Raw genomic sequence first — 72,089 nt, 5'->3', positions numbered from 1 at the left:
ATCCTAGAGAGCGGCATATGCTGCTATGGTGTGGTAGTGGAGCATGTAGTCCCGACACTCGAAAGCAAAGCACGAGTGGATCACACAAGCATCTAGCTCTTGGAGCCATGCTTCTCCCAATGGCGAGTGCGCTTGTGAATGCACAATCTTGTACTCGCCTGCAATTGGTGCCGGGGTGTGCTTTCATATTTTCATGCGGGCGTGCCTGCTATAGCTGGCTCTTCTTGGGCAGCTTGTCTGTTGGAGGTGTCTTTGTCCTATAAGTCCTCTGTAGGTATTTTGGTCAGCATACAAATCGGGACCGAAGGAGTGCTCTGAGAATCTGATGGGCCAGTGGCCTCTGGAATAGGGTGAGGGTGGAGGCCCAGGTCAGCCTCGAATTTGAAAAAGTCATGTTTAGATTCCATGGCAAACAAAAGTGGAAGTCGCGTGATGAGGGAATGTATAGATGAGGAAGAACAGGAGGACATCAATTTGCTCGTGGGGATGTAGAAGAAGTGGGCAGGGGAGCTATCAAATTTTTGGATAAATTTTGGTAGAGTTTTGCTGTAACAGCTATGGCGATGACCCGATGGGGTAGGCCTGCTTTTATAGATTTCTATCCCTCTGACCGGTGGGATACTAGTATGGTGACGGTCAGTGCTAAATTTGATGGTGACAGTTAGTGGTGAAACTCGATGGCGATGGTCGACGTGGAATATCTTAGGCCGCAGCCAACGTGGTACTAAAATGTCAACGGGGCAGTCTTGTTTTGGATGGTGACAACCCAATGAGGTATCGTGATCATGATGGTCGGCGGCGAACCTTTCGATGATGGTTAGTGTTCTAATGGCTTGGTGACGGTTGGTAGCGAACATTTCAAAGATGGGGAGTGGGAGTGGACTGAGCGGAGGGTACTTGCATTGTGCATCATGATAGTGAGGTCACCATGCAAGAACCTACATTATAAAAAGTGTATGAACAGACTCTAATCATCTAGTGTTGATCGTGTCTGCACATGTGGTGTGTTTGGCAGAGACTAGTGTGCTTCGGGTCTATCGGGTGAGATGCCTATCATACTGACTCACCTAGACCTAGACGTGCTGATTATGATGAATGCAGTGGAGGCGGGCATTGTACTTTAGCATAGCGAGTGAGGAGCCATGTAGAGTATGCATCCAACTTGTCCTTACCTTGGATGCCAGAGGCACCTTTGTGTTATACTTGGTTGTTGTTGCGGGATTCGACTTCCTTGGAGAAATGAGGTTTCATGAATCCATCTAGGGGGTTGACCCCTACTTGTGGGAGTAGGGCAATGCCCTTAGCTTCAAGAGTCCGTCCCTAGGGGGAGGTTCTTGTGTAACTCTTTGTGGGGTGGAATTTGGTTCTTAATGGAGCTGTCCAGGACTGAGCATCATTAGCAATAAAGAATGCATCAGCTTTGGAGGGATCAAATGAGCAATGGACAGCCCATGCCCATGTGAAGCATCTTCTAGCTCATGGGATTCAATAGCATGTGAGGCATTAACTGTCAATCCTGCTTTCTTTTTCTCCGAAGCAATGTGCTTCCTGCATTCTGAAATGTCATGTCTAGGCTTGCGACAATAGTTGCATCTTTTCTTCTTTGACTTATCTGCTGTATTTTTAGATGCATGGGAGGAATTGCAGCTGGTATGTGCAGATTTTGGCTTGCACATAGGCTTGAAGCCTTTCCTCTTCCTATCTTTTGTGAAGCAAATCATTAGCTCTACTTTGCTCTTCCTGCAAAAGCAAAGTAGCTAGCTGATCAAAAGAATAGTGGTCTGGATTACCCATAGCCACTAATTGAAGGGTCTGGCAGTCCATTCAATGTGGTACTGACAAGCTGTGAATTTGGCACCACCTCATCAATGTTGGCACGCCTTATAGCTAGATGTGGCAACTGTTGGTTGCTTCTTGCTAAGCCAAGAGATACATGAATTGCCAAGCAAAAAGCAATTGCCAGTATGTGACACTCTGGTGTCAGAACATCCTGCCCAGTCACTATCCGTGTAAGCATGCATGGTAGGTGAACCTTGATCACCATAGAAGAGGGCTAAATCCTGAGTGCCTCTGAGATATCTGAAGACTCTCTTCACTGCCTGCCAATGCTGTGAACTAGGCATGTGCATGAATCTGCTGAGCTGAGATATTGCATACTCTGCAAGTCAGGTCTGATGTGACATAAATAAATAAGGCATCCAACAGCCTATTGATAAAGAGTGATATCACATGGTGGACTCCCATAATGAGCTAATAATTTGAAGCCAGGGTCCACTGGAGTAGAGAGATTGGCTTGTAATCCTCAAACTGAAAACGATCAAGGAGATGTCCAATATACTTGGACTGAGACATCATGATACCCCCCTCAACATGAGCAAACTGAATGCCCAAATTATTGATGCTTATGCCCATGGATGGTGTTTATACTTGAGGCATTTGGCTCTTATTTGGCATTATATTTGCCATTGATTTGTCATTGTGGGTTGATATTTTCTTTTGGGCCAGATTTGCTCATATGGATGCATAGTATATGCACATGAGTCACATGCATTTTGATGCTTTGATCCTGGAGTTTTGGTGACACTATCCTTCATTAAGGCAGACATATTGGGTGCACCTAGTATTTGGTGTGACTTCTCTCTTGCAGGTACTAGCATTTGGGATTTTGTTTCATTTGCATCATGGCATCCTCTTCCATGTCTAAAAAGGAGTTTTTTAGCATTTAAAAGTTTGATGGGACAAACTTTTCTTTGTGGAAAGAACAGATAAATGATGTGCTTATTCAAAAGAAGTAGATTAAACCCTTGGCAGGGATTGAAGCTAAGCCTACAGATATGTTTGAGGATGATTGGAATGAGCTGGATGCATTAGCAAAGTCTACTATAAGACTTCATCTTGTAGAGTCACTTTATTTCATAGTAGTAAATGAATAGACTATGGAAGATTTGTGGAATAAATTATGTGCCACTTATGAAAAGGAAACTACCTCTAATAAAGTTTACCTCATGAAGAGGTTGTTTGAGCTGCAAATGAAGGAAGGGTCTCTATTGCTTCTCATTTGAATGAATTCAATATTATTTTCAGCTAGCTTCAAGCTCAGAAGATGAAATTTAATGTGGAGACTAAGGCTATATTTCTCTTATGTTCATTGCCATCCTCATGGGGTACCAGTAGCTATCATTGTGGAGACTAAGGCAATATTTCTCTTATGTTCATTGCCATTCCGTATAGCTATCAGTAGCTCTGCACCTGGTGGAGTACTAAAGTTTGATGATATTGTGGATAGCTTGTTGGCCGAGGAGATTAGACGGAAGTCTATGGATGGCAACAAGTAGGATGTAGCCTTAAATGTGCAAAGGGGAAGATCATAGTTCAAGAGGAAGTCCCAAGAAAGAGGGAATCCAGGGCACAAATCCAGGGCATGGAACATTGAGTGTTACCACTATGGCAAGAAGGGCCACATGAAAAAGGATTGCTACAAGTTGAAAAGAGAGCAAAAGGATAAGAAAAAGAATGCAAATTGGGCTACAAATAAGAAGGAAGAGACTCCAAGGAGGACAAAGGAAAAATGAAGATCGAGGAGATTAATGCAATCACTGATGATAGTGACAATGACATTCTCTTCATGTCTAGTCTACGTGCAGACTTGCTTACCACTTCAGATGATGCATATTACCAGGATTGGATTTTGGATTCTTGTGCTTCATTCCATGTTACTCCCCACATAGGGAATGGTTCTCCACTTATGATAGTGGAAAGACAGGTTGTGTGCATCTTGGAAATAACTATGCATGTGACATAGTGGGAGCAGGTGACATAAAGTTTTCTTTTGCAAATGGGTCTGCATTTGTTTTGAAAAATGTGAGACATGTGCCTAAGCTGACCAAGAGTCTTATTTCAGTAGGTCAATTAGATGATGCTCGTTTTAAGACCACATTTAGCTTTTAGAGTGGAAAAATTCAAAAGGGTTCTATGGTTTTGGCCAGGGGTGCCCAGTGTGGGACCTTGTATACCTTACATGAATCAGGGGTGTCTAATCATGTTGTTGCAATAACCAAGCAACCAAGTATATCTTTGTGTCATTGCAGGTTGGGGCACATGAGCTAGAATGGAATGAAACTCTTATGCCATATGGATTATGTACCGCATTTGAGTTTTTTCTGATTTTGAATTTTGTGAGCACTGTCTCTATGGGAAGCAGACTAAATCAACCCATCAAATAAGGGGAAAGAAAGAGCTTGAAAAGCTTGATTTGGTGCATTCAGACATATGTGGTCCCATGCCTACACGGCCATTAGGTGGGGCTGAATACTACGTGACATTCATTGATGATGCAACTAGGAAAGTGTGGGCTTATGCTATAGCTTGGAAAAGCGATGTGTTCCAGGTATTTCAAAAATGGTTAGCTTTGGCTAAAAATCAGTCAAGTAGAACATTTAAATTCCTACGGACTGATAATGGTGGAAAGTATATCTCTCATGACTTTCAACATTTTCGTGATACACATGGGATCAAGAGGAAGCTCACATCCCCTTATACTCCAAAGCAGAATCTAGTTGCAAAACACATGAACCGCATCATTCAAGAAAGGTTGCAATGTATGCTTTCCAATGCAAGTCTTTACAGTGGTTTTTGGGCTAAGGCAATGAAGACTGCAGTGGCATGTGGTCAATAGATCGCCTAGCAAGAGTTTGGATGGTGATATTCCTAAAGAGGCATGGAGTGGCAAGAAGGCCTCTTACTCTCATTTGCATATATTTGAGTGTGAGACATATGCACATGCGCCAGAAGAGCTTCAGAAGAAGCTAGATCCTAAGTCTAGAAAATGCATCTTTCTAGGTTATAGTGAAAGTGGAGAGATGGGCTACCGTCTCTGGGATTCAGAAGCAAATAAAATCATATAAAGCCATGATGTGGTCTTCAATGAGAAGAAGATGCATAAGACACCCATGAGGGATGTGGAAATGAGGAGAATCACTTTCCAAGATGTGAATCCACCCGCATATGTTAATAGACAACAAGTTATCCATGCATTGAATGGGCAGGAAATGGTGCCACCAAGTACTCCCACAGGTACACAATCAAGGGAAGATGAAGGATCATCTATTGGTGGCAATGATGAGCCAAATGTGGCTGATATGCAGGTGGGATAGCAAGTTGAAATGCCCCTGAGAAGAACATCTAGAATGTCTAGACTGCTTGAGAGATTTGTTCCAGGGGTAGACTACGTCATGCTTACTGATTGTGGGGAGTCTTCTTGCTATAGAGAGGCTATGATGCATGAGGATCATTGCAAGTGGGAGTATGCTATGCAATCAGAGATGAGTTCACTGATAAAGAATAAGACTTGGGACTTGGTTTCTTTACCACTTGGACATTTCCATGTAGGGTCTACAAGATGAAGGTCATAGATGATGATGTGCCTAAGTACAAGGCCCGTTTGGTTGCTAAAGGGTTCAACCAAGAGAAGGGTGTGGACTTTGATGAGATTTTCTCTTCAGTTGTGAAGATGACCACACTTAGATGTGTACTTGGACTTGTGGCAACATAGGATACGGAGCTTATGCAGATGGATGTCAAGATAGCTTTCTTGCATGGGGATTTGCATGAGGAAATTTACATGGTACATTCGGAAGGCTTTGAAGAAAAGGGAAAAGAGAATTTGGTTTGCAAGCCAAAAAAGAGTCTCTATGGCCTTAAGCAAGCACCTAGAGAATGGTATCAGAAGTTTGATGCTTTCATTCAATCCCAGGGTTTCAGAAGAAGTGAGATTGATCACTGCCTCTAGACTAAAAGAGCTAAGGATAATAGCCTGATACTACTGGCACTTTATGTGGATGATATGGTGTTGGCTGCCAAGAACACTTATGAGCTTGATGCATTGAAGGCCAAGTTGCATGAGGCCTTTGACATGAAGGATTTGGACTTGCAAATCATATTCTTGGTATGCGCATCATGCGTGATAGGAGTAGGAAACTCCTTTGGCTTTCACAGAAGGAGTATGTTACAAAAGTGTTGCAGCATTTCAATATGTAGGGGGGGAAAGCAGTAAGTACTCCAGTGCAAGCGATTTCAAACGCAGTCCACAAATAGGACAAGCATGGTACCCACTTGTAACAAGTCCTGCACGCATGCATGAATGTGTTAGTATAAGACATGCGTGCGAAAGAGAGTCATAAAAGCATAATCCTATATTATACTTGTAGAGACACAACCACGTACCTGTGCACTCTCCATATCCTGGGTAGTCATGCATGGTCCACATCAAGATACCCTTGACCAAAATATCATTGGTATGTCTAGGAGCTCTGGAAATATCAAAGACCTGCACTCCTCTCCATAATATATGTAACTCCTCTATCAAAGGTGCCATGTACACGTCCATATTTTTTGCCTTGTACTTCCCTGGCACAAGTAGTGCAAGCATGAGGTGTCCCTTTTTTATTGTTATCCATGGTGGGATATTGTAATTCACCACAACTATGGGCCATGTCGACCAAGATGTCGAGCGTAATCCAAAAGGATTCATGCCGTCCATGGCAAGCCCAAGATGTAAGTTGCGTGGCTCCCTCGCAAAGTCCGGCCACTCTCTCTTTTGGCTCTTCCTCTCTCTCTCATCTTCTTTCATTTTGCTTCCGTTGTTGAGATCTCTCACTTTCATAGCATCTCTTGTCACATGAAGCAATTTTGAAGTCATAGTAGAGTTCATGTGTGAATCTCTCCATGGTTGCAAGTGGGTGTCATTTGTTTCTCATCCCCTTTTACGAGACATAATCATACCTTATATGCTAGAATTCTTCAATTATTTCCTTATAATGGATAGGATTTCAAAAATATATAAAATGAAATGAGTGAATTCGATGAATTTCCAAAAGTTCCATAAATATATGACAATAGCTAAAGGGTGAGAGGTAATTGGTGACTAGTTCACATTTGTGACACAAATAGACTTGCAAAAAACTCAAGGTGTCATTGTCGTTGATGCTAAGATCAATCTATTAGTGCCTCGAACTACACCCAATACTCAAAGTTCATGAACCATTGATTGACAGCTTTGATGATCTCTTTTTTTTTTTTGGCAAAATTAATATGTTGTTAAATAAAGTCAAATGATATACAATCATACTCCTGTCATCCCAAAACAAAATATATACAATCATACTCCTGTCATCCCAAAATAAAATTCACTCCAAGAACATATATAGAGACATAGCAAAACATAACATGATGTAGTAGACTAGTCGTATCTTGTATGTGGCCTGATTACTCCATAGGCTCATCAGTTTGGATCTTTGATGCTTTGGCATCAGTTGTGGAGTTCCTCGACTGGTGGTAATGATGCTTGTGTTGAGTTGGACCGCCGCCCATGGCACCAGGGCATATTCAATACCTTGAGGCTGGCTTGTTGTATCTGGTTCATTGGCAAGTTCTTTGGTCCTATATCCTGGAGAGATACAGGTTCTTGTGGTGCTGCCTTTGATGCCTTCGGGGTTGCACTATATTCTTCTAGATCCAGGCATCTTTGTTGCCTCGGCCACCCGAGTGGGTGGTGTTGCTTGAACTATTAGTGATGCGTGGCGGTGGATGAGGCATGAGCGTTGGGTGTATCTTTCTTCGGGTAGTGAATGTGCATGGGAAAGCAATCTTGAGGTGATTGGAGCTGCTATTGCAGTGTTACCATTCTTGGGGTGTCAATTTCGATCAAAGTGACATTGGGTGCAAAGGATAGCATCTTGTACTTGCAACTCCCAGATTTCTTGAGCGGAGGATGGTAGCATGGGTTGAGGGTTGAGCATGCAATGGCCTTGGTTTACCACTGCAGTGAGCTTTGTTCCCCTTTCGAGCTGGGGCTTTGAGCGATGTGATGGTGGAGACTGGGGCTTTCATTTGGCTTTGCTACATCACTTCATTGTTGTGAATTGATGAGGTCAAGGCCAAAGAGGGGGGGCTTGGTCTGCACAGTGGGACTACTGTCGTTTGACCACCATTGGTAAGCGAAGCAGTTCGGGTACACCATTCGACTTGGCAGTTGATAGTGTAGCACCAGGTTCTTCCTAGAATAATCTGCTCTTCTGTGGCTTCTGTAGGGAGAACATAAAAGCGTATATCCACCACAGCTTGGCAAATAACCATTAGACTTAGATTTACATAACCCAAGGTTTGTAGAAGTTGGCCATTTATAGCTCTTATTGAGGCAATAGTGAGGGTTAGGGGTACCTGTAGCTTTTCCCATACCTATTAGGAGATAAAATTGTGGCTCACTCCTGGGTCCACGAGAGCTTTGATGTGCAGGCGTGATACCTGTAGCTGAACAAGCAACCTGGCTGGCTCTATTACTAGCTCATTCGTTAGTTGCATCTGTTCAATCGTTGCCTTAAGAAGGGTCATTTGTCTCCTGGCCACTTCTACCTTGAGTTCTTTTTCTCTATGCATGGCTTGAAGGGTGGGCATAGTGAGTGGTCCATAGTATCTTTTCAATTTACTTTAGTTTAGGTAGCCATCCATTTCTATTCCATCAAGGGTGGCTATTTGGCATGCCCCTTGGGAGCTGATCTCAAAACTACGCAGTAAGGGCCCATACCTCGGTACTTAAGCTTACCTTTGGTGTTGCGAACACTATACCGAGTGCTAAGTCTCCTTTCGCCAGGTCCTTGTGCTTGAGGTTGCGGTCGAACCACTTTTTAAGTCGGGCCTTTTCTACTTGAACAGTGTAGGCTGCTCACAACCTTGTCTCTTCTAGCTTTTCGAGGTCGACTAGCCTTTCGGCTAGCACATTTTTTGTGAGTCTTTCCTTTATGGCAAGGCGGAGACTAGGCACTTCACACTCCATTAGCATTACTGCCTCTACCCCAAAGGCTAACTTGAAGGGGGTACAATGTGTTGCCACGTTGTATGAGGTCCTATAGGCCCATAATGCTGCTATGAGCTTATGCACCCAGTCGGTATGACTGGCTTCTACCGTACATGTAATAATCTTACAGCAAGTTTTGTTGGAGATTTCAGCCAAGCCATTTGCTCTGGGGTAATATGGCATTGACTTTCTATGAATGATCATAAACTCGTTCGTCAGGATTGCGATGGTTTCATTGAGGAAGTTAGTTGACTAACTCCAACGGGCATCCAAACTGCATGATGACTTGTTCATATAAGAACTTGGTAGTGGATCTTGCATCAGCCTTTACCGTGGCTCTTCCTTCTACCCACTTGGTGAAGTAGTCAGTGTGGCTAGGATGATGTATTGAGCCTTGGTCCCCTTAGCAGCTGGGCTTATGGGACCAATGAAATTGATGGCCCACTTCTCAAAGGGTTGGTCAGCCAAGATCTTGGTCAGGGGCATCATGTCTGCCCTATGTGGGATTTGGATGCGGTGGCAGGGGTCACATCGTTTGACGAATTTGGCAGCATCTTCGAAGAGTGTTGGCCACCAAAGACCAGCTTGCAGCACTTTACGTGCTGTAACCTCAGCCTTTTCCTGAGTGGGCTTCTTCAAGCCCCTAGATGTATTCCTGTTCGCACACGCATCTTTGCAGTATGCCATCCTTACCCATGCAATAGAGTTGGCCTACTATCAGCTATTGATATGGTGCTATGTCCTTAATGAGTTTATGGGATCTATCCTTCTTTAGATCCTAGCCTAGGGGTAGTCCGTTGGCCAATTAGTGGCCAACTTTGGCGGCCCATTCTGGAATGATGTCGAGGAAGAAGAGGGAAGCGTCAGGGAGATCATCTTCTACTCTCATTGGAGCTTTGTCGTTTGGGATCCTCGATAGGTGGTCGGCTAGAACGTGGGTTTTGCCCTTGTGCACCATGACTGTAAAGTCAAATTCTAGCAGGATCAGCATCCACCTTGGCCAGTAAATCGTTGGACTCCCTTAGCATTGGTGGGGGGCGGTAACTCCAAAATGAGTTTGATTTTGTTGTGGTCCATAGAGATTTTATTTAGGGACACTATGTGACCCAGGATGACACCATGTTTGACCCAAAACTGGCACTTAAGGGGGTTGATGGATATGTGGTATAAGCGGCACTTCTCGAGGATGAGCATGAGATACTTTAGGTGGTCATCCCATGTCGAGCTCATGCAGATATCGTCCAAGAAGACTTCCACAAAGTCCCTCAGGTATTCCTTGAATACCATGATCATCATATGTTGGAAGATAGCTGGGGCATTGGTTAATCCGAATATCATAACCCTAGCTGCATATACACCCCATTCGATTGTGAAGGCGGTCTTGTGTTGATCTTAGGGGGTGATTAAAACTTGGTTGTAACATGAAAATCCATCTAGGAAGCTATACCCTTCCTTTTTGGCTACCCTTTCTAGACACATGTTCCATGAATGGCAAGGGATAGTGGTCACGTCTCGTGGCCGCATTAACCTTCTTCAAATCCATGCATACTCTGATTTTTCCATTCTTCTTTAGGTTTTATCACAATGGGTGATACCTAGTCTATTTGCTCGTTCTCATAGATGAATCCTACATCTATAAGTTTCTGGATTTCTTCCCTTACTATGAGTGCGTATTTAGGATTCATAGGATAGGGGTATTGCTATATTGGCCTGGCGTCATCCATCATGGGGATTGTATGCTGCACTACTGCAGCAAGTACTCCTTTCATGTTCATGTATTTCCAGGCCATGTAGTCCTTACATTCCCGTAGGAGAACTATTAAGGCATTCTCCTCACTAGGAGTGAGGTCATCGGCGAGACAAATACAGGTTGTGGGTCCTGCCCTTCCGGGGCTAAGTTTACTTCCTTGACTAGGGCTGGTCCATCATATCCTTGAGAACAACCATCCTCTCGGGATCTTTTGGCCTATTGGTATAAGATTTTACGATCCTGAATAGTGTAGGCCTTGTAGTGGGTTGGCACCTACCGGTAGGTCTTCTTTATCCTCAATCTCCTTCTCTTTTTCTACTGGAGTAGTGGACTTTGTGGCCTTAGCCTTGCCTTTGGATATAGGGGATTTGGGACCTAATCTTCCTTTGTGCTTATAGAGCTGACAAGGGTGGTTACCTTACTTATCCTGTGTCCCCAATTAGAGGAGAACTTGTGGTGGGCGGTCGTGGTGCCTACATAGGTCAATCAGTGAAGATCTAATTTTACCCTTACTATTCCCTTGCTTGCCTCTTAGGGTTTGAGTATTTTGAACATCCTTAGGGGAACCACTGAGGTCACACCCTTTAGCTCTAGGGTGGTGATCTGAAACCCTACTCTTTCTGGGACCTCTATGTTGGCTAAGATGTGCATCTAGTTCTGCGAGAATTCTGGCTTGAGAAGAGGTGCATACTAGAAGTCGTATGCCTCCTTCTCATCCTCCTCCTTCTCACAAGGTTGCAATAGCTTTACGGAGGTGGTTCGGGCAGTGGTGTCAGACTCTGTGTTTCCATGCTGCAGGCAGTAGGGTGGGAACCGCAACGGCCCAAAGTTGACGAAGGCTGGTGGGGCTGGGACTGTTAGAGGGTCATAAGGCATTCCACCTTGGAAGTTCCTATTATCCCCTCGACTCAGGTCTTATCTACAAAGTTCCCTCATCCATGGATCTTCATCATCCATGTTCTCCCATTGGGGGGGTTTGGCGTAGGCGGAGGAACCTGGATCGATGAAAGTAGTTTTTGTTCTGGTCTATGGCTCGAGAATTGTCTATTGCTGGCCTTCCCTTCCTGCAAACATGTCGGCAAAGGGATTCTCCATGTCTGCCGACTCTCTTCTTCCTAAGCAGCCGAACATATTAGAGAACGTGCCTCTAAGCCTAGATGCGACCGAAAGTGTAGGAGAGTTGGGAGAGGCTACACTCGTGAAGGGGGCTTCCGATGCCCTTCGACCTGAGGGTTCTTGCATCATTTCTTCAAGGCTCTCTATTTCGTCTGAACTAGATCGAGTTTCTGGATGGGGAACTACGAATGAGTGGAGGCTCCAGATCAAGCTTCTAGACTCCCAACTAAGATGAAGGGTGGGTTGAGCGTAGCTCGACGTGCTTTCTTCTGGCACTGGACCCTTTGGCAAAATCCTTCCAGACCTCATGTGCATGTGGGATGCCTCTAGCTGGGGACACCCAAGCTGAATTGAGGTTCTGGAATTTTTTGTTAATTCCTTAGCTACCCCAAAGGTATCGCACCAGTCAGCAGGATAACTCTACAGCACTAGTCGGTAGGCTATGAGTATAGCAGTGTAGTTTTTGGCAGTAGGCAATGGCATAACATTTCAGTGAGATGATCGATGGAATAAGAAAATAGCACCGGTCAGTGTGATAGATGTATCACGATGATTGGTGGGAAAATAATTGCCACGTGGTCAGTGCGATCGGTCGGAAGGGATATCCCCACGGGCATAGGGATACAAGATGACACCGGATGGCAGGATTGGGACTCAACAAGATAGTATAGCGAGGATAGCGGGGTAAGTGGAAAACACCGGATGGTGGGATTGCACAGTGACAGGTGGTGCGATGGAGTTACATGACAGCGGAGGGGAGCGATTACGACTACGAGCATGGGGGTGGGTCCACCGCACTGGCAGCGAGATAGTAAAATAGCAAACGATTAGCGGGAAGCCACTACAGCACCAGTCAATGACTTGTCAGATCGGTGCAAAAGTAACTCTAACATGCATTAACTTCAAGTGGTGGGGTCAATCGTAGTCAGAGGTTAGGTCGGCAGGGAAGCGTTACGGCACTGGGTCAATGCATCTTGATTGGCAAGATCCGGCTAACATGTCGATCGGCAAGGAAACTACGCGGTGCAATACGGCTACAGTGCCGACTCGGCGGGATAGTAATACACAGTTTCACCGACTGAGATTTGGTGATTTCTGAGGATTTTGCACTTTTTGTTCATGATTTTTTGTGATGGGGGGGTGCTACACTACCTATTCTACCTACTCAATGAAAAAAAACTTGAAAACAAACACTTTTTGCAAGCCAAAATGCAAAAACTCAGAAAAGGGGAGTTCTAGAACATGAAACTTAGTTTTGCTGTTTTTTGAGGTGATTAGAGCACACACACACCTTAGCAATCAAGCCTACTAGGCTCCTATCAACTTGAAACACCAAAAAGCATCCAAAACAAGCTTCCCAAGCTCAAAAATGGCATTCCTACATGAAAAAACAGATTTTCGTCCTCTCTCTCTCTCTCTCTCTCTCTCTCTCTCTCTCTCTCTCTCTCTCTCTCTCTCTCTCTCTTTCCACCTCTGTTCTCTCCTACAACTCCACTAACAAGCTCCAAGGTAAGCTTGAAAACTTGTGCAATGGGAATATATCGAAGGGATACAAGTGCAAATGCAAAAGCATACCTTTTCTCCCCGGTAGCAGTGCCAAAAATGTAGTGGGTCTCAGCGCGGTGACTCACGTGCCCTGGGGTAGTTGAAGATATACTGACGGAGCTTCCACTCCCGGCTACTCCTTGTGGGAGCAATGCATAGCACGAGCCGCCTGCAAGTGTCACTCAAGTGGCCTCCGGATTGTTGCAATGTGGTTTCACGCGAAGAAGAGGGAAGAGGAAGAGGGAAGGGGAGAGGGAGGAGGGAAGAAGGAGGGGGGAGGAAGGGAAGAAGGAGAAGGGAGCGAAGGGGGATAGAGTGATAACCACAAAGGCACTACAATGGAAACAAGAGAACACCCAAAACACTCTCTTGGAAGAGAAGAGGGAACTTGTATTCAAACTTGTGCAAACAACAATGAAGACCAAAGTCAAACATTTGGCCTTTTACACATGTCACCTTTTGAAGGGAGGGCCAACAAGGTAACTCTGAATGTTGCTGTGCGAAGCCTTTTCTTCGAAATATTTGGGGAACAAACTCCCTGAGTTTGAGCTGTATTCCTTCCGTGGCTTTTTTTTTTGGCGTCGCTATTTTTTGTGGATTTGGAGTTGAACAGTGCAAGGCGCATGCACTCTTCATGGGCCAAAAGTGTGCATCTCCTTGTTCCTGCACCTCCTTGTTTTGGGCGGGGGCAGTTGGAACATACAGCCTGTGCACGCTGCCTGGAATCTTTGGATCCTTGGACTTTGGAGCGGGCTTAGGGTATTTGGGGATCAAACTCCCTGACTTTGAGCTATACTCCTTCCGTGTGCATATTGCTTGTAATGATTGACCTTGGTGTATTTGGGTATCAAACTCCCTTGAGCTTGTCCTGTTGAAGTAGATCATTCGGGTTGGTCACCTTTACTCATTGATTACCCTGCATTTGGCGGTTGTACTCTATGGATGTTAACAATCACCAGTGTTGTTTCCTTTAAATCTCGGGCCAGTTTGGATGCCTATTGTTTTTGTGATCTCCCATTCTAGATCTACATCTGACGATGCGTCCTCTTCTGGAGTTATGACTAGACCTTTTGATCGAGTAATTGCATTGGTGCTAACCGAGGCATTAACATTAGTAACTATGGATCAACAACCAGGGTCCACTCCCCATCTCTCAAGAGTGTCTTTGAGCATTTTGAGATGCTCGTACCACATCTACAAGATGCAACCATGTCAAATACAAAGGGACACAAGATTCACAATTCCACACCATTTTATGCAAAGCTAAGCACTGCATTCGAACCTATAGGAGCCTCCATTAGGATCATCAAACTTAGGTGATATTGAGTGCAAAATTTGAAGCCCCAAATCTCTCATCCACTTAAAATTCATCCCTATAAAGCTCCACTAATTAAAACCTGAGAGCTTACCTGACATTCCCACATGAGACTACAAAAACTTGAGGAGGGTTTCAAGCAACCTTGTTCTCACATTCCCTCCCTTTTTTCTAGCTTAAAAGTGCTTCACAATATACTTGCAGGCTATGCTGGAATGCACTCTTAATGCCCCCCCCCTCCAAAAAGAAAACACGGTGGTAATCCCACTATCTATAGACCTTGATGTGGCTTAATTGTTGGTAATCCATATCTTGATAGGTTTGAAGATGTGGCACCTACACCTGAGGTGGCATCTTGTGATGCGGTAGGTGGGCTGTTAAGGACTATTTAGATCGAGTCATAATTGTTTGCGTTGTAGAAGCTAATAAAGATGAGCAGCTCACAGATTGGAGCATGTTTTGCCTAGTCCCATTCTTCTTTGACATCTCTCTTGTGTCTAACTCCTTTACCTTTGTAGCAATCATGACAGTTCAGTCATAGTGATCTAAGTATTCAATAAAGAGTATTTCTCAAATCAGAGCTAAATTAATGTATTTGTTGATGCACATGGATAGCAATATGCTGGAAGATTTAAAGCTTTTTTTCTTATGGCCCCAATTACCTTTAAAATTTTCTTAGAGAAATCTAGATCAAGGACCAAAGGCATTCAACGAAGCTTTGATGGTGGTGCAGAGAATAGCTTCAAAATTTATTGTCAAAGTTTGTCCTTTCCTCCTTTTCTTCCTACTACAAATTTTGTCTTATATCCATGGGCATAGATCATATTCACAATGCACACGTCTTTCTTGTCCCCCTTTTAAGAAAAATTATGCTGAGAGTCAAATTGCCTGATTGTGATCCACAAAGGCGGCCTAGATGTTTTTAGAAAAAAATCACACGTTAATAGTATGTGGAAGCTGAATAATATCAAATACTCCAAAACTACATGGTTTGCAAACTGCATTTAGTCAAAAAAGTTAATTTAGGTTTTGTTTGGACTTTAGACTAATAAATAAGGTATCTACACGTGATGCTTATCCTCTTCCATGAATTGATGATATTATGGACCCTTTGGCACATTCTAAGTACTTTACAATGCTAGATTTGAAGCCACGGGCTATTGGCAAATTCCACTAAAAGAGGGAGACAAGTGCACGACAGCATCTCGTACACCTTTTGGGCTCTACAATTATAATTTCATGGTAGTTGGGTTATCCAATGCACCAAGCTCATTTCAAAGGCTAATGAGTTTCATTCTTCACGATTTAATTGTTCAAGGAAAGGTCCTAGTTTATATAAATGATGTTTTAAACACACTATTCAAAAGATTTGTACTTGTGTAAAGTTCAATTTTAGACTTGGACTGAAGAAAAGTCCAAAAATGATGTATTATGCCAATGCCTTTTGTAAAGCTAACTTTCAAAACCAAAATATTAGTAAAATAAACAAATACTTGCTGAGATTAACTAAAGTGCTTCATAATATAACCAAAGACTATACTCCTTACATATTTGCCATGATTAATCTAGGTTTCAAAACAAAAAGTATACTTGTTAGAGCTAAAATAATGAATGTTGCTATGGTTAAGCTAAAAAATAAGATTATACTTGCTACTTGCTATTATACTTAGTACAGTCAAAAACTTTCCATGAACACTCTGCTTTCTATGATGTCTCAAATAGTTGAGCTTCTAATTCCATAGAGTAATTATGTTCCTAAAGGAATAGATGAGTTGTTCTCTTGGAGAAGTGGTATACATATACACCTTCTTGGTGTAAAAATACACCCATTAAATATGTTAAGAATAAGTCATAAAAAATGTTAGTAATTGCGATCCTAAGAACATCAATAGGTGGTATACATATACACCTTCTAGGTAGAAAAATACACCCTATAAATATAAAACAAGCTCATAAACAATGTTTATACACATTAATGAGAGCAAAGACATTTAAAAAAACTAAGAATACTATTCATACCATTAACGAGAACCAAAAGATAGATTGCTTTATTTCAATATTTGTTTTGCATTGAAGTTCAAATCTCTTGACTACCAAGCTCTTAAACTATCATGTTCCTAAGTACCAAGCTCTTTAGTACTAGGCTCTTGACTACCAAAGTCATGACTAATAGGTTGCTATGGACCAGCCTATTAGGTTTGAGGTGCCAACTCATTAGTGCTTCCTGGTAAATCTTCCTTGCTTAGCCTAGGCTCCTTTGGATTAGTCTTCAAACTTTGAGATTCCGGCTAGACGATCATGAGCTTCAGATCTCTTGAACATCATAGAACATAGAGGGATATTGCTTGCAAATGGCGTTTTCGTTTCCTTGTATTTTCATAGAGTTTGCGTGCAAAATGGTCATCCAATTTCCATTGATTGGTGAACAAGGAAGCCTAATCAATCTGCATTGTGGCCACAATAAATTGGACTACTCCCAAATGTATCCCACATCTTCAAGAGGATGTAAGTATGTCATGCTTATAGAAAACTCAAATAGTAGAGAATCTGTAACTGCATCTTCTTCAGTTGGCTTCATCTACATCCTCTTCATATATCCAACTCCTCGCTTGCTTCTAAATCAGTTGGACTAGAAAGATCTACATGTGGAGTTGGGGTTTTGGCCCTTTCTCTCAAAATGGCCATGGTAGTCAAGCCTAAATCAAGAAGACTCTTTTGCCTTCTTGTAGGTACATCCTGAGATCCTATGGCTCATGGGTGACACATTTGTTGAGCTTGTGTTTGAAGGGGTACAACCCAAGACCAAGATGTTATGGGTGGCACACTTGTTGGAGCTTGTGTTTGAAGGGGAACAACCTCAGACACTAGAGGTAAAATATTCATTTGAACAACACCGCTTACATTTTCCAAAGATCCCAAGGCATGAAGTACTTATAGTGATCCTTCCACTAAATTTGGTATAGCCTTTAAGAATTACTTCTTGTCACCAGTACATAACTTATAGAGTACATCTTGATCATTCCTATTTTTTGCACACAGCTTCCATGAAACCATTTTCTTGAACATTTATCCCTGTGATTGTGCCTTGCATTTCTTACTATCTCGGCACCATATTTTGGGCTTGAAAAAACCTCTACCGTGATCACTAAAGAATAATTTTTATTTGCACTCTAAAAAGTACCAACCATGATCAATTATTGACCCTAGTCAACACACAACCAGACCAAGCGTCAGGCAACTAGGCACCCCGGTTGGTCCAACGAGCAACCAAGTGCCAAGCAGTGGATCTTCAAGCGGCAAGGGCAGGCAGCAGGTCGCACCAAAATAGTTCAACTAGAGTTAGTAGTCTAGGAAGGTTCTTGGGTAGGAATTTAGCAAGTTGGTTGCTAGAACCGCTTGCTAGGAATTTAGTAAGTCGATTGCCAGGTAGAAGGGAATGAGTTTATAAGAGTCATGATGGAGTAACGAGATGGGACTTTTGGCTCGCAAGTATCTTGTATGAGGCAAGTCCAAGTGTGTGAGTGTGAGTGGTCTACCTGGAGTCAAGGCAAGAGTCTATTGTGCAGCCCCCAGCTCTTTGTATTGGCCATGGCCTTTTTTATCAATACAAGTACTTTGGAATTCAATTGTTTACTTGTGTACTTGTTCTATTTACTCATTTCACCCATCTCCATCTGGTTTTCATCCACACAACATAGACTCCGTTAGTACATGACATCGTTCTGCAACCAAGCATCGGTTAGGAATGTCTATGACCAGTCCTCGAGGAGTGTAAGAGAGGGCATCTTCTGACCAAGCACTGTACATGCATTGATCACCAATCACTAAGCAGTAAGTAACGTAAGGGGTGAGTGGAACTAGGCATCAACATTCGGTGATCCTATTAGGGATAGACATGTTGAAAGGTTTAAGTGGGGAAATTGAGTGGATTGAGTATAGAATTCTCAGCTCTAAGTGCACAGATGAAACCACCAAGCAATGGTTTAAGCAGACCAGTGATGAGTTATGATTGTTACTTGGTTGAACACAATATTTCAAGAAGTATCTCCAAGTGTTTGTAGTTGATTTCAAAATCTTACAAACCTATTTGAAGACTGATATCTAGACCAAGGCAAGCAGCCCTTCGTATCATCTAGGAGATTGAAGATGTCTCATTCACGTGCAAAAAGAAGACAATGATACATGGCCAAGAGAGAGAAATGCCTGCGCTAAGGGTACAGGGGGTGGCAAGGCTTAGGAGAAAGAGAGATTATAATAAATTCCGAACCAGGTATGAATGAGTAGACAAACCCATGTGGCGTGATTGTAAACCCTCGACAATGATCCGGTCAATCTAGATGAAGAATTGGCGATGGACCAACATGAGTGGGTTTGGATTACTAAACCAATACCATGAGTGAACCGGTCAGGGGAAGCCATTTAAGATGACCTGAAGTCTTCAACCAAGAAGCAACCTTCAGGCGGTGGATGGAAGATTCTAAGTAGTCATCCACCAAAAGTCTCCATGAAGAACTCAAAGAGCCCATACTTAGGCCTATAACCGAAGGCTTGGGACTGGGTTGACAAGGGAAGCGTAGGACAAGCTTCAAAGCAAGATTGAAAACATGATTTTGTCCATGATTCAAAGACAAAACAAGGATGTGGTTGCAATAGGTGGGTTTTTGATGAGGAAGTGGGTTGTGGTCATGACAAAGCAAGTCGAGAACCATCTCAGGGTGTGGTACCCAGGCAAAGACTCCAAGTCATGCTATACCAAGTCCTCGACATCAAGCACCAAGGCCCATGCCCCCCCAAGCATGTGTTCAAAGATAGAAGAACACCATGGGGACCAAGCTCAGTCGTGCCTAAAGTACCAGTGCATGGAAGACTAAGTCGAGTCACATCAAAAGTACAAATGCATGGAAGATGGGTTTGATTCGAAGATCTGACTCCACCTGTTTATGGGCATGTTCATACTTAGCATGGAGGTCCACCTTATCAGCAATAAAAAGAGGATGAAGGGCCTCCTGATGAGCCAGAACCAGAGATGGTGGAGCTAGTTAGTGGTCATAAAGCACAAGGTGACTCCACCAATCAAATTACAAGGGAACGAATGATGAAGACCTGTATAGTCACTTTGCAAAGTCTTTTACGAGTTTGTCATATTAATGGGGCTAAGAACAAGGAGGATTATATGAATTACTTTCCCTACACCTTAGTAAAAACCTCTCAAAAATGGTATAATCAGTTTCCAATTGGTTACCTTCGAGATTGGGAGCACATGACTAAAGCATTCTTGAAGCGCTTCAGACACGAAATCAATAAAGAGGGTATTCGCACTAAATTGAGTGAGCTCAAGAAAAAGGAAGGCAAGTCCATATACGATTTTGTCTTAAGGATGCAGGATTTCATCCAGCTTGGCGTGCCGCCTGATGACAAGTCTCTGTGGACTTGGCTTTTGACAGGTTCTACTCAGGTAGATATCCGGTCCTTGAGAATTGTTAATTCTACCAAGACATATGAAGACTTCCTTAATCAGGATATGGCCTTGGAGAAAAGTGGTTGACAATCCAAGTCCAATCTCGAGAAAAAGAAGAATAACAATGATGATGAGGCTAATTCAACGAAGAAGAACAAGCTCAAGTCTACTATCAAAAAGGCTTGAAGGAGATGAGTTACCGAGAAAAGCCAAGCTCCAATGAAAAGTGGTGCAATGAATGTTCCAAGAAGGGGCATACAAAAGAAGATTGCCATACAAAGTACTACAATGTATGCACCAAGTGGGAATGGACTTAGAATGTGAAGCAAGTTACAACTGAGGCCAGCCTAAAGAAGGACAACCACGCAAGCCCGAGCAAAGCAATAACAAGGCAAGGAATGATGGACGGCCCGAATCTTATCGTAGAATCCTCCTGCCCGGGCCTAGACGAGATTCCTATTAGTCTCTTTGAAATTCGAAAAAGGTTGGAAAGTCGGGTTCACACCACCTTGGCGCCCATGGAGCAAAAAAATAGGATTGAGGATGGCCCGCGGGGTTAGAGGACATTCCCACATGAGAAAGGAGAGGAAAGAACAAATTAAGGCGACACTCTAGCAATTATGCGTGGGAACAAGCAAAAATAAGTTCATCGTCTTCCATCTCCGGTTTAAGAGTGCTCTGAGGCAGAGTTTCGCTGAAAGGCAATTTCTCCATTGGACAAAAACCTCTGAGAAGTTCGTATTCCCTATTCTCACGGCCCAATTTCACGATTGTAATGGGTTTTCCTAAAGCTACAGCGAACTTGAGGGAGACTTCCAAAATGGATTCTTCCATGAAAAGAGCTATGAAACCAAGAGCGTGGGAATGCTCTCTTAAGGGGGTTCACTAATGTGGTTGGAGACGAATGAAGTGGAAATTGGAATCTGAGGAGAAGGGGGGATGAGGAATCTATGACAAGATTCCAAATGTACGACCGTGTTCATGGCGATATATATATATATAAAAGAAAGAAGGAGGAGTGGCGATTTGTGGTGATAAATCTTGAGCGATGGAGATGCGTTTCTTGTTCACGTCTTCAACTCTTCATCAACCCACCACCTCCCACAATTATCCCCTCCTTCCCACCATCGCTGCTCGCTTGCCCACCTCCCCCTTTCGCCTCCGCTCCACCCTCTTCCCCCTTTTCACCCCCCCCCCCCCTTCCTCCTCCTCCTTCTCCACCTCCTCCCCCTCTCTCCGCCCCCCCCTTGCCTCCCTCCAGGCCCTTGTCTTCGATTGCGATGGCGTTATCCTTGAATCCGAGGACCTTCACCGCCAAGCTTACAACGCTGCCTTCTCTCACTTCTGCGTCGCCTGCCCCCCTTCCTCGCAGCCTGTTGAGTGGACCTCCAGCTTCTACGACAAATTGCAGAACCAGATTGGAGGTGGCAAGCCCAAAATGCGCTGGTTTTTATTCCTTGCTCTTTCCAGCTCATCAGCGCTACGTGCATTACGAAACATACATTCCTCGAAATATTCACACGCTTGGATGTCCATTTTGACTATGTAAACGTTAAACAAAGATAACCGATTATTGGGTTTTGAGACAGGTACTTCAACACTTATGGATGGCCTTCATCCACTTTGTTCGCCACTTCTCCAGAAAGCGACTCTGACAAGGCGAAGCTGATAGATACGCTGCAGGTACATCAAGGAGTTTCTATTCTTTTACTTTTACAAGGACCGTTGTATAGAGTAGCACTGGAACTGCCCAATTCCTCTTTTGCCGGGCTCACCATTTGACAGCTACTCAGCATGTTTCTCATTATTTGAATTTAGCCAACTCCAAGAGTTGTTTCTGAACGTTTCATTGCAAATCTTTTGCCCTCTTTTCTGGTAGGATTGGAAGACCCAAAAATACAAGGATATCATAAGCTCTGGGACTGTAAGCATCTCTTCTCATACCATGCATGACTTTCTGTGCAAACGTCTCTATTTCTGGTCTTAGTGAAGCAGGAGCGTCAGATAATTTACTCTGGACTCAAACAGGTAAAGCCAAGACCAGGGGTTTTGCAATTGATGGATGAAGCTCGAGGGAAAGTAAGAGATTTCCCCCTAATATATTCATATTCCCCCACATTTTCTTTAAGGTCTGCAGTTTGCAACGTTACATTTGAATTGCTACAGGGAATCAAGGTAGCAGTGTGCTCTGCAGCTACAAAGAGCTCGGTTGTGTTCTGCCTCGACAATCTACTTGGCAAGGTGTCCTAATGCAGCATACTCATAGTGAAATGATGATGATGATGATGATTGATCATTGTTTTGATGTCCAATCGACCTATGGGACCATAACAAAAGCCAATACTTTCATGATAGGTCATATGACCAATTACATATGGTGGAAAACATGCTGCATGTCTAGTGATCCAACAAATGACGTCGTGTCTCCATAACCTTTGCGATGTTGGGTGTGCGAGAGAGAGAGAGAGAGAGAGAGAGAGAGAGATGGAGCTTATGGTTTTCAGCCTTGTGGGCAGTTATCATGAGGTTAAATGTGCTCTTTATAGTATTCAAGCGGTTCTGTAGATTGATATTCTCCCCTAAGTTGTTAATACGAGTAAGAGAGAGAGAGAGAGAGAGGGAAAGAGAGAGAGAGAGAGAGCTCCCACAAGACCTTGTAGAAATTTCATCACAGCTAGCAGAATGAACACATCATAAGCCTCATGCCATTTGTCAATATCTTTTTGGAAACACATCCCCATTTTTCCAGATAAAACTTATACTTAGTCCATCGCCTATGTATGTGGTGGCCTGCTACCATCTATCGTACACACTCATCAAGTTGTTTGGGCAGCTTTTCAAAAAGATCCTACAAATACAAGGGTGGCAAATGCTGTACTTCTAATAGGTTCATATCTTGTGCAATGAATAGTATGTGAACATCTTTGACTAATTTTGTGAAAGAGGAGGAGAAAATGGGGACTTAGTGTCACAGGGACGTGAATTTTGTAAGCAAATAAGCTATGACTAAGTTTGTAACCAGTTTGGCCATGGGGACTGGCCTAGAGGAGCGGTGAGTTCTTGAAAGCCCCTAGTGTTAACATCTAACTGGACACATTGGCTAGACCTAATTGTTAGAATCAAGGCATTGCATTGCTTTGACCTCGCGGAGGGGTGTGATGGAGTTAGGAGCTCCCAGATAGATTTCCAAGTTTCATGTGGGAAGAGGGGTTAAAAAGGATTAAAAGGTTGCCCCTAGACAGTACCAATGTTTGTCATTGGTTAGTGGGGTTAGAGCCTTTAAAAGTTGCCCTTAGGAAACCAAAGTTTCCTTGGTACAAGGGGTTAGGGGCATCAATGTGCCACGTGTCAAAAGTTGCCCCTAGGAAACCAACGTTACCTTGGTACAGGGGGTTAGGGGCATTAATGTGCCACATGTCAGGCATGCAGCCTACCAGCTCCACTTTTAGCAACTTTGCCCCCCTTTAGGGAAGACGGCGTCCAATTCTAAGGCGTGTTCTAGAATTCGCCATCTTCTCTTGCTCCTTGCTGTGTCAGACCTTCCAGAGATTGCTGTTTGCTATTTCGTTGCTTTTTTTCTCTGTTTCCTTGCCTTCCAGCCCTGTTGCACGCAGTCCAAGCCTGGGAGCATCTTTTGCGACTTGCTGGAGCCCATCCTAGCGCTGTTTTGCTGCTGTACGGAACATTTAATGGGCTGTACGGACTGACAAACAGTCCGTACAGATTGCATGTACGGACTGTACGGGACATGCCATACAGCCTGTACGGACCCTGCTGCAGGTGTCCGGTGCTTGCACGCAGCCCGAGGCTGGTTTCTCTTGCTGCGAATTAGGGTTTCTGGCTGTGAAACTCTGTTTTGAAGTCTTTGGAGGGGTTCTGGATACCACAGGGACTTGTTCTTGTGAGGCGCACAATCCCGGATTTCCAGCCCAGTTTCTCTTTGTTTCATTGTGGGATTGATTTCTAGTTCTCTGTTTTGAGATTCTCCATGGCACGCAGTCCAAGCCTGGGAGCATCTTTTGCGACTTGCTGGAGCCCATCCTAGCACTGTTTTGCTGCTGTATGGAACATTTAATGGGCTGTAAGTACTGACAAACAGTCCGTACAGATTGCATGTACGGACTGTACAGACATGCCATACAGCCTGTACGGACCCTGCTGCAGGTGTCCGGTGCTTGCACGCAGCCCGAGGCTGGTTTCTCTTGCTGCGAATTAGGGTTTCTGGCTGTGAAACTCTGTTTTGAAGTCTTTGGCGGGGTTCTGGATACCACAGGGACTTGTTCTTGTGAGGCGCACAATCCCGGATTTCCAGCCCAGTTTCTCTTTGTTTCATTGTGGGATTGATTTCTAGTTCTCTGTTTTGAGATTCTCCATGGGATTCCCTAGGTATGTTGCAATCCCCTAGTTACAGAGGGTGAACCCAGGTTGAGACCAAGTTGTTGAGGTTAGAGGATGCCTATGCCTTGCTTGGATGCACAATTTGCCAGTTTGATGCAGTGTGTGCCTAGTGTGGGCCAGTGAACTGTGGTAGCCAGTGGAAATGGTTCAGGGTGCGCCCTGGTTGTAAGTTTGCTATTACTTTTCACTAAAGAAGAATAAAGAAATACCGCAAGGGGCGCCAAGTGTTTGGGGCCAATTGGTGTCGCTGTGCGATCATTGAGCAGGGGCATTCTAGCCTCACCTGTACTTTCTTTTATGCTATTTGATGTGGTGTGATTAATTGGGAGTTAAGTGGCTGTAATTGACGGTGTGATCAGAATTAGTTGTGGTTTACCGCCCTTTGGGTTTCCGAAGGCCAGTCACACTAAGAGGGAGTGGGAAGTGAGAGTGAGTTGGAGCCTTCTCCTTAACTGCTTGTCGTGACTGTGTCTGCCCTTAACCTCTGGAGGTTTGGCAGAAATTCAGTACAATAACCTTTGCTACATGAATGCCGATGCGTTAGGGTTTATACATGGGCCTACACCCACACCCACTGCTGGTGCTGATGAATTGTTGTCGATGTCATAGTAACTAGTCCCAGTTATGTGCGCTTTATCTGATCTGAGAGCCTTTACCTATTTACGACTGTGGCTTTTAACCATGGTAACAAACTCCTCAAAGGACTTAAGGATCTGAGACTTCTCCTTTAGGAACACCCATGTCTTTGTTGAATAGGAAGTAAGTTCTACTTCTTGTTGATCTCACATTCAATGGACCACATAGATCTGAATGTTCAGCTCAAAGATACCACTTTCCTTGTTCAAGTGTGTAAAATAGGGCTTACGATTACAGGTAATGTCTGTTACTCACATGCTTGGCTTTCCTTGTCTACCAATACTTGGTTGGGAGAAAAATCTTCTGCTCACTGCAGGACTGGACTTTCTTCCACGTAGGTCGACTTCAAATCCAAGCTCATTTTGCTGTGTGGGAGTTCTTGAGAAGATTCTAGTTTCCTTCTAGGTTCTCCATACAGGCTTAAGCAGTGACAAAACAGAGGAAGCAGCTTCAAAACAAATTCATCTCCTTCAACCAATGTTGCAGAACAGGCTTGGAGAGCTGCCGCCTCAGTTCTAGGGCTGGCTGCCATTGGAGGAGCATCAGTTGCAGCTGATTTCACATTTCGGCTGCTCTATTGCTGCACCTGCTTTTGGGCTGTTGTTGGGCTGCTGCTTGAGGCCTGGTGATCAGTTAAGGAGCATCCACTATGGAGCTGCTGCCTTCGCTTTAGATCTGGCTGCTGCGTCTACAGGTGTTTTGTGGCAGAAATCAGGTTGCCACTGTCCTGTTTGTACTATTGTTGCTAGTCGACATTCTACCTCAGCTGATAGATTTTGTTCTCCCACGGACATTGGCATTGCTGTTGCCTTCAAACTACTATCTGGTGGCTCGATTTCATTGGTGGAGAGCTCTCCTTATGTTTGGTTGCTGAAGAACGATGTAGCCTCTCAGCCTCAACGTTGCTGTGATTTCGTGCACTGTCTTTAGCACGACCTAGCTTCTGGAGAAGTGCCTTGGATTTCACGTAGAGCATCTGGATTTCCACACACGACTCTGCCCCACATTTTACACAGGGATCTGCCTGGATTTTCATTCCAATCTGCCCGGATTTCCCTTGCCTGTTTAGCCTGGATTTTGCCTTGCACCTTCCATCTGATGCCTGGATCCATCATACTCCCAGAATCCATCGAAGCTCCAGATCATCTTGCTCCTGGATCCTCCTGCTCCTCGGATCTTTCTGCTCATGGGATTTTCCTGCTCTAGGACCAGATTTTACTCCGAATTTCACACAGATTTGCTTCCGGAATTCCCGAATCATTGTTGGGAGTTTTGTCGAGTACTTCGCAGGTTCAAGCACTCACAAAGAATTACGTTAGTTGTCCTCAGAAATTTGGGGCTTTTGCTTTATTTTACTTATATTTTTGGCCCTCTTTCCATGGGGATATTTGTTTGCACATTCAGCTCGTTTATTCAAGCATTGGCTTGTTGGGTTAGTGCATTTTGTTGGTCAGAAACCATTCATACTACGTGAAATTTATGAGCAGATTGTGCAATGTTTTAGAATGACAACTTATTTGGTGGAGCTTTGTCTCATGTATATAAGCTTGATGGCACCAATTACTCCTTATGGAGTTTCATGGTTAAAAACCTGCTGGTTGCCAAAGGTCTATGGGGACTTGTGATTGGGGATAGTTCTTGTCCTGCAGATGCCTCTCCCAATGCGCTGGCACACCTGGGAGAAATGAAGTTGCAATAGTGGCTGGACCTACACCTGCAGCAATTGCAGTTGCTACAGCTGAACAAAGAAGATGGAATGTCCGTGATGCACAAGCTCTTGCCTTGATTTCTTTGTCAACTGGTCGAGCCTAAAGGTGGTTCGTAGCTTGAGGATTCTTCTGGACAGCATCTAATAAGCAAAAGGATGAAGCAGGCAAAGAAAAGAAAAAGGAAGGATGCCATTACTATAAGAAGCCAGGTCATCATATTAATAAATGCAGGAAGAGATTGGAGAAAGCAAACAAGAAGGAAGTTGGAATGTCTGTCTCAGTTTCCAATGCTTCAAATGCCGACAAAGATAATACTTTAGCAAACTGTGTGGCTGAAGAGTATTCTTTTCTTGTATGCAACTATGATCCCAACCTAGAGGACGGCTCAGTTAGTGTGAATGACACTTTAAGTGCAGTTTGGTATTTTGACGATGGTGCATCAAGGTACATAACTTCCAAAAGACTCTTGCTTGTTGATTTGCAGACTACTCCTGCCAACAATTCTTTATATACTGTGAAGGGAGTTGGGAAGATTATTATGTCATCTATTGAATTGTGATTTCTACTATGTTGTATCCCTTGCTTCCCCTAGCTCGAGTCACTGGGAAAAAAGGTATGTGATCATCCTTTGCTGGGCTTTGACCGGCCCTCTTGAGGTTGCCTCTGCGCTCGCACGAGCCTTTCACTGGATCTCGAGGAGGAAAATTGCAATGGGTTGCTGATCAGGATGGGCCAAGAAATTCTTGAGTGGTCCAGAACTGCTCCTGAATAGATAGTGTTGCCGACCATGGATCTCATAGTACATAGGGCATCTGCATGCAAAGTCCTCCTCTGTCTCGACCTCCTGCGTATCACATAGATTGCAGATCTGTCTCTCACATGGGGTGCCTGTGCCCATTCTGTCTCAATACCTAGCCGATGAAAAGATATTCGGAACTCCCCAATCGAGATCTGCAGTGCATGTGAGAGAAAGAAAGAAAGAAAGGAAGTTTATTAAAGTCTCCGAAAGACTGAAGGGTCTATGAGATTTAAAAACCAGACAGAATGATTAAACCTGAATGGGTGGGTGGGCCTCCACACACAAGATTAATACTAATATCTAAAACTGATGAAAAAATATAAAATAACAATGTGATGTCATTGTGATGGTCCTCTGTATGCTGTCTAAAATGTTGCTAATATAATGTTTGAGAAGAGGTGTTTGATGTATATTTGGACATTTCAAAAAAATGCTTTAGAAGTAATTGTGTGACTAGTACTGGTCTGGTTAGCTTGTGTGCCATATTCAAAATTTTGTTTCAATGCCCGATACCTCCTTCAAATATGATCCTAGCTCTCGTGTGAGTATGGAGAGAGAGAGAGAGAAAGAAAGTTTATTAAAGTCTTTGGAAGACCGATGGGTCTATGAGACTGTGAAAATCCTGATACAACAAGCTGTGGTAGTGGAGCTACTAAACGAGCATCCATACCAATGCAAAATCCAAAAATGCAGAATGGCAGTACTAAGTCCTAAGTACAACATAGTCATGTCGATGGTCGACTATATATCAATCTCAGCATCTCGTCATCAATATCATCATCATCATCGGTTGTAGCAAGATATCAAGATGGATGAGGTAGTGAAGGCATGAAGTCGGCAATATAGTGCTATCGGTCACTCAAAGGTGCGGTCCTGGCACGTCTCTTGGTCGTAGCTCTGCATCTGACCAGGGCTACTGTGACGCCTGTGGGTCGGGCTCTGACTCGGGCTCTGACTCTAAACAACTGACTCTAAACAAGGAGGGGATGTCCCCAAGTGTGATCTATGTGTCGACCCTCTGTCTGCGCTATCGGGTCACAGGTTCCGAGTCACGGTCATGTCGAGGCCTCGTCTCGTGGGGGCCCATGTGATCTAGCTGAAAGAACTCCGTGATAGAGCTCTGAGAGGGATCAGCCGAGGAAGAAGTCTGCTCCTGTCCTCGTGCTCGGAGTATCCTCTCGCGGTGTCTAAGTGCCTCATGAATGAAACGTGCCAAACACCGCTAGTATGGGTAGGAGAGGAAATGGGCCAAAATCCCATAACTATCCCTGAAGAGGCAGTGGAAACGCCCTCGAATTTTACAGTAAACATGACACCTGAAGATGAAATGCTCCTCTGTCTCAACCTCTTGCATGTCACACAGTGTGCATATGCGCCTCTCCCTGGGTAGTCGCTATGCTCTGCCATTCTCGATGCGAAGTCTGTGTGAAGAGACCCGGATCTGCCCAAGAGAGATCCTCAATGAGTGGGGTAGGTGAATCCGCGTGTATCCTGGTGGGTCAATGAAACCCTCCGTTGTGATACGTAAGAAGTGATCTCTGTAGAAGCTAAGCTTCACCGAGAGTTCACGCGGTCCCAATCAGGTCCGAAAAGTGTGTAGCTATAGTAGATCCTCACGAATAACCTGGTTGACCTCGTGTGATAGGAGGGGAGAAAACGGAGCATCCATGCTGTATTGGAAGGGAGGTAGTCTATCCATGTGGAGCCCTAGTCGCTCAAACCATCTCTCTGTTTGTGCATACTAGCACCTCTGGTCCCCTCCTGCTGCAAGTGCCATAGAAGAGGATAGAGCTATCCATGGTACCCTGCTACGCCCCGAGGTGTAATCCCCATATTCCCTAACTCGGTATAGATATGTGATGACCTGAAATACAGCATCTAGTTGTAAAGGGGGTGACCCAAACTCAGCCTGAATAATGTGGTGAGGAACGGATGGCTTACCACGAATCATCCGTGATAACATGAGAACCTATAGCTGCTCCACACGGGCCCCACTCTGTATTCGACAAGTTTGGCCCCCCAACAAGGGTTGCCGTACATCCCCGCTGGGCGAACCAAGGAGTCAAAAAGCAACCCCTTGGTCCGTGGATCCTGAAAGTGCGAGTGGAAGCACTGCCTCTCTAGTTTGGCCAATGAAGCATACCCTCTGCTCAAGCGTGCCTACATCGCGGGTCTCATAGTGAAGTCGGGTCCGGAAAAGATAACCCCAAGATAAGTGTATGATGAAACTATCTCAATAGGTGCCCTCAAATGTGAACTGTTCCTGATGCATGATGGCTTCAGATGTATTGAAGATCATGACTTTGGTTTTACCCAGGTTGACCTTCAAATCATGAGACTCACAAAAGAAGTGCAGTGCGTCTAGGTGTCTCTGGAGCCCCTCTGTCGAGGAAGACAAGAGAGCCACGTCACCTGCGTAGAGCAATATCTGGATCGCAAGTCTCATAGTGAAGCTGGGTGCGGAAAAGATAACCCCAAGATAAGTGTATGATGAAACTATCTCAACAGGTGACCCCTCAAATGTGAACTGCTCGTGATGCATGATGGCTCGAGATGTATTGAAGATCATGACCTTGGTTTTACCTAGGTTGACCTTCAAATCATGAGACTCACAAAAGGATTGTAGTGCGTGTAGGTGTCTCTGGATCCCCTCTGCCGAGGAAGACAAGAGAGCCATGTCATCTGCGTAGAGAAATATCTGGATCAGCGTGCCCGCAAGAGATCAACCTACACCCCCCTTTGTGTGCATTACTGTCTCCATCTCGTCAATGTAGAGGCCAAACAAGGTAGGCGACAAAGGACACCCTTGTTTGATCCCGATGGTGCTCATGATCTCGACTGTCCACCTTGATCTTGCCTGAACTCTGCCTGAAACTCTCTCGTAAAGTGCCATGACAGCCCAAATGATCTCCTGGCCATAACTTAAGTCCCGTAGGCGCCGTGTGAGGCGGGCTCTCGGAACCGTGTCAAATGCCTTGCAGAAATCCAAAAAGCAACAATAAACCCTCTGCTTCCGTGCCCTCGCCTCCTCGATGATACATCTGAGCGTGAGAATGTGGTCCATGGTTCCATGATCACGCCGGAATCCGGCTTGTCGTGCTGCGTCCTCGACACTCTGCAAGTCTGCTGACCTCGGAGTCAAGTACTGATGCATAAATCTTGGACATGACATGTCCAATCATAATGGTCTTGTAGTTCTCCGGGCTCATGGGATCCCCTGTCTTGTGGATGGGTGAGATAGTGTTAATGGTCCAAGTGTGTGGAAACTCCAAACAAACAGCTTCATTAAAAAGCTTTGCTAAGATCGGGGCTAGGAGGTTAATCCCATGAGAGAGAGATCTTTGTGCTAGAAGCTGCTTGATGGTTTTAAGTCTTCACCATGCTCTAGTTTTTAATTGATGATGGATTTGTCCTTAAATGTGAAATAGCTTGGGAAAGTTATGTTGTTCAAGTTACTTGTATCACACTGTTTTGCAGAAACGTTTCGAGGAACTGGACTGCTTTCTTGCAGGTATCATCTTCTTTCTAGATCATGTCCATGTAGAAAAGTTTTTTTGTGCAAAGATCGCTAGCTGATGTTATTCTTGATGTGTTCTGGGCTCTTTCAGAATGTTTATATGCTAGCCTTGTGAATGTTAATCATCATACTTTTGCTTTGGGTGAACCTACACTCTCTCCTTGTGAAGTTCTTATCGTAGAAGGATCTATAAAGGCCAAGGCTGATAATTTTTCTCATGGTTTTATAGGTGATGACGTAGAGAAGAAGAAACCAGATCCATCAATTTATATTGAAGCTGCCAAGGCAAGTACAGCTTTGTGGAGTGCTTTTTTTGGTTATTTTGTTAATAATAACATCAATCTTAGGGTTACACAATGTCTAATACATCTAGAATAGCACATACGAGTCCACTTTAAAAAGCATGATCCAATGGTTGAGTTTTCGATTTTTGAAGTCGAATCTAGTATATGAAAAGGTGATTATTGTGAAAAGTGGAGAGGGCAAAAATGTGGAGCTCTACTGAATTGAAGTTGCAAGAATGAGAGTACAAGGGGTTGTCGACATGACAAAGCCCTAACTCTAGTGTTAGTTAAAACTTCGCTCTACCCTAAACTCAACTACCGATTGTGGTTAGGGGGAAAACCTTAGAAGAAAAAAGTGTCTCTAATCTGTCTAACTACTTAATACATTGGCCACTGCCTTTAATATTAAATATTTGCAACACCCCCTTGCATGGACAGTGTCCTAGTGAACAAGGAGTAAGTTTTGTAGAAAGTTTCAAATTTTTTCCTGGATAGAGCCTTCGTGAAAAGATCAACAACATTCTGATGTGGAGGGCAGTAGATCAAATTGATCTCTCCTGCATGCAATCTCTCTTTGGCATAATGATAATGGATCTCAATGTGTTTCGTGTGTGCATGAAACATAGGATTCCGTGCCACTGTAATAGCAATTCTGACCATTAGTGAGTATGGGCGTAGATGGCTGTAAAGTTCAAATCACCATGAAGATCTGCCGTTAATGTCCTTATCCATACACATTGAACTGTAGTTATGAAGGCTGCCTTGTATTCAGCTTCACAACATGATGTTGCCATGGTGGATCATTTCTTGCTGAACCAAGAAATGTATGACCTGCCAATAAAGAAACAATTTCCATTAGTGGAAAGGTTGGTATAATGATCCCCAGCCCAATCTGAACCACTGAAAGCATGCTAGTCTGAGTCACCCCCCTTGGAATAGAAAATACCAAGAGACTGATACCTTGCGAGCATTTGAAACACGCTTTGTGCATATAGCTGCTCAAATGAAATACACTAAACTGAATATCTAGACTGGTATTGCAGAGATAAATAAAGCATTCAACGCCCTGACCTACAGCATCGAAAGGAAGCTTCAACCTTCGCTCCATGGGAGTTTGAAAATTGAACCTCTGCAACAGTCCCTGAGTGTATTGTAACTATTTGAGCACAATGCCTATGTTGGTTTGCATAAATTGATTGCCAAAAGAATAATGTATCAACCCTAGATCACACATCTCAAATGAAGCTTCAAGGTCTTTCTTGTATTCTGCAATTTTCTCCACTTGTGCCTGTGAGTCAGTGTGGACAGGATGAGCATCAACAAAGCCTGTTTGTCCTTTTTGACATAAAGAGTACTCTCCATTGGACTATTTTGTAGACTCTGAGTGGTCAAATACGTATGAATTTTCTCAAACCAAGCCAATAGGGCTTGTTTCAGCCCATAAAGTACCTGGAAGTGGGGCAAAGGTTTCATCATAGTCCATCCCCTTTTGCTGAGAATAGCCCTTGGCAACCAACCTGCCTTGTACCTATCAATAGTACTGTCAGATTTTCTCTTGATCTCGTACACACAACACTCACTTTGAGTGGGGCAACCTCATGGTTGGCATCACACGTGTCATCATAACTGCAAGCCCACAGGACCAATCTTCAGTAACAAAGTTTGCTGAAGCACTACCCTTGCTTGCATCAGTCGCGTTGGAATCTGAAATTGTCATTCCAGCTTCCCTCTTTTTGCTATCTTTCTTCAACCTTTTTTTGCATTCATTGATATGGTGTCTAGGCTTCTTGCAATAATGGCATTTAGTTTTATTGTTGGGCTGACCCGCATTTTTGATGGCTGAGCTGAATTAGACTTGGACTGAGTGCCACCAAAAGGAGGCTTGTTTTTGCCTTTAGCCAACAACTTGATCACCATGCTGCATGTTATCAGAAATATTGTTTGTTCTTCTTGCAATAACAGCCCCACTAGCTTCTGAAAAGTAAGCGGAACTGTACTACCCCTCATAGACAAATTCAGAGAAGTATGAAAAGACATAAGACTATGGCAAATAATTTAGAGGTTAGACACAAGTTTGCTATTAGGTATAACTTCATCAATGTCCAGCAGCTAGTCTCGAAGATCCTGCTAGTCATGCTCTGACATTGAATCTCTCTTTTGCATCTTGATACTGTCAAGTTGTCTTTTAAAGTAAGACCCTGGCCTCATTCCTTCCGTGATACACATTCTCCAAAGTATCCCAAGCTTGCTTAGAAGTCCTTTAAGCCATAGAGGAACGGAGATGAGGTACGATGGACCTCTTGACAGTTAAGGCAATGATTGACAAAGCTTGGGCATCTCTAGCATCCCATCTCCTTTGATCCTAAATAGGGGCACAGGTTTAGTTGGCTCACCTAAGCCTGTTGCCTATCATGGGGATTACCTCCTTGTTGAGGTGTACTTATCATGAAACTCTACAAGGAATTCTTGATGCCACCCAACTTATCCTCCTAGGCCAAGACTACATCTCCTAGATTTTGATTTTGGTTCTGAGCCATAATGCACAAACAATACCAAAAATGCTGTGATTTATACTGCACCAACAATTGAACACTGTTCCACAAGCCAATGCTTGGCTAGGCAAATGCAACCTGAATATGTCAGTTTTGAATAGAAAAATGGATCGTTTGAGCATTCCAAGAACATAGTCGTGCTTCTTGGAACTGGATAACAAAAATATCAGATAAATCAGCTCCAGATGAAGCTCGAAAGCCTGAACAAAAGCAGAGTTTATGACTTCTGTTAAGGTTGCTTCAGAACAACACTGATGCAGAATTAAATCTGCCTAAAAAATGCACTGTTTGTAGAAGATTTTTTGAACAAAAGCAGCTCCAAAGGCATACAGATGACAACTGCAGGCACATTCCATAGCTAGCAGAACCTCATTAAGAGTGCAGCCTACTTCAAAATGAGCCTATAACAGGTTGCAGCTGTTCTAAACGGCTTCAAATGTCTGCCCACGCCCCCAAACCCACAAAAAACCTCCAACAGCAGATAAGCTTTTTGTAGATGCCTTCAAATGCAGCGTCTGCCAGGCGCAGCTGTATGGGACAGGAGGTGCAACTGCACGGACAGTTTCATACAGCTGCACGCAGTCAAAATGTACCTAGACTCGAGTGGAGGCTGTTGGACCTTACATAATGATCAGCATTGGGGCTGAGATGCTGAAAGACAGATCTCATTGGGCACAATGAGATCATGTATATGTGACACAAAAGTCGGGGATCCCAAAAGGTAATCCATTGCACTCGATCCTCCTCCATGTGGGAAGCAGGTGAGCCCCCCTGACAACAATCACTTGGGGAAACCGTTGTATATAAATAGATTGTGAACTGCTCCCATATCCAGTAGATGTCGGCCATATGCAGTGACATTTGGTGCATCATCTTAGCGTCTCGCAATTCCAGGCTCTGTAGGATCTATCTCCAGCACTTTGAGCTGATCAGCCTTGAAGTCAAGTAGGCCCACCTATCTATCCCCCGTATGCGCATTGAAGTCACACAAAAGTAGGATTTCCCCCTGTTTGGAGGACTCCAAGATATCATCAAATATCGTCTCGTATGGGCTATGACCCTTTGTGGCAACCTCATGTGCACACGATGATGTATCTGGAGGAAAGTAGCATACTGCAAAGAAAATCAGGCGTGCACCAGGTGGCTGAATCCATACCCACATGTGACGTGCATGTTCCTCTTTCCTCATGACAGATATATAGGGCCTCAAGTGTGACCTGAAAAGGACTGCCACCCCTCCTTATCCTCGTATGCCGAGAGAGAGAGAGAGAGAGAGAGAGAGAGAGAGAGAGGTGGATGGATGACCCGATAGAGAGATGACAATGTATCAATATTTATCTACTTGTTCTTATGTAGACAATATGCTTTGTATTTGTATATACTAGCCTTAAGCTGCAAATTCTTTAATATGGCTTGTTGCCTTTTATTAGAGGCTTCACATACCCGTGGAGCAATGCTTGGTGGTGGAGGATAGCGTGATTGGACTTCAGGTTGGAGCTCTAGTATCTTTTTTGTGTTAAGTTGAATACTATTTATGTATTTTGCACTCTTTGTGGCTTCATTGATTATGCCTCTTTTCTTATCATCTCAGCAGCAGTAAATTTGAACTTTAGTCATCAAAAGTCTACATCCGTGCATAATGTTGTGAATTTTATTCATAATATTTTCAATTTGGGTAGGCTTCATGTTCTTTGATGTTGAGTGTGGATTCACAAGGGTTGTGTATTTGATGCTGTGCTAATTGAGGTGTAATGAATTTAATTTGATTTGTTAGTTGAATAAAGGCAAAAATTGGGCGAAGTTAAGTGTGGCTAAGCGTGATAGTGAAGAATAGGTATGTGTGATCAGCTCCTGGAGGGAGTGGTGCTACGGTTAGGTCGGTGATTCATGAAGTGAGGGTAGGGGATCCCATGATGTAATCTACTACACTAGTGCCCCCCCCCCTGTGGGAAGCAAGTAAAACCACCTGAGGAGGGCCATAGGTCAACCCCGTTGTAGATGATGAGATCATGCATCCTGTCCAGATCAAGGAGCGCGTGTCCATATGGTGTAACAGGCCCGTGTCGGTCCGATGAGATCCTAGTCATACCTGCTCCGTCTAGGTCGATGTCTGGTAGCATGATAGTATCAACTCGAAAGTCCAGGAGTGGTACTGGCGCGTGCTCGTCGTGGCATTGAAGTCCCCAACAAGGAGAACTTCCTCGCGGGTTGAAAGGTCTGGGATATCCTGATGTAAGGGTGCATATGGCGATGTCTCACCCTCCTCTCGTGCCACTCTGGCGAAGTGGGATGTGTCTGGCGGGAAGTAGCATATTGCTATGAAAAGGTCACGGGTGTCTGTGCTTCAGATCCGGATCCACATGAATCGGGAGTGTGTGTCCTTCCTCTCAATGGAGATGGCTCCAGCGAGGGAAGACCTATACAATACTGTGACCCCGCGTGATCCTCGGACTCCTCCTGTATTACTCGTCTCATCCATGAAGGCTGACTCCCATGTGTAGCCACTGACTATCGGTAGTGGATGCTCTGGGCTCTGGTGTGTCTCTGTGTAAAAGACTATGTCTCGTCCTGTATAAGACTCCGAGAAGTTCCCTGGGTCTGACCATAAGGTACCATTACAGTTCCAAAAGGTGCAGGCTAGGGTCTTGGAAACCTGAGTCTCATAGGCCTCGTCCCCTGAGGGAGTACGGGTGGGAGCTCGAGGGGTGCCGGTCAACAACCTACCATCTCGGACCACGGCCCATTTTCCCTCCTTACGGGCAACATCCCGTTGCTGCAGAAGAACTCGTTGCTTCTCAATCTGTAGTGGTGTCAAATCCTTGTCCATGGACAAGGTGGGATGCTCTAGTAGAGCGGCTCGGCGTCGGAGTATCGCTAGTCGAGCATGTGAATCTCTTAAGTGAATGACTAGGGGCTGCTCTCGGTTGGGGTCTCTCCCAACACGCCATGCTTCCTCTATGCCATGGTCGGGGACCCCCGTGGTGGTGGTCAAAAAGGTGATCGCCTCCTCCATGGGCGTTGTAGTGGTGCTGGTGTTGTCTTGCGTAATCCCTCGTATCCGGATGTTGAGGGCCTTCGAAGCCCTCTGCTGCTGCTTCTGTATGGCAGTTAAAACGGTTGCCTTTGTGGGCTCCCGTCTCGCCGCGTCCACTCATCTAGTCCTCTCTGCTATAGCCGATTGTATCGTGGCTATCTGTGCCTCCATCTCTGTGACTGGGGTCCCTCCAGGCGCTGCTCTGAGGGTCCCGAGCTCCTCTCAAAGCTGTGTGATGTCGTGTCTGAGCCCCTGGATAAGGGTGCCCTGCTCGTGCAGTTGGGCCAGCGTAGCCTTAGGGATGTTAATTAAAAGGGCTTCTTTCAAAAAAGAAAGCTTTGTCCATTGTTTTATTAACTGTAGTTTTCATTGCATCGTTCCCAAATGCCTTGTAAAAAGTGGATAAGGTCCTGTAAATACCCACAAAAATTTGTTCCAAATCCTTCGTTGATGGGCTGCACTTTGCTTTCCAGATATCCACGTTCTAAGGCTGCCCATAATCTCATGTGTTTGTCTTCATCGGGTAGGTTAGATGAATAGTTGGGGTTTTAAGACCTTGTAAAGTGTCTAGTCCACTAGTAGCAAAACTGCTAAATTTCCTTGCTTCTCATGCTGTAATGATGGATTTGCTTTTGGGCTAGTAGTGTTTCTTAATTGGAGAGTCTTTGTGCTATAGGTTAAATCCAAGGCAATGTGTGAAGATTCGGTTTTCGCAGTGTGAGTAAGTCACAACCAAAGTCCAAAGTCACCTACCAAGCATCTCTCTATTGCCATGAGCCCGTTTAAGGCAATGTATGGGTGTAAAGTGGGAATGCCTTTTCTCAATTGCCGACATTGCTGTGAAAACACAGCAAGCATGAGATGACTTGGAAAGGATGGAGGCCCTTCTGTAATTGGCTAAAAAGAATATGCAGGATGGCCAAGCCAATTAGAAGAACTATGCGGATAAACATAGGGGTCTTCAAAAAAGGAGATGATGTGCATTTACGTCTCCACAAAATCATTATGCTTCATTGAGAGGCATCAACATTTTATGGCCCTTACAAGATCATCTGCAAGATTGGGGAGTTAGCATATCAATTGGAGCTACCAAGCACCTCGAAGATTCACAATGTGTTTCATGTGTCTTTGCTGAAACCACATGTAGGTGAGCATGTGCACATACTTCCAAAGCTGCCAAGGAGGGTCATATCCTCTATGTTCCTGAGCGCATTGTGGGTTTCAGAGATAGATCAAGTACACCACAACAGGGTATACATGTGTACCTCATAAGATGGGAAATGACTCCTAGAGGATGAACATCATGACAGCCAAAGAGTATTGCCTAGCAGTAAACCTATCTTTTACCAGGCTGATCAGCATCACTTTGTTGTCTCTGCTATGCATGATAGTAGCTAGTCCCTGCTATGCATGATGGAGTTTATGGTTTTCAACCTTGTGAGTGACTATCATGAGATTGAAACTGCACTATGTTGTGTTTTTAGAGGATGAGTTTGGGAATGTTCCTGGATTCATCTAGGTATATGCTTCTGCCGTATTAGCGGACATGCGAATTTCACCTTGTGAAGTTTTCGTCCAAGTTGCGGCCTGCTGGTATTGTGATAATTCTTTCTATCTTAAATGGTGCGTTGCCCTATCAGCTAGATTTAGATTTAGATGCTCGTTGGGGAGAGACTAAAATGAAAATGTTTAGACTTCACAAGCAGTTGTGGCTTGAATGAAGAGATTTTGGACTACCTTTTGATTAGCCTTCTCCTTTAGTGCTAGCCTTCATCATGGCTGAGTCTGCCCTTCACCTCCGGAGTGCCGACAGAAACTCAGTACGAAGACTTTGTATAAATGGATGCTCAAGTATGTGTGGGTGTGTGGATTTGTATGTGTGAGAGCATATTTTTATACTATGGTCTACACCCACTGTTGGGCGCTGATGATGTCAGTGGGGATGTCATAGTAGCTATGTCCCTGCTATGCATGATGGAGTTTATGGTTTTCAACCTTGTGAGTGACTATCATGAGATTGACACTGCACTATGTTGTGTTTTTAGAGGATGAGTTTGAGAATGTTCCTGGATTCATCTAGGTATATGCTTCTGCCGTATTAGCGGACATGCAAATTTCACCTTGTGAAGTTTTCGTCCAAGTTACGGCTTGCTGGTATTGTGATAATTCTTTCTATCTTAAATGGTGCGTTGCCCTATCAGCTAGATTTAGATTTAGATGCTCGTTGGGGAGAGACTAAAATGAAAATGTTTAGACTTCACAAGCAGTTGTGGCTTGAATGAAGAGATTTTGGACTACCTTTTGATTAGCCTTCTCCTTTAGTGCTAGCCTTCATCATGGCTGAGTCTGCCCTTCACCTCCAGAGTGCCGACAGAAACTCAGTACGAAGACTTTGTATAAATGGATGCTCAAGTATGTGTGGGTGTGTGGATTTGTATGTGTGAGAGCATATTTTTATACTATGGTCTACACCCACTGTTGGGCGCTGATGACGTCAGTGGGGATGTCATAGTAGCTAGTCCCTGCTATGCATGATGGAGTTTATGGTTTTCAACCTTGTGAGTGACTATCATGAGATTGAAACTGCACTATGTTGTGTTTTTAGAGGATGAGTTTGGGAATGTTCCTGGATTCATCTAGGTATATCACTTTGTTGTCTCAGCACCCTTGTATAGCATTCGGCACATGTAATTTTGAGGGCAACATTCTATGGGACGGGATGGCTTTTATAAAGAGGGTAAAAGGGCTACTTTAGTGGCCCTTTATATATAAGTCGCCATCCACCACTCATTGTACAATTTTGATGTGACAACTCTCCCTCCTCCTTCCTCCTACTTTCAGCCTTCTCTCTCTCTCTCTCTCTCTCTCTCTCTCTCTCACGAAGATCCAGTTTTATGGTGACCACTTCTTGAGAGTATTAGAGGAGGGATTCATCATCAGACCGTATCTCGAGGATAGAGGAGTCTCACATGCACGGAGGATCGCCATTGGATAGAGCGGATCTGTATGTTATGCACGTTGGGGGTGGTTGAGACAGAGGAGCATTTCTATGTCTGCCTAGCCTACTACGAGATCCGGGGGTGATACCATTGTCTCTATCAAGAGTGGAGCGGATTTTGTCCACTCTCACGACTGGTCTGCTTGCATGACCAGGTCTATATTGGGCTCTATCTAATTGAGATGTGCCGACATAGGGAGATACTATTGCGACAGATTAGAGAGCAATAAGAGGTGCAACCCAAGCACAGTGACGCATCATAGACTTCTATGCATTTGAGTCAGCTCAAGGACACATCGTAGTGGAGGAGCAGCAGCCCGATACAGAGACCGACTGGAGCACACACTTTTGAGGTCCAACCTATCTTAACTTTCCTTAGAGAAGATGGCCAGAGACGAGGATTCACTCTAGACATAGTTCAACAGGTTAAGAGAGCGAGGAGACCACATCTATTGCTACAGCGTGAGAGAGCTCGACAGACACAAATCCGAGTTTTTTTCAGAGCTCACCGTAGAGCCACCATAGTGTTGGGCTTCAGCTTTTGAGTCCCACCTCTCAGTTTGCTTCAGTCTGTATCTGATTTTGCTTGAGCTCTTGAGCTCTTTAGCTTAGCGTAGCTTAGTTCTTAGCAAGGGCCCTAGCGCGCCCTTTGCTCTAGCCCACTGAGTTTTGTATGAGTTTTCTTCTTGGTGTACTTTGTCCCATAGAACCGCGAGGCTTTCCGATGACGTTAATATATATTTTTTAAATTAAAAAATTCTCTCTATGCAGATGACGTAGGACTTTTTTTCTTCTCCTAATGGGTCTACTTAATGAAAAAATTCATTATCTTAGCACTCAGATCTCGGATTTTTCGCAACAAGATTGTAATTTTGTGATCTAATTGACTATGCATTTCGAATTGGCATTTCATGAATGACAAAACAAGAATTTGAAAAAATTGTATCTAAAACTCTTTCGATTTAGCGACGACACATCACGGCTGGGCAGAGATAGAGAGATCTCAAGTAATCTTGCGGAGAAAGAGCTAGCAACTTTACATGTCTGGAACTTGTTCGCAAAATTGAAAATCGAAAATACGGACTTCAAGAAGACTGCATTAAACGCTTTGATTGGTTATCTTAAAGACGATGAGAAAGGTGTCTTGCTAGTTGCAGATCAAGGTGACTTGTCGCGCTTGACGCACCTCTAGGATTCAAGCATGCAAGTTATCTTGCAGAGGAAGGAGCAATACCAGCACTGAAGAGCAAGTTACGTCGGGCACGCCTCAAGCGCAGGAGAATGCCACGGAGGCATTGCGAGATCTTGCATTTGGGGACAATAGGTTGAGGCTCCTAATTGCGAGGCATGGAGGCATCAAGGCCCTTGTCAGTTACCTCCACAAAGCAGCCTTTCCAAGGCTCAAGAGATTGCAATCAAAGCTTTGCGCAATCTAGCAGCCCCAACAACCAATGCAAAAGCCTTGATTTCCGTAGGCTAAGTCATGCACTTCGCAGATATTCTCACAGCGTGCAATCCCTTTCGCTTTGTCATCCGCCATCACAATCCTCTCTCCCCTCCTTCTCACAACACCTCACTCACTTTGTAATCCCTTTCGTGACCAAGAGCTTGGCAAAGCCGATGCCGTTGCTGAAGGAGAACGAGGCAAAGATACAGCAAGGAAGGAGATGCGGGCGGCAGGTCGAAGAAGCAGATGCAACGATGCCCTCTCTACATGACAGCTCAGACTCTACAGAATTTGGAGTAGGGACACATGGCGCCCACCCAATTTATCCCTCCCCCCCCCTCCCCATATCCCCCTTCACCCCCTCCCCATGGGCTAATTCAAAATTCTCTCATAGCCCCCCTATTCGCAAAGAATAAGAAGAGCCTGCAAGCACATTTGGATGCGATGAAAGATTTTTGCAAACACGCGGGGACGTAGGCCAATATACATGACAAGTTTGTAATATTGTCTCTCACTGGATGTAAGGGATCACTATTAGTTGATAGTGATCGCTTGTCCCATAGATCCTGAAGGGTCTTTTGGGGACTTGCATACAATTATATCATCTCTCTCTCTTCTCTGGTTTGGGGTGCAGCCGACCCGGGCTATAGTGGCGCTCGTCAGACGTCGGGTAGCAGCCAGGAGGGCACGATAGGTTACTCGTCCAGATGGCAGACAACGGTCCATTACTGGCTTCTTGCTTGCACTGCCTAGTCCATTGTCGGGTGTGTCCATTGTCGGGTGTATCTTGATGTACTACATTGTATTGTATTGGATCAGACTGTGTCTCCACATGAGGATGATGATGCCAGGATGGTTGCTTAGGTATATGGTGGACATGTACTATGGTATCACTGACTATGTCTACACACAATTTTTTAGCATGGGTTAGGATGCTCGCTTAGCAGCTTCACTCTTTTGCTCATTGTATCAGGTTTTTCTTCAGTCTCATAGACCCATCGGTCTTTAGCAGACTTTAATAAACTTTCTTTCTCTCTCTCTCTCTCCCTCTCCCCCCCCCCCCCCCCCCCCCCCCCCCCCCCGCCTCCTTCCCTACTCTTACTCTTTCTCTCCTACCCCTTCTCCTTCTTTCCCCCCCTCATTCTCTACCCCTTCTCCTTCTTTCTCCCCCTCATTCTCTACCCCTTCCGCTCTTCTATCCTCCTTTCTCTAATTTGCCCCTACCCTTTCTTTATAGCTTGTTGGACCATGAAGGCCTTGTCTATTGCTCTTTGGAACAAGAATGAGACCTTATGCCTATTGGCAAGCAACTTTGCGGATATTTTTTGAGGGAAAGATTTCGTAGTCTATATGGAGATACCTTAGAGCCATGTGAAGGGTTACCTATAGTACATGGTAAAGTGGCAGTTCATAGCAATTAAAGACCCGTACATATGGAGGCACACAAGGATTGAGAGGAGAGTGGCTATGCTTTTGCACTCCCACCTTTGGGCACAAATCATGGTTACTAGGACAATAGAGCATGTGAGATATATGTGGATCCGATTCAGGAGACGTTAGACCCTAGACATGCATATTGTAGCATGCTACTTCTTTGCATAGACATCCGACTATGCCCAAATTGCCTCACAAGGAGAGGGAAGATCCTACCACTCTCTTGGCACTATATGAGAAAATTCAGAGGTACATGCATCAAAGAGAGGTCCTCCTGGGACGGTACGAGGACATTTAGAGGTACATGTAGCAAGAAGAGGTTCTCCTCATTGGGGACTTCAGTGCACCAGGGACATACAAGTGAGGATTTTGGATTTCCAGGTAGATGCATTAGCACACTAAGAAGTTGGGCTCAAGCAGAGTGCACCACGTGTCCTCCATGCGCCGGCTGCGGTCCCACACCGCTACATAGCCACACTTCCTCCTCACACCCCAAAAGGGTTGACCAGGGATGCAGGAAGGCCTTCAAAGTAGGCGATATATACAAGGCCTTTTCAATTACAATTGGATTTATGGGATAGCCTCCCATTATACACGTGTCATGCAGCGCACCAAGAGCCTCATTACCTATCACAAACCACAAGGGGGTACACCAAGGGGCTTAGGCCCATATTCCAACACCCCTCGTGGGCCAAGCACCTTGAAAGGTGAGTTGATCAAATCAAAGACCAGTTCGGACGGGGTGTTGTGCAAATCAAAGCTACCTCCAAAGTGCCTTCAAAGTCATGTCAGCAAAGGCAGCTAGCCATTGGTGCAGGTGGTCGCCACCTAACAGGTTGCACTTAATTCGCCATGCAGATTGCGACATCTCCACATGAAGGAACAATCTACCGACATAGTCCATATGGGTCGTCACATCCCGTGATAGACCAGACGGCAGAGCACACACGTGTCCTCCATGCACCGGGTGCGGGTCCCACACCGCCCCATAGCCTCGCCTCCTCCTCACATCCCAAAAGGGTCGACCAGGGATGCAAGAAGGCCTTCAAAGTAGGACATATATACAAGGCCCTTTCAATTACAATTGGATTTATGGGATAGCCTCCCATTATACACGTGTCATGCAGTGCACCAAGAGCCTCATTACCTATCACAAATTACAAGGGGGTACACCAAGGGGCTTAGGCCCATATTCCAACATAAGATATCCCATGGGAGAGTTCAGATGCAGGTTAAAGGACACAAAAAGTTTATGAGACTCAAAAAGGAGTGATTTGAGTATAGGGGCATAAACTGTAGGGAGGACTTTCCATTAAATTAAGAGTTTCACAAAGTTGAAGGTTGAGGCACCACTTTGGTACCTCGTGGAGGCCTTGTGTGTGAACCTGCCAGAGCATCTCTTGAGCCATAACAACATTAGAGAGAGCAGTAAGTAAAGAGGAGGGCCTCAAGAAAGGAGTTTATTTGGCATATCAAAGGACTCTTGCAAAACAATAAAAAAGGCTCGTTGGTTGGTTAACCGTGTGTGTGTGTGTGCGTGTGGAAAGATAGAACAACAGTGTCTATGGTGATTTTCTACTTTTGTTTTCTTTCGTCGCTCTTTGCAGCAGTATCTATTTGATTGCTTGCAAAACACACTACATAGAGTATGATGTATATTTGTCCTATAGTGAGATTTTCTCTTGATGTATTTTCCAGCTATCTAGTTTGGGACTTATGTACTTTGACATATCCCATTTTGGGATAGCTACTTTGTAATGTAATCCAAAAAAGTTTTCACAAAAACTGTGTGTGTGTGTGTGTGTTAGAATTTTGTAATAGCTCTTCCACTCTAGGACAGCTATGAATGTAAATGCTTTCTTAATGCAATATAACTTCAACAAAGAAAAAAAAAAGTGTGTGTGTAAGCATTATGTGATTATCATTTGGAGGTTTCTACCTGTTTTCAGTCTTTTAAAAATCATAAGATCTCTTTCTTTGCAGGCTGCATTAAGCGCTGGCATGAGCTGCATTATTTCATTTACTTCTTCTACATCAGACCAGGTATGTGCTTCAATATTCACGCTTGGAAATACATGCGGCTAGTTTCTTGCTTTTCTTCATCACACTTAACCATGCACAAATGAATGAAATTTACCGCTTCTTTAATTTTTGAATTTTTAATTATCGAACCCGAACTATTTGGATGGTTTTCTTGAAACAAAGGATACTTTGTAATTTTCTTGATTGTTGTTAAGATTCATGCTAGATTGTTAGGGCTGTTGAAGCCATGAGTGGCAGATGATGAATAAATGTAGTGTTTTGCTACACTCTAGTCTAATCTTCTTGACGAGCCATAACAACATTGTAAAACTATCCTTACTATCTCCATATTTCTCTCATTTGACTTACTGCTTATGCCTAATGTTGAGGAGAAGTAGGGGGGCAACAGCTTTGCCCTTAGCCACTTAGCCCATGAAGATGAGGCTTGAGTCACCTTTTCCTTCACTCCCTTGATTACCAATGCATCCTAGGCCTCTTGGGCTTGCTCACACTGAGCTATTTGAGCCGCAATACTGTCATCTCTTGTATATAATTCTTGTTTTTCTATTCATTGAATACTGCAGTCTTTCACCTTTGTCTTTTGGGCCTCCACTTGAAGGATTGCCTATTTTGCTTGACCTTTGCATTCATTGGTAGTCTCCTCCAGTGTCTATATTCTCATTTGCCTTTCCTTCATGTCATTCTTTGGGCACTTCCGTGATGATGATGATATCTTTTCGTTTTTGGTTTCTGTCCTCTTTCAGAATGCCATGCATCTCTTTTGCAAGTGTTTGAGGGGGAACAGGGAGCATCCATACATTTTCATGAGAATTTATCCATTCAAATAAAAAAATATGCTTGAGCAATTTAGCACATCAAAAAATATCCTTGAGCAACAAAAAATATTCTCGAGCAACCAAAATATAGATTAACAGGTCTACATGTTGCTCAGTTTGTCAGACCACACAAGGAGCTTCCAAAAGAAAAATTGCATCGCGTGCAATTGTGGAAGAATATGCAAAAGAGGCCGCACAACAACATCATGATGTAGGCGGCAACGAGAACGGAGATGAGTACAGCAAACATCGTGCTCCAATTTGAGATCGCATAACTTGTTGACCAAGAAAACAATGGCATGAATATCAACCTTTAAATTATGTTGATCATGATATTCTGAAACATTTTTGTAAGCAATCTCATTTGAGAGGCCGCCAAGCTAGGTGGGCAGAACTCATGCAGGAGTTTAACTCGACGATTCGGTATCGAAGGGGAAAGGATAATAAAGTTGTTGATGCGTTGTCACGCAGTATGCATGATATGAGTTTCACGGTATTAGAGACCAAGATTAGAGAAACTCAAAAGGTAGACGAGTTCGTCCAAAGCCTTTGGCCTAAGGCTCATGTACTTAAACCCGAGGAAAAGGGTGACTTGACATCCAGAAAAGGCCAAACTTATGCAAAATATACCATAAGAGATGGTATGTTAAAAAGAAACGGCAAGGTAGTAGAACCTAATCAAAATGATCTCAGGTAAAGAGTCATTCAACAATGCCATGATAGCCCATGTGCGGGACATCCAGGAGTCCAGAAAACGCATGATCTCGTGAACTGAGATTTCTTTTGGCAAAAAATGAAAAAACATATTCATGAAAATGTGACACGTTGTTTTTCGTGTCAAGTAAGGCAAAGCGGGTGAAGCCACTCGGACTTTTACAGCCTTTGGAAATACCACTAGGTAGGTGGGAGAGCATTTCCATGGACTTTATTGTAGGTCTGCCTACGACACAAGGTGGATATGATTCTATCTTTGTGGTGGTTGATCGTCTTACCAAGATGGCTCACTTCATTCCGACTAGAGAGTCTATTAGTGTCCCGCAAGTGGTGGATTTGTTTATTAAACATATATTTCGTCTGCATAGATTACCCAAATTCATAGTGTCGGATAGGAATGTAAAATTTACTAGTCATTTTTGGACTGCATTGTTTGAGACACTAAGGACTGAGTAGTGGGGATCATCCATAAATGGATGGTCAGACGGAAAGAGTCAACCAAATTTTAGAGGATATGCTTAGAGCATATGTTTTGTTAAGGCAACATACGTGGGACAAGTGATTGCCACTGTTAGAATTTGCCTACAATGATAGATTCCTCTACAGGGTTCAGTCCGTTTGAGTTGAACTATGGCTATAGACCAGCAAATCCAACTACAGTTGGAATACCTCAGAAAGTGCCTAGTGCCGCAAACTTTGTGGTTCAGATGCGGGAGATGCTAGCACTTGCGAGAGCTAACATTTGCCAGGCTATGAATAGAGCTAAGGCGTATGCATATGAAAACAAATCCATCAGAGAATTTAAGGAAGGAGAAAAAGTTTTTCTCAGAGTTCCTTCGCGCTCTAAGTCTTTGATTGCAGGAGAGTGTGCTAAGTTATCACCCCGATAGTATGGGCCGTGGCTAATTCTAAAAAGAATAGGCAAGGTGGCCTATAAATTAGAATTACCCAGGGTTGTAAGGTGCACCTAGTGTTTCATGTTTCTTGTTTAAAGAAATTTTTACATACAGGTGGGTTTTGTTTCAGGAGATAGAGGATAATGCAAGATGCAAACCAACAAGGATCCTAAACCGAGGAGCAATGCAAGTACGCAATCCGAAGATACCCATGGTGTTGGTTGTATGCCATGGTTTACCTCTATCAGAAGCTACCTAGGAATTCGTATACCAGTTACGGAGAGTGTTCCCAGACTTTATCATCGAGAATGCTGATGCTTGAAGAGGGAAGGAATGTTACGCTCAAGTTAAGGTAGCATGACCTCGGAAGGGTTAGTGGGCATTTTCCTTTAGAGGATCAATGTTTGTATTATATTTATTTGGGCTTCATGTAAATGGTCAAAAGGATTTATGTCAAGGTCCTTGATGAGGGTGGCAAGGCACTGACTAGATGGGTCTAAGGCTATGGGTATTAAATGCATTAAGTGTGTGAAAGTGCCTAGGGGCAAGTGAATTAATTGGTATTCCAAGAGAGGGGTAGAATAGATGCATTTAAGAGGTACCCTGAAATGAAGACATGTGGCAGACTAGATCCATCTTGGGATTTGGGGCTTTGTGAATTAGCATACGGGAATTTTAACGAAAAAAATTTAGTGTGTGAGATATGCTTATGTAGAGGTTGGTTGGGTGGATAATTTGTGTGCCTACACCCGTGATATCATTGTCAGGGTTTCAATTTTCGAATCTGAGAGTATAGGTATTATGGTGCGTAGAAACTTTTAAAGTATGCAAGGGACACTTGCACATCTCTAAATACAATGATATGCTTTGATGTCTAGAATGTGTCATAATGTTTAGATGCTCATTTGGGAGAGACTAAAATGAAATCGTTTAGACTTCACAAGCAGTTGTAGCTTGAATGAAGAGATTCCTTCTCCTTTGGTGCTAGCCTTTGTCATGGCTGAGTTTGTCCTCCACCTCCGGAGTGCCGACAAAAACTCAGTACGAAGACTTTGTAGAAATGGATGCTCAAGTATGTGTAGGTGTGTGGATTTATATGTGTGAGAGAATACTTTTTTACTATGGTCTACACCCACTGTTGGGTGCTGATGACGTCAGTGGGGATGTCATAGTAGCTAATCCTTGCTATGCATGATGGAGTTTATGGTTTTCAATCTTATGAGTGACTATCGTGAGATTGAAACTACACTATGTTGTGTTTTTAGAGGATGAGTTTGGGAATTTTCTTGGATTCATCTAGGTACCTGGTATATGCTTCTGCCGTATTAGCGGACATGCATATTTCACCTTGTGAAGTTTTCGTCCAAGTTGCGGCCTGCTGATATTGCGATAATTCTTTCTATCTTAAATGGTGCGTTGCCCTATCAGCTAGTTTTAGATTTAGATGCTCGTTTGGGAGAGACTATAATGAAATCGTTTAGACTTCACAAGCAGTTGTAGCTTGAATGAAGAGATTTGGACTACTTTTTAATTAGCCTTCTCCTTTAGTGCTAGCCTTTGTCATGGCTGAGTTTGCCCTTCACCTTCGAAGTGCCGACAGAAACTCAGTACGAAGATTTTGTATAAATGGATGCTCAAGTATGTGTGGGTGTGTGGATTTGTATGTGTGAGAGCTTACTTTATACTATGGTCTACACCCATTGTTGGGCGCTGATGATGTCAGTGGGGATGTCATAGTAGCTAGTCCCTGCTATGCATGATGGAGTTTTTGGTTTTCAATCTTATGAGTGACTATTGTGAGATTGAAACTGCACTATGTTATGTTTTTAGAGGATGAGTTTGGGAATGTTCTTGGATTCATCTAGGTATGTGTCATAATGTTTAAGTTTGGTATCATAATCTTTATAGTAACCTTTCAAACTCGGGGAAATCCTAGCAAGACTTAGCTTTGTGTCCATGGCTAGAAGGTAACTTGCGACTACGAAATTCAATTGAATTAGACCTTTAGCTGTGGCTAGAGATCTGTCATGCCAAGAAACTTCTAGAGGTTGGGCTTGCAAGCCTAATGTTTACTACTAATTTCAATCATAGGCTAGGTTTCCTTTAGCTTGGGTAGTTTGATTTATTAAGTGGACCCCTTAGCATTAGTGCACCCCACCCTCCCCCCCTGAGAAAATAAGTCATTTTTCTTGCTCAAAAGCTCTTGTAAGCATTCCTCTTCTTTCTTTAAACTCATCATCGCAGTTCTTTCTTCAACTCAAGTAGAGAGCCTTACCTTTAGCAATGGCTTGAGGCTCATCAAGCACGATGACCTTTGAGGCTCGTCAAGAACGATGACCTCTGGACCTGGCTAGAGGATGTGTTTTGCATCCCTTCACTGCTCCTCTTTCAATCTCGTAACTGTCACCTGTAGACATCTAGCTGTAGCTAGAGATTTACATACGTATTAAGGACACCTCTAGCCATAGCCACAGCTTCCCTTGGCTTGGCCAACCCGTAGCCGGGGCTAGAGTTTGCTTGTTTGACCAATGAACATTTACACACATGCATGCATACATAGATGTATATGTGGGTATTCCCATGCTGTATATACATTGGTGCGGTTACTCACATGTGGGAGATAAGAACAGATTACTCCTCTAGGAGAAGGGAGCTTAGGTCATCAAAGTCTAATTGACGTGTTGTGAACCTCAATGCTTAGGCAACTATGTCGTAATCCGGAGGGAGCTTGGTAAGAATGAGTGAAGCCTAACTGACTCGTAGTTAGGGCAGCACCCACATCATGAAAGGTTGCATAGAACTCCCTTTGGGGAACTCGAGATTGTATAGCTGTCTCTGCAAGGTGACAGCACGCATCGCCCAGTCCCTAGCATATAGGTCCTCAAGTGTAGACCAAGCCTTACATGGAATCAGACGTTGGGTAGCAAGGGACCAAGGGAGGGAAGCATTGAGGTGCATTTTCTGATGGTGTGTGCTACATAATTTTCAGGTGCTTTTGAGGGCTATGTTGCTACTTGTTGCTTGTGGGACTAGCTCACAACAAGCTTACGCCATCATCCTTGGCGGATTTGGAGCAATCAGCCCAGGCCAACGGGAGGCTGCAAGTTCCAAGCATTGGAGCGATTTGTGGCCACCACCTTGGGATAGTAGGCCGTGCTTCTTCCATGAATAGCTATAAAGCTAGTCAAAGGTTCTTTAGTTACTTCATTGATGAAATGTGTGCCTCTATCCGACACAATTTCTATGGGGCATCCATATAGTGTAATCATAAAAATAATTTGTTGTGCTTGCTGCTTTTCTCGCTGCTTTTGCTTCAGCCCACTTGGTGATGTGAACAATCTAAGGCACAATAATGTATGAAGCAAGTAGAGAAGATCACACAAGAGTAGACAAAAGAGTTTGATTTTCGGGAATCCTCTCTCTCTCTCTCTCTCTCTCTCTCTCTCTGCATTGGAAGATAAATGCAGAATCAAGATAGGCCTCGGCACGGGCAGACTTTGTTAGATCTCCACGGTAAAAACAGCCCCAATAAATACAAGGCTTAGTTGTTGACTTGTGCAGATAGGTAGTGTAAGAATGTCTGTTTTCATTTGCTTGCCAAGGAATAGACATGAATGTCAAAAGAATGTCATTGGACACATGCGGATGCAATACATTTTCATATTTTCATCATGCAACATTCTCTTGTATATTTGCTTAGTCAGATCTATAATCCTTCAATCATAGTAAAGTGATTGAAATGATTTGTACAATTATTTGCATTATATAAAAATTTTGCAATGTATTGAGTGCTTAAATAAGTACTTTTATTTCTATATATGGACATTTTTAATGTCAGCAAAGTGGGACAGCAGGTCTTACTTGAGTCTTGTAGAGAAACAAGTTTTAGATAGTACTGAAGCCCATTCGTGCATTGTCTTGTGAACAATTTCTTTTCTTATTTTAAGCATTAAAAGCTGGCAGCTTTGAAATTTCAGGATTTTAGTGGAGCATGTGCAGTCTATGCAGATTTAGGCAATGTCCGGTTAGCATCCATCAATCATAATAATTTATTTTGGGATTGTTATTTGTGTTGAGCATCATTGTACTGCCTCCTTTACATTAAGCATGATGTACATGTCCATATGTGCAGGCTACAGAATTTGTTGGAGTTGATGGACAAAAATATTGTAGTGACAAAAATGTAATTCTTCAACTTGCTCTGAGTGGTACTCGTACATAGGGGTTATGTAAAAGTCCTTCATTGGTACCATTTTGTATAACTGTAAGTAGAGCGGTAAAACAGGTTGCATGGCCCTCTGTCTCCCTTGCTCATTAGTAAATGGAGACGTGTCTGATGCTTCATATGTAGGAATAAATCAATTATTGATATCTTCCTTTCCTTCTAACGCACCCTAGGAGTAGGAACCTTGATTTTGGGCTTGATGGCCCCTCGCTTCTATTCTACTAGGCATTTCTACTCCCTTGTACCACATTTAACAGTCTTCTGGATCCTGTGTACTGACAGATAATCCATATATGCATACGAGCTAAATTGTCCAGCATCTGCCAGCAACTTTTGGCACCCTGTGGGTGACCTACACCTCTGATTCTCTAAAGATTCACTCACTCAATTCTTTTTATTCAGATCATATTCACTTCTCAAACTCTGAAATGTCTCTCTAGAACACCTAAAACTAAGGCGTTTCATCTTCATGTTTGGTTCAGGCTTGTAAAGCCCTTATAAAGCCGCAATTTTCTTCTGTTTGGCACCGCCTCTGATCCTAGCTGCTCTCCCTTTCATACTACTACTACCTCACTTCTTTATGCAAAATCCACTTGTCCCCTTCTGCCTTTACTTGGGAAGGTTTCAACTTATATTAGCTCTACCACATGCTACAGTCAGGATGCTCATTGTTAATAGATATTCCAACAATGTTTCAAACGCTCAAGGTTTTACATTGTTTAAGTAATGAACATAGGTCAGCACGTTTCAATGCCAATTGAACATCAGCTTGTTCATTTCAAGTATAAACAATTAAACTATGAAAGATAAATTTTAATCATCCGGATGTTTCAAGAAGAAATAAATAAGTGTATAAATAAATAAATAAAATTTTAATCACCTAGTGCACATTTTAGTAGTAGATGTTCAAGAAGGCTTGAGATGTTTTTGAAACGTTTCATGGTGACTGTTTATTCTTATGCATGAATGGTGTTAGAGGAATTCGAAAGAGGACAATATTTGAGATCCATGAAAGTAAATTATACATTTTAGATTAACTTGAAACAAGCTTGGAGTTGCTCAACTTGCATTTTACAAAGGCTCTTAGAATATTTTTGAGCAAGAATTGAAAGGAAGTCTTGAAAGCGAGGCACGATAGAACGTGAGGTTCTCAAAGGCCATGCAAGTTATAAGACAACCAGGCTCTTTTAGAGGTAGTAGAGTTAGAGGATGTTGCAAAAGGTGTTTTTGAACAATAGTTGCTTGGACTTAATTGAAAACGAAATAAAATGCTCCACTCAAAGTAATGTACAACTTGTAAATTCGTAAATAAGAAATTCATGGTCCACCATTAAGGGCTCTAGATCTAAGGTGCCATAACAAAACCAGTCCATTGCTTGTAACCTTGTAAGCAACTTTAAGTCAAATGGAGACACTGATGGAAACCACAAACCAAAATGAAGACTCAATTTATAAATTTTTTAGGGTTATGGTTTTGTAGAGGCCATGCAAACATGAATAGAAGGCATCAAGTCTTCTCATGAGCTCAATCAAGAGGGTTAAAGTAGAGGGACAATCAACAATTCAGAAAGCCTCCAATTGTGCAAGCAACACCAACATGGTGCCATGAGAAAACAATCATGGATAGAGGTTAACAACTTGAAGGAAGCGGTACTATTGGTTAATTAGTAGTTGTCTTTTGGGGATTTCCTAGTTCTCTTATTAAAATAAAGTCTATATTGAAGCTTCTTTATGCTCCACCAAAAAGGAGACCAAACACACTTGAATACATGGTACTAAATTTAGTAAAGAATTGGAATATTTGTACAAGCATAGATAGAAGGTTGTCGATAATTACTTTAAGACCATTATTATAGTTGCGAAGCAACACGAATGTAACACCACAAGAAAAGGAGCACAATCTTCTATTTGAGTAGTGACTAAGCACAAGTAAGAGTTGATGCAAAAGAAGCTTAAGAAGGGAGAGACCCAAGAGAAACTCAAGGGTGAAGTGGAGCTCTTTAGTCCCACGTGCAAAAGAAAGTAAAGGGGCAATCTAAAAGGCAACTCAACTCAAAGGAGCTTAAGATTGGTGGGCTACCAGACAATTGGATGGTAAAACAGACCTTTAAAAAAATAAGAAATGCCTCACTAGGCGGAGTGGCAAGATTTAGATTTTGACGTTTCTCATGATGGAAAGAATGTAGATCCTTAGACAATCTATTGAGATGGCAAGGCATTGATCAAGCACTTCAAAGCTAAATTAATCAAGCCTCAGTCCATAACTAATGTATGATCTCCAAATGTAAGTGGAACTTCAATTGACTTCCTTACATGAAGACATAATCGAGGAAGTGGTTGTCAATCTTATGTTTGTCAAGAATTGAACAAAAGGTTGGAAGGAGGGACATTGAGGAAGAAGCAGGAACAAGAGAAATAAGAAAGTTGGCATCCTTGAAGTTGTGTTCTTGTGAAACCTAACATTTGCAATGGCATCTCATATGTTAATCTTTGTTGGCAATTCTTTTGGCTAGAGGCTTACCCAATCACCTACCATGGATGGTTTCCCAAAACTTCTTAGAAGAAAAAGAGTAGAAAAACTTTGGGAAAGTCTTGTATAGGTATTTTACTAATTTGAGTCAATTGATGGTCAGCATTATGCATATGTTTGTAATGAACTTGCTAGACAAGCAAGGGACTCAAGAAGGCTCATTTTAGAGCAAATGTCAAAGGTTCTTCCCTTCAATTTTTATATGGCTATAATATGCATTTTTAAGCATCTAACACAATATTTGATTGAGTCCGAAAGATTGAATCATGATATTTTTGCAAAACGTAGGATAACCTTGCATCAGAAATCCTAATGAAAGCGAGGAATCTATGGACTACACTTGGTTCTCCAGTAATACATTTGAAAAGAATTGCCACAAAATCGGATGCAGACACATTAGTCAACTTTTATACATGTTTAAGTGTAGTTGTACCAAGGGGAAGTCAAGAATGGGAAGAATCTCTCACAAGCTTCAAGGTAGCGAGAGATAGATATGTTGACTACAAGTATAATTTTTTGACTTGATGAGGTGTTTAAGAAAGTTGTGGCAGTTTGCAGTGCATACGAGAAGGGTGAGGTTACTTATGAAGGTCCTTTGTTTCTATCACAAAAGTCAAAGGTTAAGAAAAAAGAGGTAACAGCAAGAATGTGGAGGCCCGTGAAGTATTTCCAAGAGTTTGCGTCTAATGCTAGAGGAGAAAGAAATCCATAGGTCCTCTCATCATCAAGTGCACTCCAGAATCTATAAATGTCCTCCAAAAAGTGAAAGTCTTTTGATTACTATGTTGGAATACTTGCAATCTAATTGGGAGGTCACCCTATTACAAATGGGATATCTTTTCGCAGATCTTAAAAAAGGATATTCCACTAATATTATTGAAAGAAAGGCTTGCATGGCACAGTTCCACTTGCATGTTGATCTAACTGTTGGCTACGAGAAAGAGGTGGAACATAAGAGGATTGGAGATGATGACATGGAAGATCTCAAAGAAATCACGGACACATATCCTGGGTAGTGACCCTTCACTTTTCTTCTACCAGCATTACATTTAACTATAACCTATCAATCTCACAAGCTTTTGTATTTTCTACAGACGACAGAGGGGAAGGAAGAAGAAATGAGTTCACGTGGGTTTGAAGTCAAGAAGGCCACAATATTTCCTTTAAGTTTATGGTGATTACTGGAAAAACTGAAAGTGAAATATTTATGACAATAAAAGGATCATCGAAAGACTTTCCTGATATAGAGATTCAACTACTTCGCTTCTATGGGAACTCAGAGGATATGATGATGGCGCGGTTCACGCTTAATGTGGGGGTTAAAGGTCACTGTGCCTTTACCCCGGTTATGTACAATACTCAAACACATATAAATGAATGAAAAAGAAAATTAGGGTGTTCTGCACCCACCAAAAGCTTATGTGGCTCTCTGTTTCTCTCTCTCCCTCTTCCGTTCTGCTTTCATTGAGAGCACTCTCAACTAGTATCAGAGTCCGGGTGATCTAGTTGAGTGTGCGTGAATGCCTGGAAGCTCAGCAGCTCTATGGGAGGAAGGAGAAGCTTTGTGGGAGGCTTTGTGGGTGATTTTACTTGCATCCGAGTGCGCAGAGACCTTGAAGGAAACTTTGGAAAAGTCACTTTGGTTTTGCGAAGTGGTTTTAAGAGCATGCTAAGTGTTTTCAAAGAAAAAATCCTCTTTTTAGCTCTTCCCAGTTTCGTTCGATGATAGAGACTTGTAAAGGCAACCATTGCTTGCTTTTGGTGTCCATTTCACTTCAGGAGCTTGGAAACATCTTCATTCTTGAATTTGGGATCATTTCGTTAGATTTTTGACTCACTGTGTCAGTTTCAACGTTTTTTTGCCTGGGTGTTGGAACTCAAGTTTGGAGTAACCATTTGCAGATCTGTCAGTTCTGGTGGACTCAAGAGGTCTTAAAACTTCTATGTTGCTCATCATTCACACTCCAGTGGAGTTTACAAATAGTTCAGTTTCTAAAAACGTTTTTTACTCCGTGTGTTGGACCTAGTGATTGGGACCACGGTTTCCAAAACCATCTATCCCATTGCGTTTCGGATGCCTAAAAACCCCTATCTATCAGTTCTTGCGCGATTCGGTGGAGTATTTTCAGAGTTATAGATCTCTGTGTATATGATTTCGTCTCTCTGTTATGCATTTTTCATTCTAAGGTTTTGAAACCTTAGATTTATGCCACATGGTAGTGGATAAGTGTTGACTTCCATTTCTCACTCATCGATTGGGATTTTGGAGTTCTCTTACTCTTGTTACCTTCCTCCTCTCATATCCATGGATCTTTTTGAAGTCATTGATTCCATCAAGCAAGCCATTAGCACCAGCAAAGAATGGATTACCGAGAACTAGGGGAAGAGGGAGGAAAGAAAGAGAAATCCAGCTCCGTTAACCCAGTACGAAGAGGACGAGTCTGCTTCTTTGAAGGACGTAGAGAAGGAGGAGAGAGGAAAAATAAGTATGGCTACTATTGAAATAGATAAATTACATTCATATAGGAGAGAGCTAACAGACTTTCAAAGTGAGATATCTTTGCATGTGGCTCGTTACGAAAGATTTCCACCCCAGGAAGTGCAAGCCATTCGGAATAGACAAAGTGCTATACAGGAGAAAATTCATAATTCCTTACTTCTCTTCTGTAGTTATAACTACATTGATGATGATGAGATGAACTCAGCCCTTGAATGGGTTGAATGCAGGATTTTAAGAGAAAATAGATTTGCCTTCTAGTGAGAGGCTTATTGTAACTTTTGGTGTTTGTCAACACCTTTATAAATAATGTGAGAGTTTGCTATGTCCAGTTGTATCTTTTGAAGGTGTTTTTTAAACACCATTATAAATATTAAGAGAGTTTACAACTGCTGAATCTTATTTTTTTGTGTAACTTATTTGAGGCTTATTGTAACTTTTGGTGTTTGTCAATACCTTTATAAATATTGTGAGAGTTTCCTTAATACTGTAACTTTTGAAGGTGTTTATTAACACCATTATAAATATTAAGAGAGTTTACAACTGTTGAATCTTATTTTTTGGTGCAACTTATCTGAGGCTGTGTTAAATTTTATAATTTTAGTTTCATGTCCTTTAAAAATATCAAAAAAATTACTTGTTTTTATGTTTTCATCTATGCTTTGAAGATTGGATTTCTTCTTAAATTTTATCCGAAAACTAGTCCAAAAGTATATGCAAAAATGAATTTGTACATTGACAAGTCCAAAATTAATGAAATAAGTGTTTAATCATATGATGTTGTGGAGAATGGCACCAATATCATTCAACACATGGATTGCGAGGAGAATGGAATTATCCACAACTTCATTTGATCATTTTGAGAAAGGGATTGAAGTGAGCATCTATTGGTTTTATTCTCTAATTAATCAAATGAGGTTGTGGAGAATGGCACCAGTGCCATTCATTACATGGGCTGAAGAGAATGGCACTAGTAGAATTCTCCATTCTCCATGTGATGAATGTCAATAGTGCCATTCTCCCCACCATCATATGATTATTTGGAGAATGGCACCAGTGCCAAACTTCACTTCTTATGAAATTTTAGAGAATAGCACTAGTGCCATCCTCCGTGTGGACTTCTCACCAGATGTCAATAGCACTGATGCTGATGTTCATGTGAGTTTGTAGAGAATGGCACTGATGCCATTATGCAGATGCCAAGGTTGTCACATGATAGTTTTCTCATAGAAAATTTGAAGGAACCTAATAAATGATGATTAGAGATTGGTACTGGTTCCATTCTCCACAACACATGATGGTTGGAGAATGGCACCGGTGCCATTCTCCACAGCATCATATGATTATTTGGAGAATTTCACCAGTGCTATTCTTTGTTCTCCATGTGATGAATGGCACTGGTACCATTGTCCACAACACCATTTGATTATTTAGAGAATGGTGCCAGTGAAACTCATCACATGGATTTTCGAGGATGGCACCGATGCCATTCTCCATTCTATGATGAATGGCATTGATGCCATTCTCTAAGTAACCACATGATGTTTTGGAGAATGGCACCAGTGCCATTATCCTCAAATTCATTTGAGCACTATGGCAAATCTCAATGAGAGTCTGTGAAGAATGGCACTAACTCCATGAGAGTATGTGAAGAATCTTGCATGAGAGTTTGAGTGGAATTGGTGCCATCCTCCTTGATGTTGGTTCCATTCTCCATTACAATACTATTCTCATGACACATGATGGTTGGAGAATGGCAGCGGTGCCATTCTTCACATTCTCTGTTCTCCATGTGATGAATGGCACTAATGTCATTCTCAACCACATCATATAATTATTTGGTCAACTGATTTTTTGGAGAATGACATTAGTGACATTCATCACATGGACTGTGGAGGATGTCACCAATGTCATTCTCCATTCTCCATTTAATGATGAATGGCATTGATGCCATTCTCCAAGTAACCACTGATGTTTTGGATAATGGTACCAGTGCCATTCTCCTCAAATTCATCTGAGAACTAATGCCAATCTCAATGGGAGTTTGTGGAGAATGGCACCAGTGCCATACTCCATGAGAGCGTGTGGATATTGGCAGTGGTTCCATCCTACATGACCTTGTGGAGAATAACATTGAGTGCCATCTTAATGCCATTCATCAAGTGGATTGTTGATAATGGCACAAGTTCCATTCCCAATTAATATTTATAGGAAACTAACACATGATCCTATAGAATGGTACCCGTGCCATTGTCCACAACACTTTATGATTATTTGGAGAATGGCACCAGTGCCATTCATCACATGGATTGTGCAGGATGGAACCAATGCCATTCTCCATTATCCATGTGCTGAATGGAACTTGTGCCATTCCCAAAATATTCATATAGTGTTGTGGACAATGGCACTAGTGCCATTCTCTAAAACTACATCTGATCTTTTGGTGATAATGGTTCTAATTCATGATGGTAGGGTATCATTTTTCTAAATAATCATCTGATGGTGTAGAATGTCCATCATCCTACCAGTGGAACACAAAAAAAGATGTCAGGTTTATCACATTAGAGTCTTCACAAATAATATGTATAGGAACCTAATGCATGATGACTATAGAATGGTACTAGTGCCATTGTCCACAACACTTTATGATTATTTGGAGAAAGGTACCAGTGCCATTCATCACATGGATTGTGGAGGATGGTACTAGTGCCATTCATCACATGGAATGTGGAGGATGGAACCAATGCCATTCTCCGTTCTCCATGTGATGAATGGAGCTAGTTTCATTCCCAAATATTCATATAGTGTTGTGGACAATGGCACTGGTGCCATTCTCTAAAACTACATCTGATCTTTTGGTGATAATGGTTCTAACTCATGATGGGAGGATAATGGTACTAGTGTCATTTTCTAAATAATAATCTAATGTTGTGTAGAATATCCATTATCATGCCAGTGGAACATAACACGTGAAGGTTGGAGAATGGTATTGGTGCCATTCTCCAAAAATTCATATGATACTATGGAGAATGGCACCAGTGTCATTAATCCATGTCATGAATGGCACTAGTATCAATCTCCATTACATCACATGATTGTTTGAAGAATGGCACTAGTGCCATTCTCCACAATCGCATCTGAACCTTGAGAGAATACCACAACAATATCCACTACAAGGTATAGGCTGTTTTCTGACACAAATACTGACCTTTTTTACACTAAAAGGTTTTTTTTTAACGGGCATAAAAATTGGTATTTACGTCACTATTAGCATCGAAAAACATACATCAATATATAAGCATCGATATATAATGACGCTAGTAAAGGTCGATATATACTGACATTGGTAAAGCATTGGTATATACCGACCCTTAACATAACTTAAAAAACAATTTAGGGTGGTAAAACAGGGCTTGCTGTGGCCCCATCTTGCCCCACTAATGTTTATTTTTTTGCATTATAAAAGAATGTTTACAAGCAAACAGGAAAGATAAAACTCTCAACCCTTGTTTGTTACAAGATTTCCCTTGTAAAAAGGGTGATACAAAATTCCTCAAATGAGGTGGTAGACAAAAGCATATACATACCGAAGTATATACAACCTTGTTTGTTACAAAAATTCTCTTTTGAAAAGAGTGATACAAAATTGCTCAAGCGAGCTGATAGACAAAAGCATATACATGCCGAAGTATATACAAACTACTACTAATACTACTTCTACTACTACTACTCATTTGATTTGTGGGAGTCATCCTTGTTGTAGTTGTCGTCGCCTTGGTCCTCGTGACCTTCGCCTGATCCTTGGCCCTTGTCGAAGCTATCTAAGCCAAATCCCCCGAGACCTACCTCCTCCTCATCATCACCACCACTCGCCTCCACTAATGGGACGTTCAAGCTTGCACCCTAAGAGTGAAATCATTTTAATAGGAAATTAGATTGGAAATTAAAAAATAAAACAATTTAAAAAGTGAGATTACAAGTTGGAGTGCACTTATACCGAGTGAGTAGCCACCGTAGTCCAATCGAATATGCTACTCCCTATGCTTCCATCTCAATAAATCACAACCTCACTCTTATGCAAAATGCGCATCTCATCTCTTTGTTTGTGGGAAGGCGACCAATCGTAGATTTCTATGGACCCAAATTACGAGAGTTAGATAAAGTGCATGCAATATGTAATAAAACAAATAGAGTAATAAATTAAATGAGAAGAAGTAGACTTACCCCCCATGCCTCGAACGTGCCTGTTCTGCCATTGCTGAGGTGCGAAGCACCTACAGTGTTCAGCTATCTCCTCGCAGCCCTCCTCTAATTATCAAACTTTTGGGGGCTATCCTTGTACTCTTTCTTCAAAAACTTTCAGTCAGCTTTATCCCCCCAACTGGGTTTAGGCTTCTTCACTGCGATGGCATTTTGCAAGATTGACCTACGATGCTTCAAGATAGCACACATGCCCTCTCGCACGTAATTTTCTTTGAACTCCCAATTTCAGGGTTTAGGGTATCGTCTTTTCAATTCCTCAATAACTGCCTTCTTATTTTCATAATCTTGATGACGCCAGTCAATTGTTATGCCACTCTTGAAATGGTGGCTCATCAACAGCCTCATGGTGGCTAGCACTTCTTTGACCTTTTTATTTTCTTAGTATCTCTTTACCCCTAGTGAGGTCATAGTACATGTCCATGGGCAGGGGAGGGGGAGTGGGAGTGGCAGTAGTAGAGCTAGAGTGAGGGGTGGTACTAGGAGCACTTACGGAGTGAGGAGTAGAAGAGGGAGTGGAAGTGGGAAAGGGCAAGGGACCTGACTGGTACTGGGTCTGATGACCAAGTGGAGACCTATAGGGATGCGTGTGCTAACTCGTCTACATCTCTCGAGTCACCACATGAGCCTTGACCCTTCCTAATCTTCCTTCCCTTATGATGGGTATGCCTAGTCGTTGACCCCTCTTGCCTTGGTGGATTGATTTTCTTAAAGGACAAGTATTAGTGAGGAAAGAGACTTGTATAATACTTATGCTTTAGGTAAAGTCATGAAGAAAGCAAGGATAAAGTGGAGGGAAGCTCAAAGGAAAAGAAAACACAAATAGACAAAAAAAAATCAACTCAAAACAAAGGTAGGGAAGATATACACATGTTGCCGTAATGAGGAGCCATCTAGTGTAATAATGAGGGTTTGACACAATGTAATAGTGTTATTCTTTTCTCTATATTTCGATGAGGAGCCATTGAGTACACCGACACAAGAGAAGGATAACATGGAGAGTGTACATAAGAGTGTGGTTATCTTTTGTGTCTGTAGTTGTTTCAAAGCTTGCTTGGGTTGTGATTGATATAATTTTTTCATGCAGGTGCATAGTTTGTCATAAAGCTTGTAAAGCATTATGTGTTCCAGAAATCAGTCACCAGATATTACATCAGCCCATGGTATCACTCCTTTGTATGCTTGTATGGTAGGCGACTACATTAGCATGTTGTGTGTTGTTGTTAAGGCATAGTATTAGATGTACATGAACGGTTAGTCAACACATTCACAAGGTCTCATAAATATATTTATTGTGATTTGATTGTGTTTTTAGTTGAGTAAAAATTTAGTTTGAGCAAATGTGAAATTGCATGCTTTGTTATTTTTCATTGCTGGCACTGAATCAGTTTCGAATTCTATGTTGCAGCTTCATTGTTGCATGATGGCTCATGCAAGAGAGAGGATAAGGCCTAATATCACTAAACCTCAAAAGTAGGTGCTAAAGAACAAGAACGTGCACTTCTTAATGAATGTCAAACAGGACATCCTTGAGACCGCTTTCAACTATGAAGAGTGTTTTAGTAATTTTGTGACAATTCCTTGATTTTGGATCATCTCTCTCCCTGTCTCTATATCCTCTTTATTGAAAAGTATATGCTAGTGTTCGAACTTGAGTTCGAGCATGGCATTCCATGCTTGAACTCAAGTTTGAGCATGGCATGAAAGTAATAGTGAATTTTCTATAACATTGGGACTTGCAATTGTCCTAAAATACTAATACAGTCTTTACAGTGAAAGCCATGTGAAAAATCTTGCACAGATGATGGCTGAGGGTGGAGTGAGGACAATCTGGAGATCAATTCATGCATCACTTTGTGTTGGAGAGTCAGCGATGTCTTGGTCAAATAGATCGAGACATCCTTGTGTGTGACACAAAGTGGGAGGGTCCCAATGTAGAAGCTAGTGTCACATCCATAAAACATGTGTGGTGAGCCTTCAAGGGAAAGGGAGCTATCTCATCCTTCATTCCACCAGTGCACCCATGTCCCTAGGACCCACATCCTCAAGTACCATTGCAACCCCCCCTCTCTAGAGCCACAACCACTGCATCCCCTACATCCACAACGACTACCACTGCATCCACAGCCACAACCACAACATCCTCCACATCCAAAACCATGACCATAGATTTCCTTTTTTGGACATGGTCCCCCATCCCCTGTATCACCATGTCCATACCCGACTTACGTTTCGGAATTTGTTGCACATCCCCACCCCAAAGAGGCCATGTCATGATTTCACACCATTTGCACATCTCCCTACACATCTAGATATGTCTTCCTCTCCTTTGCACTCACCCACATCTGCACCTATAGCCCCCCCGCCTTCACTAGTAGATACACCACCAAAAAAATATGTTGAATCCACTAAAGCATGCCACATCGACCGGCACTCCTGCTTCTCCAACAATGGGAGGTTCACGGATTCACACCAGCAGCAGTAGCTATGAGCAATTGAACATCTGGCAATGTTAGTGTGTGCCATATTTCCATCAGCTTGTTCGATCCCCATAAAATTTATTCCTGCAAGGTGTTGAAGGACACTAAAAGATTTGCAGAAGAAAGCACTGGCGAAAGCCACATGCTTGGGGGACATCACAGACCCGAGCATCATCTGAGCTATAGGTCTAGTATCTGCTGATAGTAATCCATTGTTAATATTCTAGTTTTGGAATGAAACCATTTGGATAGATGGATGACCTATCTTCGACATGTTGGAAAGAGGCCCTCTCCAACAGGACACATAGATGATGTAGAAATGCCTGTTAGAGCTCCGCTTGTCCGTCATCATATTTTTTATATTCTAAGTGCATTTGTCTATACTATTCATTACATCTAGCAAGATAACATCCTACATAATGATTTGCATGTTCAAAACATTATGCTTCATTTCTTAGAGTCATTCGAAGAAGTGTATTTGGGAATTTGTGATTGGGGAATGATGACACCAACGAGAACCCCAAGCACTATTCGACATTAAAGAGTAATAGTCCCATGACTGTTATGACTTTTGCTCAAAGATTTTTCCACACAGCTCCAAAGTTCCTTTCCACTAATCCCGTACCTTTCTGTATAGTACACATCTTGTATGCAATGTCCCACCATATTCTTAAGATGATAGATGTTTGTGTACCACAACTTATACTGGTCTTCCACAAGCTTTGATCGTGTGGCTGGATGACTTGTAGTCCAAGGAAAGCACACATATTGAGATAGTCGTCCACCAATAGAAGAGTTTGGTAGTGTTTTTAATATTGTAGCAATCTGTGGTTTGCAACTCAGTCCTAACCAAGGACTTAGACCAACAAATGTCTGATACAATCTTGTACATTTTGTGACATGATGGCTCATAACATGATCATTCTTTGTATATTATTGAGTCTTAGGTCCATGATGATCACTTAAATATTGTTTGTATAATTTGAAGTTAAATAATTCATTTAAGTAAGTGTCATGTTACTACAATTCAAAAAAATAAGTAAATTGAAATTAAGTAATGTTGCTACGATTATAAAAAAACAAATAATTTGAAACTAAGTAATTTCTTTGAATAGGTATCATGCTGCTATGATTGAATGTGATAAATGTTATGTTGCCATTCTTTAATGTGGTTTAATGCAATTATCATTATTTTATACACGTTTGCATGTTCTTGATGCATTAATTGTGTCATTTTCTAGGGTTAATTTTAGGACTGAAATGAGTAGTGAGGGAGAATGTACATGATCAGAAGCATTCTAAGGTGTCTATGGACACACTTCGAGATGGTGTAGGGTCTGAAGAAGTTGATTTAGATGAGCAACTAAATCAAGCCAAGGCTCATGCAATTTTAAATGAGCAGCGAGAGATGCTTGGAAGAGAGGGATTAGGTGTGTTTGCCATAGGTTTGGTGGATGACAAGACCATGAAAGGCAAGCCACTATCTATTCAACAAGTGGATCAGGCTTTGTCTGAATGAGTTTGTAAGAAACACATTGTTTCTTCGAAGTGGGCATGCTAGAAATAAGTACTCACAGTCCAAGTGGTTTGATCTATGATACAAGGCTCTTGCACACATTCTACTCTAGCAATTCATAGAAGTTGAAGGGAACATGTCAAACAATCAACAAATTCCCATGCACTTCATCCAATAAGTGTACATACATGATGTCTTGTATCTACGCGTAGACTGGACTGATAGACACCACTTGTTAGACATAGGAAAGGGACATCTTGCTGAGTGCAAGCAAGCAAGGGCTAAGAAAAGAGAGCCAACATCTCAAAGGCCTCGTGTATTGACTCCACAGGAACACAATGACATTATTGACCTAGCTATGTCTGCCATACCTCTCTATCAATAGGGTGTTACTGCTGAGGACTTGCAAGCTGAGATCGCAAGTCAAGCTAAAGAGATTGAGGAATTACAAGCACGTATCCACAAACTCGAGATGTAGATCTAGCAATATAGAATCAACTTTGGGGACTTAGACGTAGAAGATGGTGTTGATACTTTTTATATTGCGGACTTGACCAATCTGGATAGCTAGGATGTAGGACCTAGCACTTATGGTACTTTTGATGTAGGCCCTAACACATTTGTTCGTTGGGATATTTTTCACACAAAACTCTTTTGTAATGATGATTTTGAAATATATTGACCCTTTTGCAAGTTTCGTATGAGATGCAATTTTGCAATCTTAGTGCATGTGTGAAGCAGCATCTATTATTTATCAAAACTATCAAGAAAGTAAACCCCAAGAGGAAATATATCCTTAACTCCAAGAGGAAATATGTCATATTTTATATATTCTTTTAAAAATGTTTTAATCTTCTACTCCTTTCTTGCTTGCACTTGCTTTCTTTTTCCCGTGCTTGTGTCCTCTTCTTCTTGCTTCATAGGCCCTTGCATTTCCTTATGTGTGTGTCCTTCTTGTCTGATCCAAATTTGCATGATGTCAAGAGAATGCTCTAAAATCGCCCGATTAGACTTATCTTCATCTGAGGGATATATGTCAACACCATCTTGGCTACTAATTAGGAACAGGATATGCTCCATGGAGCATGCCAACACCAATCGAAGGTCCCACTATTTTGCAATAATGCAATATGCTATGAGAGCTTGTTTAGTGGGGGCCATTGTAGAGAAACATGTACCTATGAAAATGCACGATAATGTCGCAAAATTTGACAACTTTTCATTTCAATGTTAAGCACAATAGTAAGCCTTGGGAAATGGGGATTATAGAAACACATTATAGCAATGGGCACAAAGTTCATACATTAACTCCAACACAACTTTTTTCCAAGACAACATGTTAGAAAAAAGAAGGTGATATCAGCACCTGAGCATTATAAGTATACAACAAAGCATATGTGCACTAGAGTTAAATGACCATAATTTCCCATGAAAACATACAAGTCAGGAAGATGACACAAGATGGATACGAGCATATGTGATCTTTCATCACTAGATATTCTCTTATCCATCCCTTGACATTTGTTCACAACACTATATTGATGTCAACATAGGTACGATATCATTGATCTCTTTGAATTTACTGTTGTGGGGGAGTGGCTGAAGCTCATCCTCTTCTTCACTAAATGCACCCTTAGTAACAACTTTTGTAGTCAAGCATTGTTCAAGAATTTTCATTGCATTGGATTCAACCCAATTTTGAATCATCCTCTAGGATCGTATAACTATCGAGAGTTAATGACTATTCATCCCTATATGCCAAAAACCCCTAGGCTCTACTACCAATGTGGTTCCCATCCCCCCTCCTCCCCCCCCACACTGATAGCTCAATTGGACTCGTATTTCTCTCCCATTTCTTGAATTCGACTACACTAATGACTACCTCCCATTCATTTTTGTTGCCCATCGTAGTAATTTACTTTGCCCTGCAGCCTTTATTGCTCTCATGGGTTTAGGCCAGGAAGATCTCATCCTACTAATTATGGCCTTAGCACTTAGTCTCGGTGGCTGGCGGGGAGTATAGCAGCTTACGTTCACGCATGGTGATATGTCGATGCTCCTATAGGGCTCAATAGGTAAGAGTACTATATAAGCCCTAAGTCTTTGATGCCCTTGTGGGTGCTATTCTGCCCACCCATTGGACAAATGATACTTGCTACCCTTGTCACAACATTAAAACCTTTCAACAACCATAGATTTTTGAAGTAATAAACCTAATCTACAGCCATTGATGGCTTTAACCGATTGCATCTCTTCAAATGAATAAAATCATGCACACTCTAATTTTTCTCACATGCACCTGATGATGTAGTAATAGAGAGCATGTGTTGCAACATGCTACAATTCCAATGTCTCTCCACCATATTCCTTCCACCAAGTAGGTGCAACCGTCATCTTAATAGCTCAAGATTCCAAGGATCGCCAAAAGAACCTTCACGGCTCATATACTTCACTCGTTGTTGATAGGCCAATTTGCCTTGCTTACTTGGAAGAGCAAGTTTTGACAAACCATCCAAAAGTTACTTGTGACTTCTGGATTCCATGATTGAGCATGCATTTGGTATTGTGTATGTACTAAAAACACAGCTCCATGCAAAGGGGTGTACATTTGCTTCCATCTCCTATCAACCAAATGCAAGACCTATTGCTTTTCCTTACCTACAAAGTGCATAGATTCTATAACTTGCCATATTGCTTCGGACATCATCCAATATACTTTACCCATAGCAAAGGCATTTGCATCAACCACCCTCAATCCAAGCACAAATGGTTCAACATATTCTTCTTCTTTTTTCTAAATTTCTCCAAAATGCAGATAGCTGTACAAGATGTGCACATCTATTACTCGCCAGTATCGCGTACTCGTGGTTCTTCTCAAGCCAATTCATCCATAGTCTATCAAAAATAGTCCCGACTAAAGCCTGGGGCACTTCCAACAATGTAGCAATCAAAGAAAAGATGTGGCAAATCTAGTTTGACAAATTATCGTAGCTACTTTTCTGAGTGGTCTCTGAATACTGCATGAAAGTATTGATGGATCTTTATAAAACTAACAATCACATTAGCATCTTGTAGAACTGGTTGCACAAATGGGAATTATTTGATATCTTTCAACAACAAGTTTAGAGTATGGAAAGGCAACCCATATAATCGTGGGATACTTTGTCGTTATCATCTCACCTACAGTCTTATAGTTTCATGCATTATCTATTACTAATGTAGTAATATTCTCACTGCCACCAATTCTCCAAATTGGTCTTTCATATATTTTAAAAAGTTATGCTGCAATTTTTTCTTTTAGGAAGTTTGCTTGGCTTTGCCCAATTGAGGAGACTCACAATGTGGATTGTGTGGTCCAACACAAATAGGGTTCTTGTCTCTTATTTTACGTTGCTCTTGTTCATTGTCCCGTACCCATCTTTTCTTTTTTCCGCATCAGTGCTCCCTTCATCCTTTGCTTGTCTCAACAATAGATCTGTCATTGGCTCGATAATTATTCCACCCTTGGCTTCTACTCAAATTTTCTTCATGCTTGTGGTCACTAGTTTAGCTAGCCATATGCATTATTTCTCCCAATCCTTGAGCCCTTTCTCTACATACAAAACGTTTCTTTTGGGGCTTGTTGACGTAGCTACGCACAATGAAGACTTATGAGCTGCTTATTATATCGACTGAGAACTAAGTGGGTGACTCTTCTTTTCGTGCTTGTAGCCTAAAGGGTAGTGCCAAGAAATTCTCTTGATAGACCTCATCTAAAATAAGCTCTGCCTTTGAAGTACATCTCTCACAGATGTTTCTCTCTTCAACCTTCCACTTATCTTTCTCTTTTATCTTGTTTTTCTATGCTTATCCTATCCTTCATCTTGGGTTTCTATGCATTTTCTATGCTGATCCTCTATCTCTTGGCATATACTTTCCTGTGTTGTACATTCTTCCATGATACTTGCAATTTGATGTACTCTCCTCATGCCTCTTATGCATTGTCATGCATGTGTGGGTTCTAGTTGCATAGGATTACACTCTTTTATATTATGTTTAGGTATATGCACTCACTTTTCCTTTCTATGTAGCTTGTATGGATGGCAATTTAATGTATGCTTTGGTCCTTTCTTCCTTTTGTCTTCATCTAGGTTTTTAATTCCCCTTATTTTTCTTTTTTCTTTCTTATTTTAGAAGATAAAATTATTATTACTTATTTTCCTTTTATCAAAAGCACGTACTCTATCTACATTTAACTACTTTAAGAAATGTATTCTTAACTTCTTTCAATTCAAGGTAATTCAACCTCTATATGACTATTATGAAGTAGGGTTGACTATCATGAAGTTGCTTAATGACCTTCAGTTGACCGGTTGTGTTCCATAATCCCCTATTTTTTAATAGAGCTATAGCATGCATGGTTGCTTCCTTTATGTTTATATTTTTTCACTAATTTACGTGATTAAAAGATGATGAAGGGTTGCTCCTCATTTAACTTTTTAATTTTTATAGAAAGAGAGGATAGGTACCTATTTTTGACTTGCTATAGTTACCTAATTTTGCCACCCTTACTTTTTATATGTCTTAGTCAGAACATTATTTTAGGTTCCTTTAGTTTAATGACTTTAATGAATTTGATTTTTAAATTATTTTAAAGAACTGTCTGGATTTCTTTTTAATCGATTTAATTTCATTACGATTATATATATATATATATATATATCTTCACACTTACTTAAATACATGTATTAAATGCTCTTGTGATGGTTCACTTTTAAGGTCTCCTTGGTGAATTTCATTTGTATAAGCAAAAATTACTTTCAAACCTATAAGTACTACACTACCTAACCCCCCCTTAACCTTACTATTCCCCCCCTAAGTGCAAGGAAATGATTGATTATTAGCTCATCTTATGTGGATAATAGCATAGATTATCGACCCTTGTTGGTATTGATCCTTGTATAGGGCATGGAGATGCCTTGTTTAGGCCATGGAGTTGCCATGGGTTTCTTTCACTTACTAACACCCTTATTTCTTAGATCCTTTAAACATGGGTTTTATTTTGTTGGTGAATTGCTATGGGTGAGGATTACCCCCCAATATTAATGATGAGTACCCCATGTGGATTCTGTTTGTAATTTATGATTCCATTTTTTAACCTCTCTACTTTAATTTTTACTTTTTCCTTAATTAAACTTTCCTGGGAGTGGATTACCCCCCTAACTTTATTCTAATTAATTTATTTGGCCCTAATAACCACTCAGGGATGAGGATTACCCCCCTTAATTTTTTTTCACTTTCTCAAAATTCTTTAGAATGTAAACCCTTGCTATTTTCTTACATTCCTTTAAAGCTTCTTTTTATTTTAGAATTTTGAAAGGTGCGTTCATGTTCTTTGGTAAAGTGATAACAAGCCAGGGGATACATGCATTACCTGTCTACCCAAATTCAACTTCATTGTTCTAACAACTGCTTGGTTTGGATGGTGGTACGTAAATGGACCTTGACCTCGGAGCCTGGACTACCTGACAGATTCAACAATTTTGTACCAATTCTTTGCTTAAGTTTGCAAACTCAATATAAATAAAAATTATACTGCCAATCCTCTTACTTAGGAATTTCAATCCATTTCTCATATGCAACTTTTAATAATTATCCAAATCTAAACAAACACATGTGCACACGCATGTGTGCACACACACGCGCGCACACACACACACACACACACACACACACACACACACACACACACACACTTTTTTATGTGGAATTACACACACACACACACACACACACACACACACACACACACATCAAACGGATGATTTTGCAGCGATAACAAAGAACTCCCTTGGGTGTCCCCTGGAATTGAAATCAAATCCTTTTCATTTTTATCACCCTCTACTGAGATTGAGGGAGATTCAGACAATGTTGATATAGATAACAAGGAAAATTAGGTCTTGCGCTCGACATTCTAAGGTACGGTATCAATGGGTTGCAGGGATTCTTTTGCATAGAATGGAAACGCATTTCTCCTAGTTGTTCCCCTTCTAATGATTCTATGCAATCACCCCCTCCCTCATTATATTGATTCTACTCGTACGTATCAACATTCTACTAGAATGTATGGTTCTCTCCACTTATTCAAGAGTTTGGCCTATGACCTTGAGCTATGTTCCTAACTATTGTATTCCACTTTTTTGTCTCTTAGTAACCATTCGTAGCACCTCTGACTTTGACAGTATACATATTGTTGTTATTGTTTGTTGCTCTACTACAAGAATGCACTTTATAATGGTATTAGAGAATCAATTGATGAATCAAGCTCTTAGCTCTTCTTTATGGGGTGTGTGTGTACATACATACATATATACACATATGTGCATACCAAGACTCCACGCTAGACATTTGCTTTGCTTAGATTTTTTATGGCTTGCCTACAAACTTTGATAGATTTAGAAAAGGCAATGCCTAACCCCTGAATGGCATGCTAAGTGTGAAGGCCAAGGTCAATAGGCTGAGTGGAAATCACCAAGGCATCAATCCTACACCGAATCAAGAGTGGGTTTTGAACCACTCAAAATCCAACCGAATTGGCAGTTCAAAGAATGGTGGCTCGGAAGTTGAGATTCTGTCAAAGAGAGACATGTTCCAGTCTTGCTATAGAGGTGCTTGCGTATCAACAACAACTACTCCAAAGAAAAACGAAATGAGGAAGATGCCTGCACATAAAGGTTCACTATAGCTACAAAACTTCATGGAATTGGGATAAAGCTTGTAGGCAAAGGTTTTAAACCATCCCAAACACAATGGAACATATGAATCACAGAATGGTGACCCAAAAGTGCGGATCCAACACATGAATGGCATCGTTTCTCCTCTCCAGGCCTATTTTTTGTAGAAGCCCTCTTGCCTCAAAATTTGGAAATTAGTGTCACTTTGAGAATTGCTCTTGGCTCGTTGCCTCATGAAAGCTTGATCGAAAATCTCACACGATCTCTTCACTGTGCTCAGGAAGGAGACAAAGAACCTCAAAGATCTGATACTAGTTGTAAGTTCACAACGGTAGTGAAAACAAGAGAGAGTGAGAGTGAGAGAGGAACACACAGGTTTGTGGGTGCTTATCTTCTATGTCATTCATATATATATATGCTGAGTATTGTGTACATAACCATGGTTAAGGCACAATGGCCTTAAATCCCCACAGAAACAAGACTTCACCTCACCAAACATACTGAATTCATTGATGGTAGTCACCGTCCAAAGGGATAATTGTGACATTGCTAAGGAT

At 42.3% G+C, this 72,089-nt stretch overlaps 1 protein-coding gene across 1 annotated transcript; it reads left to right on the top strand.

The window, feature by feature from the left end:
• The first annotated feature begins 21,064 nt into the window (after positions 1-21,064).
• LOC147884063 (Haloacid dehalogenase-like hydrolase (HAD) superfamily protein) lies at positions 21,065-52,059 on the top strand. The gene is made up of 11 exons (XM_087398482.1): positions 21,065-21,481; positions 21,625-21,718; positions 21,915-21,959; positions 22,064-22,114; positions 22,202-22,276; positions 31,055-31,088; positions 31,324-31,379; positions 35,361-35,420; positions 44,827-44,886; positions 51,289-51,335; positions 51,444-52,059. The coding sequence occupies exons 1-11, from the start codon at positions 21,084-21,086 to the stop codon at positions 51,496-51,498; spliced, it is 975 nt and encodes a 324-aa protein (XP_087254608.1). The 5' UTR covers positions 21,065-21,083; the 3' UTR covers positions 51,499-52,059.
• Positions 52,060-72,089: the final 20,030 nt, after the last annotated feature.

The sequence above is a fragment of the Dipteris shenzhenensis genome, chromosome 27, assembly GCF_047967505.1.
Source record: "Dipteris shenzhenensis isolate YYH24624 ecotype China chromosome 27, Dip_SZ_1.0, whole genome shotgun sequence".
Taxonomy (NCBI): Eukaryota; Viridiplantae; Streptophyta; class Polypodiopsida; order Gleicheniales; family Dipteridaceae; genus Dipteris; species Dipteris shenzhenensis.
The sequence above is the reverse complement of the archived record's forward strand: the minus strand, read 5'-3'. Positions and strand labels throughout refer to the sequence as shown.

Bases quoted from the DNA above. Each gene is read 5' to 3' on its own strand.
- LOC147884063 (XM_087398482.1), top strand. From the start codon at position 21,084: ATGGAGATGCGTTTCTTGTTCACGTCTTCAACTCTTCATCAACCCACC. The intron at 21,960-22,063 runs GTAAGCATCTCT...GGACTCAAACAG, and splicing joins ATATCATAAGCTCTGGGACT to GTAAAGCCAAGACCAGGGGT. The intron at 31,089-31,323 runs GTATCATCTTCT...ATGGTTTTATAG, and splicing joins ACTGGACTGCTTTCTTGCAG to GTGATGACGTAGAGAAGAAG.